The sequence below is a fragment of the Phaethon lepturus genome, unplaced genomic scaffold (assembly GCF_000687285.1).
Source record: "Phaethon lepturus isolate BGI_N335 unplaced genomic scaffold, ASM68728v1 scaffold299, whole genome shotgun sequence".
NCBI lineage: Eukaryota > Metazoa > Chordata > Aves > Phaethontiformes > Phaethontidae > Phaethon > Phaethon lepturus.
Window position 1 is genome coordinate 117,310 of NW_010563976.1, and position 71,259 is coordinate 188,568.

The 71,259-nt window shown below is 39.4% G+C and overlaps 1 protein-coding gene across 1 annotated transcript; it reads right to left on the minus strand.

Annotated features, from left to right (window-relative positions):
• Nucleotides 1–22,180: 22,180 nt before the first annotated feature.
• Nucleotides 22,181–59,326, minus strand: CPE (carboxypeptidase E). Its single transcript, XM_010294696.1, has 9 exons — nt 59,092–59,326; nt 41,110–41,306; nt 38,610–38,777; nt 37,559–37,676; nt 36,379–36,561; nt 29,170–29,309; nt 26,666–26,765; nt 24,203–24,321; nt 22,181–23,117 (listed from the first exon to the last, which is right to left on the minus strand). The coding sequence occupies exons 1-9, from the start codon at nt 59,324–59,326 to the stop codon at nt 23,019–23,021; spliced, it is 1,359 nt and encodes a 452-aa protein (XP_010292998.1). The 3' UTR covers nt 22,181–23,018.
• Between the last annotated feature and the right edge of the window lie 11,933 nt (nt 59,327–71,259).

A 71,259-nucleotide genomic window follows, 5' to 3' on the forward strand; every position in this document is an offset into this window, starting at 1 on the left:
TGTCCAGATGTCCTTCAGCCTCCTTTAAAAGGCCATTTAGGTAGGGAAGAGATCTGATAAAATTTAAGGACACAAAACCAGGCTAAACATACAAAATTAAGAGTGTGCATCTGCCTGACAAGCTATTCTTCCTTAAGGAAGAATGAGTGACTACAGTCTCACATTCGTCATTGCTGGAAACATCTACACAGAATAATACAAAGTCTTTCTGGATCATCACAGTCAACCAACAAATAATAGACATCCTGAATTAGCCATGCTAATTCACAGGAGTTGACATTTGAACATTTATTTAGATAGATGCAGATGACAGAACAGGAATTCTTTAAACAAGTTCTACCTTTGTTCGAAGTTGTACCCACTTGGTCAGTAAGATTGAATAAGATTAATATTAATAAATCACCATATTCTTTTGGCCAGCTCCTGACAAGCTTGTATTTTTCAGTATCGCTATCTCCAAGTTCCCATTTTTTCATGATTATTTTGGTCCCCTGCAATCTCTTACCTTCTTCTAGATACCCTGGGAAATGTCTGGATTCTGCATGATTAAAGTTAATGGGAGCTTTGCCATCAGCTTCAGTGAACATGGGATCATGCTCTGTGCCAAATTCCATAAACTTTCTAGTAAGCCACAACACCTGTTTTCCTTCTCCTCCCATGCTCCATTTCTCTTCATTGCACATTTTTTCTCTGCTCTGACACCTATTAATCCATGCACTCTATCCAATCCATCATATTCGTCTTTCTTCATCAGTTATGTTGTCATAGCTCTATGGCTGGAATTAGTAGGAGAGTGTGAACTCACTCATAAAAGTGCTACTTCTCATACTGCCAAAATAACGTCAGTGCATCACAGAACACAAGTCCAAAATGGTATGCAATATCTTTTCATGCATCTTGATCTGATTTTAATTTTACTTCCAGTCCCACTTGGAAAATCACCACCCTATACTTTTATTTCTAAAATGTTCTTATACCCAAGAGTTAAATCTTTGCCATTGCCCAGTTTTTTGAATTCCAGCCTCCTTCTTCCTAGGAAATATAATGAACATACTTTATTATTTCTGCCAAAATGTTTCAATATTTAAACTTTAGCAGTTCTTCATTCCTTGTGTTAAAACCCTCCCTGGGATTTTTAGTTTAAGTCCTCCCAAGTTTAATTAAAGACATGTCTTCTAAAAACACCTATTGAGACAAGCAGAAGAAGTGAAACTATCTTAGGAAAGTACAGAGCTTCAGCTTTATATTAATAGTGACTAAGCAGAATGAAAGCAAAGACGATCATTTGGGAACGATCACTCGGGTCAACAGTCTCAAATACGGATTAATCATGGGGGGAAAGGGGGGAAAAAAAAAAAGCACTTTGGGAACAGTTGGTTCCTTATTGAAGCAAGAACTACTGCTCTGTCTCTTTAGCATATCCTCTCATTTGTTAAGGCCTTTCATTAGTTGTGTGAATGTAATCCACTACTTCATCTCCAACATGCGTGACAGGCCAAGCAGCAGGTGAAGGACATCCTTTATTCAGCTCCTTCTGACTTTGACTTTATTAGAGTGATACATCATTCAGGATTCAAATTAATGTCTATCCCAAGAGACGTATTGTATGGCTCGATATTTACTCTAAAGTGTTCTTTGAATTTGCTCTCTATAGAAACAAAGTGTACTGCCATTATCAGAAAATTTATCTTCCCCTACTGGAGACTGTTCTGTGAAACCCAGGCTTCTACTCCTGCTAGTTTATAAGATGTAATTTTTTTCCCTTCCACTTTTTTCTTGGGAAAAATAAAGCCTGAGCAGCTATAGTACTAAGTAAATAGCAAAATATTGTATGTCCATTAAAAAATCTAAACACACACAGTTCAGAGTACAACTGCTAAATGCTCATTCCTCACTCACTGCTTTCACGAGAAATTAGGACACTGCCTGCAAGAGACAATGACATAAAATATTTCATAATAATAGTACCATTGGAGCTGATTTTTATCTCTTTATCACTAATTCCCAAATACAAAATCAAGCAGCTTAACCCAAGACAACATCAGCACCAGATTGCTGGGATCTCTGGTAAAGTAATCTGAACTGGTGTGTCAAAGAAATAGCACTGCAAGCTTGTTGCCTCCACTGTACCATATTTCATTTTTAATCAGCTGGCAAGTGACATCTTATCATTATTGTTTCTTCTTCTGAAGATCAGACTCAAGACTAAGAGAAGCAAAGTAGTTCTGAAGCACTCGAACCAGAACTAAGAGTTTAAAACAGCAACATCCACACAAACAGAAAACCAGGTAGGCAGATTCTTTGCAATTTACCTCCGGGAGATCTAAGAGCAGAGTACTGAAGTGCCACCCTCAAATGCAGAAAAGAGAATTTTCTCCTGAGCCGCACAAGCAGACCGGAGGCACAAAGGGGATCCTGGTGCTTTCACAGCAGCCCTCGTTACCATTCACCGGCTTCCAGAGCCGCTATTCCTTCCCCGTCGTCCAGAGCCGGGCAGCATTCACTGCAGATGCCCTGATGGGGCTAGATGTGTTAGTCTGTGATGGTTTTATTTCCTGATCTTAATTCTATTAGCAATTCTTCTTTTCAGCTCTGTTAGGCACCTGATTCTTTTCAGGAATCAATATGCTTAAAACTAAGTAGTGGTTTAAGCTCCTGGGAAATTTAAAAGTTATGTTGGGTAGTATTCAAGTTATTTTTACAGGCACAGAGATTGGAAAACATGTTTTTACTGCAATATTTTATGCAAGTAAATCCTTTATAGTTAAAGATTATATTTTTAGGGATTTTTCCCCTATGTATGAGTTGAAAAAAAGAAAAGAAGCCAGTACTCCAAATGTTAACTTTCTTGGCATCTAATTTAAAAAAAAAAAAAATTTTTTTTTTTTAACAATTGATTGCAAGATTCAGTTTTAGATGTTATTAGACCACGGAGAGAAAGATCTGCTTCAGGGTAAGTTTTATTCTGTGTCACCATGCTGTAAAATAGTACTTCTTGAAATATTTCTCATCTAAGTTTCTTTCTATTTTGAGGGTTTGTTCTCTACAAACAGTGATCAACATCAGCGTAATTGATATTCTGCCAGCCCCTTAATCCACCTTCACACACATGCTATAAACCTGCGAGTTTATGGCAGTGCAATTTAATTCAGCGTCAACTGAACTGTACAAACCCCACTTGCACATCAATGGAATCACCAGTTGTGGATTGGTTTTGTGTAGACAGGGAGTAAATCACCTGATAATCTAATGAGGATGGATTGTGTAAATAGTTCCACAAAGAGCAAATGTGCATGGATAGGGCAATAAATTGGAATGATGGATGGGACAAGAGCCGTGGTAAGATCAAAGACAGGAGGCTGCAGCAAGCTTTTTAATCACCAGACCTTGTGCTGCCATTAACCACTTCCCGTAAATGCTCTCTCAGCACTCCGGATTGGAGATTTTCCACCTCTTTCTGCCTTACGGCGTTCAAGTTCAGCAGAATACAGCCTCCAGCAGCACCAGAAAGCAGGCGAAGCGCAAAGACGACTGCTCTGAAGACGGGTCTGCCCGAGTTCGGCACCTCTGCGCGCTGCTGTAAGGGGCTTTGCCATCCGGCTCCCCCAGGCGTGTCAGCTCTCACGGGCTCGTCGTTCTCGGGAAAAGCTGTTACAGGTGTTACCGCGCTTTCGGGGGGCCAGAGAAACAGGAGCTGACGCCTCCCCATCCCCAGTCCTTCCATGTTGCGTTTTAATTATTGCAACGAATCTGTAGAAGATGCCAAAAGAGAGTGCCGAAATGCAATGAGAAAGAAGTTTGAAGCACTCGCTGCTCTCCTTCCACCAGATAGAAAGGAGGACAGTTTAATTACCTGGAGCTTTGAAAATACTCAAATTATCAAGTGATTTCCTCTGGTTCTAAAACTTTTCATAACCCTAAAGATGTTTCAGCTACCAGTAGTCACAAAATGAAGCTTCTTAGAGAGGAGAGTGGAGGAAAAAAAAAAAAAAAGAAAAAAATGCCCTTTTCACCTAATTCATACATATTACAGCACAATTTTATCCACATTTAATATTTTATTGTTTAGGTTTACCACCTCTAATCCTTTATATCTGCATTTTAATTTCCTTTCACTGAAAGAATTAACAAGCATGCTGACTGTGCCTCTTCAGGAAAAGGCCATCTTAGCTTTATGTATGGCATAAATACAACCTTTGTTTAGAGAGAGGGAGAGGGAATTCAGCACACAACATAGACAAAATGCATTTTTTAATTACTTCATTAAAAAAAAAAAATTAGCGTGTTAAATATACCAAAATATTAAAGAAAATTTATATTGAAGAAAGAGAAGCACATATTCATATACTGAATACCAGTACATGAATAACATATTTGTTTTCTTTGTGGGTTTTGGGCGTGGTGCTGGTCTGGGGCAGTGGGGAGTGTTCTGGTTTTTCCCTCTCTAGTGTTTAGGGCATGAAGATTAAAGATTGTCAGTGTGATTTTTAAGATAAACCTGAATGCCTCATTCACTTTGAGAACCATTACTTTCAGATCAGCAAGTTGGTTTTGTGTTTTGTTTTTTTTTTTTTTAAATCATTTTGGAAAAAACTTTCAGAAAACCCCATACTCCTCCACTGCCCCCCCCGGTATCCTCAGGCACATTTAAGGGCGGTCTGATGCCCAGATACCGTAGCCGCTAACGAGCTCATTCACAAGGCGAGCTCCTTCAGTAAAGTGAGACGTCAAGGCAAACGCAAATGCTTGAAGAAACAATTGCTCAATAAAGGGTTGCAGGATTTTCTCAGAAGTGTGCAGGACAAATTACTGGAAATGTGGAGGCGAAAATTATTACTGCTTGGATTTTTTTGATTTGTCTTGTTTTCAAGGTAATAGCTATGTCTTTTCTCTTTGGGAATTTCAGCCAGCTGCTGTGTCTTCTAAACTTAAGACATTTGCAGATCACCATAAGCACTCTGGGCATTTCTTACTAAATTGTTCAAGATTTGTTTTTAACTCCACAGTTAATCCATTTTACCCTAGAAAACAGAAAGTCAGATAGCAAAGCCATCCAGTCTGAACACTGTAACTAGCCAGATGCAAAAGATTTGCAGTGGGAATTATTTGTACAACTGGTTTCCTTTTTGGAAATAGAATCCCATAATTAAAGAAAAATCCTTATGGGGAAGGCTTTGAACTTAAAGGAAGGGAACTACATCACCCACCAATCCAAAAACTTGATGGGCCAGTGTAAAGCCAGCCTAAACAGAAAACAAATACATGCTACTGCAATAATGACCACAGTCTGACTATAAGCCTAACTTACCACAAAGCAAAGAAAGAGAGTATTCACATGAGATTTGTTATGTTTCACATAAGAAACTGTAAATAACAACAACATGAAAAAAAAATTCAGCTGGAAACTGCAAAGTAGTAATGGGCTCAGATTCTTTAACTGCCACAGAGACTGAGCCAACACTCCACTGCAAAACAGTTATTTTAGCATTTCAGTCTTCCATGACTTGTTAGAGGCTTCTTAATTTTGTTTCATGTTGGGAAATTTTTGATCAAAGAGGGACACATGCAAGTTTTCATATTTTATCTCAGTAAGTCAGTCATTCTGGAATCAAATCAGTTTACCAGTGAAGAAAATTTAATTTTTTTAAATTTTCCTCTTGCTTGAGAAAAACATGCTGAAGAATTTGGTAATGAAAACTGAAAATTACTTATATATGAAGACTTATGTCTTGAGGCTAAACCAATTACACTAACCTTGCACTCCTCAGCTAATATACATTCTTTATATGTTAAATAAAAGAACATGTGGAATGGCTCTTGCTTTTTTCCAAGACCTGCAACTGTGCAGTGCCTTATAAAGCATGGGAATTATCTGATATATAATATTCTGATGGCATAATGATATAGCCCCAAAATCATAGAGTGAAACAATAGGTTTACACAGGTTGCCTTGTTTATCTACACTCAAGTGAAGACTGCTTCTCACTTGCAAAAAAAAAGAGGTTATTGCGTAAAGTTAAACCCTTTAATATATTAATCTCTTGCTGTATATGCAGGTGTGAAGACATCTTTCACCCAAGGCTGCTAACTTTATATCTCAAAGAAATCTCGCACTCAGAAACCAAAAGGACAAACATCCTTGTGTCAAAGTGTTAAATCAAAACATAAATCAAACAACAGATGTTAAAATACATTTTCTAACCAGCTTGTTTACAGCACAGATATTTTAATATGTATTTAATAGTCTTTAAAAATGCATATTTTTAACTCATTGACAATATCACATAATGAAATGTCTTAAATGCAAGATGCCTCATGGTATGTGTGGTATTCGGAATGGAGGAATTTATCCTGCGACCCCTTCAGCAATCAAAAGCACCAAAAGGATTTCATGGAGAATTTTCAACTGACTTTTATCTAAGGCCATACTACCCGGTTAGGGAAGGCATTTTCCATAAATTAGTGACTTAATTCAGTTTTCACTTTTGCTTTCTGTCTCACTTTAAAAGAAAACCCTGCGGCTAGCAATACTGCAGTACAATGCAAACCCATGCCGGTTTGTAATAGAGGGCTGCGATCAAGGGTGGCTCCGCCGTTGACCTCAACTGCAAGAAGCAGGTCTTTGCTAGAAAAAAGGCAAAGGAAGGAAGCATAGCACAGGAGTCTTCATCACATTAGAAGACAAGGAAGAGGTACAGTCAGGATAAACACATGACAGCAATTAGTCATTCAAATGAAGAGCATTCCTATAGTTTTAATGAATAGCTTGCATTCAGATACTCTGTTGAGAAAACAAATAATTAATTGATCTTATCACTGGCTCAAAGCATGAGTAGAAAGAAATAGTAATACCAAACCAAGACCTCACAGGAGAAAACAAATCTAATTGCTTCTGTTACTTCCCTGCAAGCCAATGTATAAATTTCTGTTCCCTGTGAGTATGTTCTATACAGAAGCAAGGAAGGAGGAAGGAAAAGGTAGCTAAAAAAAGCAGATGGGTGGACAGGACGGAAATAATAAACAGAGAGAGAGAGGGGGGCGGGGGGAGTGCTCTAGTGGGGGAAATACTAGAAGAATTATTTGGGAGACAGAAAATGAAGACCTGAGAAACAAAGCTGAGCAGCTATATGGGATGCAGAAAGATATTTGACAGAGTGGGTTCTTGAGGGACATGTAAGATTATTGGTTGTTGCATTGGGTTACAGCAGCTACTACTTCATACCTAGACACCAGAAATACTGAAGAACACCATCTGGAGTATTCCACTAATCTTTCATTGACTAAAACCGAAAAACAGAATTTCACTAACTAAGAAGTATTTCATTGTGATTACTCAATAAAGCAAGCTGCAAAGGGTATGAATTTAATGAAAACTTGGATTGAAAGTTCAACATGGTATAATTGCAATATTAACATTTTGGCATATAATTCAAAAGCTGCAACACAGCGATTTGCCGGTTTGATTCTTGATGACAGCAGCACTATGAAAGAATTAAACAAAACTTCTGCTATGAGCTCAGGACAGCAGATCTCCCTTAAATTTTATTTAAGTAGTATGTGAAACAAATAATTAATAACAATAATAATAAAAAACCAAACAGTAAAGGAAAAGCTTCTCAGTGTACTATGCAACGTTTCTGAACATTAAGATGTATTAAACCTTTTTGTACTGTCCATATTTGAATGAGGCAATCACCTAAATATACAAATAAGTACAGTACAGTGTACGTTAAATCAAATATTTTCACAGGTTTATCTATGCCTGGGCTAAATCCAGAAAACCGCAGCAAAGCCTGAGAAAAAGGTGGACCAGGAATATACATGCAACAGAGCTTCCTTGTGTCCCAGAAACATTACTGAGCTATTACACAGGCTTTTGCTCATCGGAAAAGGAGGAAATGAAAAGGGAACATCTGCAATATCTAGAGTATTCTCAAGGGAGTATACGGGAAGGACGTTTCAAAGCTATTTGAGCTAGTGTCAAACAGGGATAGAAGATACAAAACCTAATGAAGGACATTAAACCACATAGTAACAGTTTACCTCATGAAATAATTATTAAGCCATGTGACAAATATATACACAGTTCTGAAAATTATTAAACAACTGGGAATAAGCAAGAGTCAAACTCAGTGGACCTCTACTGACCTAAACTGGTCCCATGTATTTCCCTTGTGTTAGAATATTTGCTCATAAGAGTAAAACAGTTAAGGTGAAGTTATTACTTTCAAAGTCCATTGTAGTACCTATCTGAAAGCACTTTTTGTCAAATTCAGTGGTAACCTCTTTATGCAGGTATTACATTGCCATCTAGTGTAAGCAGTATATATTGTAAACCCCAGGAAGTGGACACGGAATAACATTGTGTAAAGCAGCTGAATTTTCCCCTTAGCTGGCTGTCCTCAAAGCATTTTATCTTGCAGAAAGACAGATTTCCGCCAGGCTACTCAACCCCAAGAAGCATACGACTGGGGTTACCGAGAAGTTCAGCACCGTAAAGAAAGCACTACTCTAGAAGCAGCCACTCTACTGAATCCCGGGATGTTGCATTTAGCGGGTACATCCCTGAAAGTTTTAGGACTTTCAACTGTTCTCATGCAGCAGAGGGTGCTTTGGATTCAACGGTCCTCCCCTGGAGAGGACGCAAGCCCTCACCCCTGAGAGCAACACAACCACCCTGCTGTGGAGTGAGGCTGGGCTGAGGCCAGGAGAACAGTCCCAGCCTTTCTCACGCCACTTTCTATAACTGATCACACTGTTATCAGGAAAAGGACGGCAGCTGAGCTGCGCCCGCGAGTCGCTGGATGGCAGGGAGGCATGCTCCACATCGCGCTGGCAGCGGACCGACTGCTCCACGCAGCAGCCGTGGGGTGCTCCCCCCGTGCGCCCCAAGCCTGGAGCCGCTGCCCCAGGCGGCCGCCTGGGAGTATCCCAATCCTGCCCCGGGAGGAACTGGGGTTTCCCGTGAGCACACCGTCCTGTGTGAACCGTTAGCAACTGCGTATCCCACCCTTGAGTAGGGTCCGAGTGCCTGAGCACACTAGCTGTGGACACCGCTAGAGGCCCAGCACAGCCAAGTTAAGAACAGGAGACGTTTGGGTGCTTGTAAGAGGGGAGCTTGGCCATTTTGCAGTCTTGCAATGCCAAGTACTGAGCAACGTCCCACAACTCTTTTTGAATACACAGGTCTCGCTCCAGTTTAAGAATCTGGTCTTTTTAACCAAGGTCTCTGAAGCACATGTTTCTCCAATCTTTATGGCAAGATTTATCTTTTTTGGAAGAGTTCTTTCAAAACACAACAGGCACAGATCCAGAAAGCAAAGGTTAGCTTATAACGTCATCAAGGATACAAAGAAACAAGAAAATGCACTGGTGCTGTATTTGAGAGCCCCTGGCCACCACGTTCACGTGGAGGCCCCTCTGCACCGAGCACTCCCACCTTCCTGCCCAGTCCTGCTCCGAGGTGCTGCAGTGAATGCTGAGTGAAAAAGAAAAAAAAATGGTTTCACACTCACCCCATCTGCCAGTTCACCTGAGACAGAAATAGGCTCTCCACTGGAAAGAAAGAATAGAAAAAGAATCCTTACTAAGATCAGAAAGGGAAGTGGTATCTCACAAACACACCTCTGCTTTCAAAACCCAGCTTCCCAGTTACAGAACCGAAGAAGCTCCTCTAACCCCAACATCAATTACAAATACTGCATTTTATGTGAACTGGCTACAGCTGTTCTTTTCAGTGCCTCACCATTTTAGCAGGATATTAGGGGGCTGATGTTATACATAACCAGCAGATTTTACCTTCTTTTTGCTAGCTGTTTGGCTAGAATTACTGGTTCTCCTTGTTACAGCACATTCACCTGCTTTACTGGTCTTATCATATGATATATTGTACAGGGTATGTATTTAATAGCCTGTAGCCTTCTGTTTAGCCACTACGTTACACACTTGTACTTATTATTACTACTACAATTAATATTCAAAATACATCCTTTATCAAGTTCAGTCTTGGTGTGGTGCTGACCCACATGTATTACTTACACTGTGCTTCAGGATGCCACCACACATCCAGCCCATAAACAGCTGAGCTAGGGGAGGAGGCTAGCTAGTGCCCTGATTTAGTTCAGTCTAAAAGAGCTAAGTTAGCAAAACCCGACTGTTTAAGTTAATCAATGTCATTTTAAAGGAAACACTACACTGGCTCTGTCAGCAGATCAGAGGGGCCAGTCCTTTCCAGGAGGGAGAGAGGTGAAGGACAATTAGGGCTGATAACTTCTCTCATTAGTGCAGCTGTTGGGCGTTATGCCAAGTGAAAAGGTAGCAAGTGTAAATAGAGTTCCAGAGTGATTATAATTCCTTTTTTTTCTGAATATGTTGAACGCTAACTCAGCAAGATACTGATAGCTGTACCTACCACCATCCTCTTTAATAAGACAGAAACTCAGGTATAAAAGTGAAGCAAGTGCTTAAGTACCTTGCTGAATTAAGTCTTAAATGTAATAATCTACAGATACAGGACTAGTGAGAGATTTTAGTAGACCTCTTCTATCTCCTCCTGTGGAGTGTCTCCCTTATTCTATCACTGTCCTTAAACTTTTCCCAGCCTAAAAATCACAAATTTTCATAGGCAGACACAGCATCGTCGAAGTTCAGGCGTATCTGTAGCCTTTTGGCAATGTAGTCAGAAAAAGCTGTCATTGCTGTAGCTAGAGCTTGGTACTTTCCCCATTTACTAGAATAAAACAACTTACAAATAATTAGCTCATCACCAGCTTACTACATGATTAGCTAACAGAATAAAAGTATGTTTTCTTCAGAGAGCAAGATCTGAAATGGAGATAATTCTTTCCATAACAAGTGGTAGTACTGCCTTATTTCTGCTAAAAGAAAACTGCGTTTTTGTAAACTGAAAAAAAACCTGTTCCAAACAGAAGACATTATCTATAACTGAATCTTTTCCTAATGATTTTTAGTGTGTTTTTTTAATCCAAAGTGGAAATAGCAAGATGCTTACATTAAAATTCAGAGGAGGAAGAACTCCTCTGGTTAAATGCCTAATAACAGAGAGATTTCAACAGCATCTTATTAATGAGCCTCAATTTTTTGCTAGCTCTAGCAAGCCTATTCAGTATTTAAGTTAGCAGCCAGCTTTTCATTTGGACTCTATTAGCATGGGAAAGATGTTGTTCTAAAGAAGTAGAGGAGGGTCAAGAAAATTGTGAAGATGCTGTCCTACTAATTCCTAAGCTAGAGCACAAGATGAAGCTTGTACCAAGAGCACTTCTGTGTGCCAGGTTGATGTCAAGCATCAGTATCTGGCTGAAGTCAAACAAGAGGTTTCCTGAGCTGTACAAGACTACAACTTTTCATTAAAGTGTTTGCTGATCATATGCTAACACACAATTTTTCACAGTAAAATATACAAAACCCCACAATTTCTAGCCATTCAGCTACAGAACTATTTGCCAAAGGCCATCTCAGCTGCTGAGCATTCACCACAGTGGGTCACAAACATTGCCACTGAATTCAGCTGTGAGGGACGTACGTCTTTGCCTGGAAGAAGAGGATTTTACCTTCTCGTCCTAAAAAATTACATCTTCCATTTAAGCTTCTGCAGTGTTTTGCACAGTTGCTCTAATATTTCTTTGGTAAAGGAAGCAGTAAAACATTGTGGGCAAAATTATAATATAGAGGGGAAAATCTTAGTGGAATTTCCCATGGCAGTGTGAGGCTTTTATTCACAAAAGGGGCAGCCATCTCTAATCTAATAACCAGATGTGTCCAGAACTCATTGGTTCCAAGTATTTCAGGTATGTGAAGTTTCAGAACATGACACATTATGCCAAAAATGCACACAGGAGAGGAAGCAGGTAATTGGGAGGGAAATGCACAGAAGTAGCACATGCCAAACTGCCCTTGCTCAATATGTGAAAGCTGGGAAAGAGGATCTTTGTGGTGGAAAGAAAAGGGACACAAGGTCATTTTCTGCTCCCAAGGATGGCATTTGTAATCCAGAGTAATTCCACTGAAGTCAATACTTTTAAATATAGAGTGGAAAACAGACTCTGGCTGTTATCCCTTTTTAAACACAAAAAGGTGAGAGGGGAGTCAGTTCAGTCTCTCCTCCTCTCTCGGGACACCTAAGATCAGGGCCAAACAGGTACCTAAATACCTGGATGTGTTGACTCACAAATAGTGTTGGTTGAAGGGGTGATACAGAGGATGGTCACCTCATCAGCCAAAATTTGTTTGTCCCATCTCTCTAACAGAGGATGATAACCAGCAGCTGGGGTGGCTTGAGTCACAACACATCTCCCACTTCACAGAATGTCAAGGTGGAAACGTAATAATGTGGTCTTGCCAGTAATAAGTAGTGTAGATGTCCAGATCCTGTTTTAAGTTTTGGTCATCAAGTAATAATTGAAGGGTATTTAAGGCATTTACATAGTTCTTAATTTTATGCTTAGATTTCCCTCGTACTTAGAATCCAAGTTTTCTGTAGTATACTTTTTTAGTTTTTCAAAGCAAGTATTCCAAATATTAAAGACTTTTTGGGGAAAAAAGTTGTAACAGGAAGCATTTGCACAACTTGATTTTTATCTTTTGGTTATTTTGATCCGCAATTTTCTAAAGGGAAAACATTCTTTGGAAAAGTATGACATGGGAATTTTTTTTCCCATTTTAGGCTTCTGAGTGAACTCGAGACACGCACACACACACACAAAGAGAGTTTATATCTAAGTATCTATTGATTCCTCAGATAAATAACCATATTGTAGCTTTCCTGTCATTGTTTTTATCCCAAAATGCTGTTTTCTTTTTTTCCCATCCCATAGGTAGAAAGACAAAATATTTGAACAGCTAAATAAAACTACAGATTTTACTCTACATAGTCATAGCAAGTCCTCTCTGTTTATATCCTGTTCTGACTCTGCAAGTGGGAAATTACTGAGATACATTCCTTGAACTTACAACACAGATGAGAGTTACAAGATGGTATGGGAAAGGCCTGTCAAATCCACAAAGCTCATTCCCATCATGTCTCTTTACATCCTTTCTTTGTAACCTCATTATAACCAAATCATTGTGGGCGTATACATTACAAAGAAAGGACACTGTTGATGTAAGCGAAATGAATGTGAGCTATTGTCACAAAATAGTCCAGTAAGTTACTGCTTGGCTACGTGGCACAGATTCACAGCTGGTACGTATTGGTACACCTCTGCCAGCTTCCCTACAGCAATGCCAGCGACAGCCGCTGTGGACCTTCCATCTAACCTCAGCATCCTAAGTTTCAAGGCATAGTCAAGTTTCAAGGTTTCCAACATAGTATCTGGAAGAAATATCTGGGAAACATCAAAGGAAAATATACACCGAGATTGACAGAATCTCAGTAACGGTAAATGTGACTCTGATGTTAGAGGAACTATTGCTAAGGAATAATTGCATAGTTATTTAGCTGATGACAGAGAAGGGTAGAGAAGAAGAGTAAACCAAACAGAATCCCCTTTTTATGCTTCCCCTTCTCCGCCCCAATAATCAGCTCAAGTTTGAAAATCTATAGTACAATTGTGTGATGCCATGGAGAAGAACCGTTTTAAAATTGAAAGTGTGGTGCAACTTTGTCGTTTCCCTTCATTGTGCATTCAGCGTCCCCATAAACACGTAGCTTTTAAGTTCTCAGCTTCTGCTGTAGTCAAGAAAGACTTTGGCTGTGCTCCTGGATGGTTGTGTTCTTAGCTGCTTGCCTAATGAATGCTAATGGAGCTTATCTTGATATTTCCTCTCATTACTAAGCATGGTTTTGATTCTAAATTAAGACTATCCAGGTCTTAATCCAAGACTATCAGACAATAAAGCAGCATCCCAATCTATTTGGATGCACAAGTTTTTCAAGTATTGAAATTGATGTGACCCCCAGTCCCGAAGTCTGAGTCACCTACAGCTGACGAGTATGCTAAGGTCACCCCTCACAGTTTGGTGAGAGAAAAGGCTGTTAATTTATTATTGCCCAGCAAATACAAAGGTCTGAGATAACCCCCGTTGCTGCTGTTTCATACAAGACTAGGGGAAGAAAACACTTAAAGCGAAGCACTGAAATTCAGGGAAGACTAAATATATGTATATATGTACAGAAGAGGAACTGAACTGCAGTTTATGGTCACACCTGTCTAGCCCCATCTTCAGGGAGAAGAATTCCCGGGTGAAGATCTGGCAGGACATGAAGTATAAAGACTAGTCATTGCTTTCAACAATTTCTGTCCAACGGCTCAGGATAATGAGGTTGTTCATTAGAAGTGATAAAGCAGTGCATGTTCTGTGACTGTATGACCTTTTATTACCAGCAGCAACCGAGTTTCACATTTTAGATAACTTTCATTGTATCGCAATCTCTTTCACATTTACTGACATGGAAACCAGAACTTTCTGCAGTGCACAGGCCATGTCAGGATTTTAGCAAGCATCTCAGGGACGTTGGAATGAAAAAAAGGAGGCTGTGGAGAAAGAACAATTACCAGCTCCTAAAGAGAGCGAGAAATAACGCGTGGCTTTGACATCCCATCCCTCCCCATGGAAGTAGGCAGATTTGAAAGGAATGGCGACTTGCAACACAGATAGTTTTCTTGGATATTATGGGAGCTGAAGATGCTGACATTATAAATATCATGCAAGCAAGCCAGGCTTTAATCAGTAAATCCTAGGAATACTGTAATGCCAAGAAAATGAGAATCTCGTAAGACTGAAGGAGGAGAGAAAGCCCTCCTAAGCATTTTGCTTGATCTCAGAATCAAACACATTACTACAGCAGGTTCTGTTATACATACGAATCCATTTCAGAAGCAAAGCTAAAATCTCCTTTGGCTTCATTCAGAGTACAGTTAGTAAGGGAGCTAACCCAGAAGAAGCAAACATGGAAAATCAATACCCAGATATTTTTAATGGCATAGAGATACTGCCCATAGAATCCAAGCCCGAATTCTCAGAATCCTGTAATTAATGCATCCAAAAATGCTATTAGATTGATGAAGCAGAAGCTCAAAGGGATGTGTGATTGTCTAAAGCCTCAGGAAACAATTAAACCAGATGGGAAAATCAACTGAAAGGGCGTACCCGTGAAGAATAAAGGATTGGTTCAGCCAAGGAACACAAACAGCATTTAAACAGTTTTTCAAAAGGACAACAGTTTTATTTAAAAAAATTCACGTGATAAAAAAATCTACTGTACAACTACATGAACTATTGCAAAGGTGAATAAAACTCACTAAGAAAATACTGAACATTAGTTCTGTTTCTGAATTTGCCTAGTTTCAGCTGCCAACTATTTGATCTTGTTCAGTCTTTCTTTGCTAGACTGTGGGTTCAATTATGTGGCTACATTAATAAAAAACATGAAACTAGTAAAATGCTTTTAAGTATAAGCATTATACCATAAAATATCAAAAATTTGAATTTACATTTTTAAAAATGAAAGATTCAAGTGGAGGCAGAATAGTATGTTTTTCAAAATTTTACCCTTTACCTTTCAGTAACCCTTTTTAAAAGCTTTTTTTTAACTTACACTTTTCAAAAGCATCTAAGGCATTTAGGAAGCTTTATCATAAGTGATTTCTTTTGGTACACAAATAGTCACTACAATCTTTTTACAATCTTTTAAATTTGTATTTATTGTATTTTTACTTTGGAATTCACAGTGTCTTCTCTTTTTATCTTGGCTTCAATTTTCTTAAATTTAAAATGAGGTTTTTGTGATCAATTAATTTTGAAACAGTCTGTGAACATGTCTCCATGTTAATTGCTTTGCTGAAACAAAATTCCACTGGGTAAAAATTTAATTCTTCTGTGACACTTGTTCAAGTGTATTATATGTAATTATTACTTTTTTGTTTGGACTTTGTTTTCCTGGCAACTATTTATCTGAGAATTCTTAACATAATGTGCCAGCAACTTATGCAAACCCACAACCAATAGTACTGAATATTTTTCATGTTAATCTGAATTTATCTTGGCATCTTGTAATACCATACAGTGCACTGGCAAACAAATATTGAATGACTTATTTAACTTAGAATGTCCTCCAAATTTTGTTTCTTTTCAGTGGAAATCCCCTGCAAGCTATGTCTAACTTTTGAGACATTACAAAAATGATCAGAAAATTTTGCAGATGTTTAACATCTTGCCCATTACCACATATGTTAACAGGCATCTGGTGTTGAGGCCTGTCAGACGCATGTGGAAACAGAGAGCTGAGGACAGAATCCGTATTTATTTGGAACGACATGTATCATGTCCTTGTATAACAAAGTTCAGAAACAGTTTCTTTTCCTTTATTCTTTCAGTTTCCTGAAGAAGGCACAAGAAAACATGCCCTTCAGAAGTTTCTTTTGCAAAAGCCCTACTAAAACAGCTAATAAATAGGGTTTTTAGGTCAAAACGCAGTAAGAGATTCAGGTCTACAAGCTCCAGTGCAGCGCATGAAGGGCATCTGGCACAACAGAGGCGATGCAGGGCACCCTGCACGCCCAGCCAGCTGCCAAGGTCATTGTCATATACACTAGAGCGGGATGTTACATATTTTAAAACATTCCTGTAAGCAGTAACTGGACTCCAGGCTTCCCTGGCCTCTTTGGTAACACAAGGGTCTGCCTGGGATTCACTCGTCTAACACAGGCTTCTAGTTTAGACGTGACTCATAAAACCAGGCGTCTGTGTTCCCTTTATGGCAAACAGAATAGGTGCCTTCAAGGATTTGCAACTCAGTGCCTAAAATAGCCTAGAGAAGATGATGTACCTTCTTGTCCCGCTCCTTCGCTCCCACGCACATTTCTGTGTGTACGCACACAGTGAATCCAAAAGAAAAAGCTTCGCAGCATCTAAATCTTTTCTTTGCAGTCAGATCTTTCTGGGCCCTAACTTTTTATACATGAAACAGCTGCAAAAACTGCCTCCCGGTAGTGTGTATGGCATCTGTTAAAACCTAGTAACACGGGGACCGGAGTGAACGCCCCTCATTTGCCATGCGGGAGCAATGGACGTTGTGCAGCACAAGCCAGTTCGTTGTGCTTCAGTGTGCTCCTGCTCCCAAAGATGCTCCTGTATTTTATCCAAAACTTCTTTAAACTAAAAAGCATTCCAGCCCCCCATAGGAAACACAAAGCAGGTATGCTGATATATGCACATACAGGGATAAATACCACTATCGTGATAAACCTTCAAAGGTTTACTTGAGGTTTACTGCTATTCCTTTTCAGAGTGACTTTCCAAGAGCAGGTCTCAGAAACCATGTCTCACCTATGGGATCGAGGAGCACTTCCCAGCCTCCAAGTCTTAATGTGTGCCTGCCGTGCTCCGACATGGAGTCAGAGACACAGGCCAGACCCTTCCTCCTATACCACCAGGGAGGTGTAGCAGCTGTCTTCTACCTCTGTTGGAAGAAGCCTAAGCATGCAGGCCAAAAGCAAGCTACTGGTGGGGTCCCCATTCTGGATACGTGAAGATTCAGGGTGCCAGGCCATGCAGGGGACCCGCCTCGCAGCGCAAGTGCAGACTTAAGACCTTTAGACACAAGACAGACCTGTAATCCACTTCTGATGGGTCTTGGCACAAGTAATGCTTGAGCTGCTCAGGCCGGGCTAGTTTTTGACACACCCAGAGAGAGAACTGGAAGCAGCCAAGGAAAGCCACGTGAGCAGATATTTAGTGAGCTGAAGGGAGGGAAATTAGACCGTAATTTCGTAGTGCTCTTGGCAGCCAAGTCCCCTCTTGAATCTTGTCCATAGTTTCTGAACTGTGTTTAATTCACCTTTTGTGCAAGAGGTGCTGGAATGTGGTGGAGGGATGTCGGTTCTGCACCCTTCGAAACCAGCACACGCACCACTGCTCTTGGCAGAATCTCACATTACTTGATGGTATTGCAACACTGTGAACCCCTCTATTGCTGCCATGCTGCTGCCAGGTGAGTTCATCTAGCTCTATATTTTGTCTCTGAATTATGGCCCTGGCCACATCCTCCGTGGGTGAATGTAACAAAAATGTCACCCTGATTTACCCTCCCGTCTTCCACTGAGCAGCGGTTCACAGGCTTAGTGAGCTGTAGGTTGCTGCTGGTCCAGCTAATCTCCATTATTTCTACTTTAGGTCTTGCAGTGACTCTTAACAAGTTCCACGACCAGTTCCGCACTTTATGAAAGTGGACTTCATTACTTGTTTATCATTTTGCATCTTTCTCCTGGAAAAGATGAAGAACAATTACGCTAATGCAAAACGAGCAGCCTTGGCACCAGATAGTCCTGACTACCCAGATTCGAGGCTTGAGGGTCTGATAAAAACCTTAGTGAAACTAACAGCTATCTTTCCAGAGTAGCTTTACCTAAAGTCTAAAGGCACAAGACTATACTGCGCTCCTAGAATCCCATAGGCACACCATCCTATTCAGCCCTTTACTAAAGAATGATTAGCAAAAAGGTCTACAAAATCTACTTATTTCACAATACTAAACTGTTTCCAGTGCATTCCCAAATGCCTAATTCCCTCTACATTCCCAGTGCAGGAGCCAAACTCTTCAGGATCTCTCCTTGACAATTTCCACTGTGCACAGAGGGACATGCGATTACAAAAATCTGTGGTGCTTAACTGAATCTGGAAGTAGGACAAAGATAAAGTACCATGAAGTATTAACCATTAATTCAGGGAAAATCTAGTGCTGTGATAAATGGTGCCTAATCACGGATGTGTTTAAGTCATTGCTGAAATATAATGCCTGCAGCACGGAGAGGCAAAATAAGGAGGGGTGAAGAAAGATCAGCACTGCAAGGCCGTTTAACTCAATTAATACACTCCCATTATCACAGTCAGTAAAAGTAAACAGCAGTTGTTTCTAAATACCCCATTTTTATACTGCCTATTCCAATACTTGCTATACGGCTCTAAACCTTAGCCTCTGGAGGCACAGGATTACATCAGCTTCTCAGTTGTCATTTTCTTCTCCCCCTAAAGCAGGCTTTAAAAATGGAAACTTGAAGCAAGCTCACTCAAAACCCTCACAAGCCAGGAGACAAACAAACCCACTGGGGTTTTTTATCCTATGACTTTCAGAAAATCTCCCGAGTGTTTTTGTTTTCTGGGTTTAATTATAGAAGTCAGAAGTACTGGAACAGAAGCTGTGTCAACGACCGAACCTATGAGTCAAATTAGTAAGCAGGAAATTATTCACAACAGATGTAGCTCTACATAAACAGAAACGTACAGAGGGAATAAAATACCGGCGGGGAGATGATCAGAATGAGCTCTTTGCAATATTCAGGCAGGCAGAAAGCAAGCGCCGCAGGGATGTTTCTGGGTCCTGCGCTTCCAGCGCTCACCACAAGTAGGACACAAGGCACTCCTCCAGTGGAGCAGGTCTACTGAGAAGCTCTCGGTGGCTGCTCTAACTCGTAGAGAGGCGATCACTAACCTGCTGCTATCCTACAGCCTCCGCAGGCCTGAGTCAAACTAAGCTCACGCATGGGAGAGAATGAGGCTCGTGGGAACTGTGCCTTTCAACTTCAAATTCCAGCTCCTCTAAACTTACTTGCCATCCTTCGCTGAATCCTCTTCCTGCCATGGGCTCGTTATTAAGTGTTCCTAACCCACCTGTTAGATCTGTTAAAAAAACTCAGAGAAAGAATCTTGGTAGCAATTCTTTCTTACATACCATCTCAGTTTTAATTTATGCTTTAATGTATGTTCTTATCAGCTCAGGAGTAACCAGGACTATATGTGAATTCACATTTATTGACGTGAACACCACGATCTAGAAAAGGGGAAACATAATTAAGACACAGGTGATTTTATTTGACTGAGTTATTATAATCCTGACTGTAGTGATAAGGAATATAATGTAGTTTTAAGGAATATAATGTAGTTATAACCGTAGTTATAAGGAATGCATAGTACCACAGGTTTGCAAGTACACTGCACATTGTGCTTTCTCATCCCGATAAGGAAAAAGAACAGATTTGTAAATACTGTGGAAGGGCGAGACACGCAAAAGCGTATGCCCTGTCCCCACTGACAGTGCAGAGATGAAGAGCATCTCATTTTTATCCATGACTTGACTCAAAAACCTGCACGGGAAAAGTGCTCAGAAAGATGTATACTCCAAAAGGAGGATGTTCTGGCACAAGGTTAAAGGGGCTATTGATAGCTCTCAGTGGGATACCGGCACTAAGCCCAGGCTCTTTTCTCTGTTCAAACAGCAACTTAATTGGCACATGCACCTCACTGAGGATGTTTATGGCATACTTTGCAAACATGCACAGCCAAAAAGGTCACATTTTGAACCTCTAAATTACTCACACATTTTACATTTTAAATAAACCTGTAGATTTATTGTACAATAGTACAGCATGTGCCTTGTTAACCAAAAGCTCAGCATCACACAACACTTTAATCTTCCATTTAAACATACACAGTCCTACAACACAGCTCAGTTCAGCTAGGAAAGCTACATAATGAATTAATTTATGGAGAGTCCTGGCTACGCTCTTCTTAAGGATGTTCACCTACAGCAAGAACAGTGGCAGTGTTTCTGGTGGTGTAACATTTAATCATTTTAACCTGTTCTCAGCACAGTAATAGCAAGCAGTCATCCGGAGCAAAACAAAGAGATTATTTAAGGGACACCACATTTAACCACAAATGCATGAAACAGGAGGATCTCACACACATAATACAAGTACGGATTAGGAATCTGTTACGAGATCACTTTGATGTAACATCTGCACTAACTATGCCACGCAATCCACCACACAGGAAAACTGGATGCGTGACAGGCACTGCACCACGTAGTAATGTCATTTGGACTGAAATTCTTAGGTCCGGAAGGGGCAGAGCAGGGTGTTCTGTACAAATATACACTTGCCTTATTGCGCTAGTTTACAGGTCAGAAACACTCCAGTAGCCATTTGCCCACATGCCAGCAGTCTCTTCAACAAGAGATTGTTATAACAATTATAACTAATTTTTACACTGTTTGCTTCAATTTGACCTGGTTCAGTTGAAAACAGTATTGTTACTTCCAGACACAGAGTGTTTTGTGCTATGTGTCGTAGCCTTTCAAACTGTCATAACACCTGAGCTGGTGTAACCGTGCATCCTTTACACACGCTCTTGTGCACAGCTGGCCACAAGTTGCTATCAAGATGTGTTTAGATAAGGCTCTTCGTTTGCTACAGGGGTTCCTCATCGCAATGGAGATTCGAAGTTCATCACTGAATAACGACTTGCAGCAAGTGAAGTTCCCCTGAAGTTTGGAATTAAACATCCACTACCCAAATGAGCTACAGCTTAGACAGCAAACTCTTGATCAGAGTGAGAAAGTTTATGCCTTTTCATTGCTGTACAATTTATAAACATGTGTCAAACCTTAAGCCTGTTATTTAAAGGATCGAGTGCCATTTTTATTAAAGAATTTCAAATTCTCAGAAAACAGTCCTTTCAGTAGATTATTAAGTACCTAAAGGAGGTAAATTTGGATCCTGTACCTGAACACATGATTTTTCACTCATGGCAGGAGCATGATACTGCATTGTTGGTTGGTTCTGGATGGTACTACAGCATCAACTAAATATGCTAATCAAAACAGACACAGTGATACAAAAGAAACAGAGGAAGGAAATCTGTATCAAACATATGATCTTGAATTAAAACAGACCACCAATAGTGCGTAAGCTTTCAAACAGATGAGATGCTTAGCTGCTATCAAGTAGCATACTGGCAGTGGTTTCAGAAAAATTATACCAAACTTGTACCCACTATGGTTCACGTGTATTCTCTGACTCTGCAAATTTCACTCATCTTAAAAAAAATATTAAAGCAAGTTAATTCAAGTATACTAAAAAAAAAAACGGGAGGAAGAAGAATCTTTCTTTTTAATTCAAAATTGCTTTTTGTATTGCCTTCAAGTATTTTGGGAAAATTTCACCACACTGAAAAAATTTTCACTTATCTGTCTTGCTTCTAGCTTTAGATAAGACTAACCAGCAGAAGAAACAAAGTTGGAAACAAAACTGTTCTTGGCTTGTGAGACTAAATGCGTGCCCTCAGTAGACTTCCAGTTCATTGTCTGAGCTGTAATGTTTTGGTAGCTTTCAGTGAACATATGAACTTTTGGCTGATTATCTAGACACCACTACACATGTAAAGATTGTTGAAAGGGTAGTTATCTAATTAAAACAGACATCACCTGAAACAATTTATTTTTCTTGCTGTAAAACAAACACAAGCAGCATATTAACAAGATGCACAAGCTCTTCTTCTTCACCCATTCAGAATTTTTAATTAATATGGTTAATAAGTAATGAGAAATAATTAAAACCTGATCTTGAAATATCATTAATAGTTTAAGGAATATAGCTCTGTTATTTTCTGAATTCATTCCATGTTATCTTCAGTAAAAGAGCTTAGGCAGATTCTTTCTGCTTACTAAAATGAAGTCAGCTTCTTTCTTACATATTTAAATAGCCCCAAAACCAGAGACATACAAAATGTTATACTGAATTTTAATCCTTGTAAAACATTATTACACCACACACTGTTATTATAAATCTTTTCAATAACATCCATTATAGAACTCAGTAAAGAGCACTGTCTACTACTATGCACTGTCAACTATTTCTGGCAGTATTGGGAATTGACTACAGCATATTTCTTTTGTAAAATCAAGAGTTAACCTACGTATTCTGAACTTGCAAATAATACACAACAGATTGTACTTCCATATAGGCTGCAGAGACATTCACTCATTTTTTTATGATTTGTATATAAGAGTAAATTTTCTGTAATGATATGAAAGAAAATTAATAACTTATTTAACTAGCTAGGAGGCTAGCAGTTACTCGTAATCATATTAATCAAAAGATGACTGAAAACTTCAAAGTTGATTATTGTGAAGTGCACAAAATCTAGAATATAGGGACTTTCCACAGTACATTATACTAAGTCAACATATAATAGATTAAAAGCTGTAAAGCCAAAATCTTCATTTAAAAATTTAGTGTTTCTGACATCATCTTCCACCATTCCATCAACTCTTCTTTCTCCTCTTCTTTTCTTTCAGACAATGACTCCAGTTCAAAATCAACCTAAGAGAAACAATCAAAAACATTGGTAAGACTTGTAAAAAGAGAGAAGCGTAGGCTTTTAAGAGTCATTTATTGAAAGAAGTTGTTTAACACAGACATGGGGCTTAGGGAGGTACCTTCCATTTTAGGCTAGGTTTATTCCAAAGTGTCTTAAGGCTGGTTTAAATACATGCAATACTAGCATATCAGTACAAGAAACTTATCTAAAAATGTACATAGGTGAGCAAAATTTCCAAAAGAAACCAGGCATCTGTCCAGGCTTTGACTTGTCTAAAAATTAAAAAAACATATGGGCTGACAAAATTAAAATTGAATAATAGCCAGCCACATAAATCACCTAGCGTATAATAAAAAGTATCATCAGCATATTGCTATCTAACACCCAGCAATGCAGACCCCCAGCATATCAAACCATGCATTCAATTTTATGCCAACCGTGAGATCCAGCAATATTTTCTGACACATGGCTCATTAGTATAGATATCTAGCATATGATACACACTAGAGGAGATAAGCATTTGTTTTAAATGTAAAGAGTGGAATCCACACCTGTACAGAGGATGCATTAAATATGCTTCTGAAGTCTTAGATGCAGCCTAGGTCTTATCCACCATACGTGTTGGGTATCTACACAAAGCAGTGCTCCATCACTATCTTTCTGCACACAGCTGAACACTGGTTTTAATCTATGCAGATAAGTCACTTGAGAATTTAGAATAAAATATCAGGTCTCAATGAAAACCTCAACATCTCTTATGTTTTTTTGTTGCACTATTTAAAGATATTCCGTCATCTTCTATCTGATTGGCTATTCACATGTATCTCAATATTACCCTTCTCTGTGTCTTTTCATTTTAAATAAGACCAGCAGGAGATTAAATGAGTTTATGATGAGATTATGCTCAATGGCTTGGGCAACAAGTACTAGAAGAGCAGATTTCCAGATTGTGTTCTAAATTAGCATATTCTGAAATATTCTGAAAAAATCACCTTCTGCTTACACAAATACCACGAAGGAAAAAAAGAAAGAGACTTTTCTTTGAATATATAATAGACGATAAACCAACACACATGTGAGCACTTACCACAACTGCAGGGCTAAAGGGCACAGCCACTTTTTTAGTTATTGCTAGATAGCCTGGTGCTGAGGCTGTAAGTTTGTAATTTCCAGGCACAAGCAATCTCCAGTAATCACCATCCTTGGCTGTAGAGCAGAAGAAGAAAAGATCCAAATAAATACGTATAAAACTAGTTATGCAGCTAAGGAGAAGGGACCATATATCCTACAGGTTTTTTGTATTACTGTCAGCTCTTTCCTTTTCTCTGTCTGAAAGGATTCTTCTGTAAGGGCTGTATAAATATATCATTACAGATCTTTTTCTTTTCAAGTAACCAAAACACAGATTTAGACTCTGAAGATGCACTGCAGCCTCCATACAAGATTTTGGCTGCTGCGGCTGAAGGCTCTCCAGCACACTGAAGAAAAGGACAACATGGGGCATTATTCTACTTTAGAAGCACCCCCTCAACCAACGTACAGCTCCTGTTAAGTGTCTGAGTTTCAGTTTGCAGCGCAATGTGAATTTTTACTGTCCCTCAGTATTCTGAAAATCCAAATGTAAATGCATTTTATTCTCATCAAATTTAAATAAATAGTACCATCTTTCTCAATTTATCTTGCAGAGAAAGCTATAAATCATCATTTCCTAGAATATTCCACATGTATCACACCTAAAGCATCATTATCTACATGTTTCAGTATCCAGGCAACATTTGAGGCTTTTTTCTTCTATTTTGCTAAACAAAGAAATGAAATGATCCACTCATATCAAAGAAACACTCCTACTGCACTGAGTGTTACTGCAGGTCCATCTTTTTCTGTCACAGAATGAAAACGCATCATCCTCCTCTAGAAATGACCCTCTCCCATTTTCACAAGTACTCAGATCCTCCCTGCACCCGCCGCGGGCAATTATCTAATGTCACAGGCTAATATTCTGAATTTCTCTTTCTCCAGAAAACATAGCAAGGCTGTTCTAAAGGTCACTTGGCAGTGCCATTTCAAAGACTTGGCTATGCTCTTACTGCCAGCTCCTTAAACGCTTTTTCAGCACATCTGCAGCTACGCAATGCACAGAGGGAAATATTACTTAAATGTCTGCAATTCGCATGGTCAAAAAACGTCAGTAGTCAGTCCAGTTGTTCCCAGACTTTTCATAAAACAGAAAGGAAAAAAATACTGCTGCAGTGCTACGATAATGATCTATTCTAATTCCTGGCACTGGAACAAAGCTGAAGTTTAACTCATGAACAAAGGAGCAGGGAAAAAAAAGCCAAAGAGTATTTATCCTTCTTTTTGAATGTGCTAAAATTCAAGTACTTGTTTTCCTCACTGTTTTGACAATACATGACTTCCAGGCTTATACGCAGACAATGATGTGAGAGGATTCATGATTAGATGCTTTTTTGTACCATAGAAGCATAAGCTGTAGTATAACTCTCTCGTACCTCAAAATGCCTCTTTGCACAGCTTATTCCCTTTTTATTATCCCTGAAAATTTGTTTCCAGCCTCTATACTTTTTGCCTTCTTATATATAGTGAAAGAAGGTGGCTAACATTATCACTGACTGTTCTCCTCCTTGGCAGAAATGCTGGCCTCTTTGCAGGTGATGTGAGAAGAAACACAAATTGAAGCCAACTGAGGGGTCTACCAGTTCTGTCTCATAGTATTCTGCACCTCTGGAACAGTATAGTGAGACATATAATTGAGAAAATGACCATAATGTAAGCTCATGCATAAAGCAATGACATTTTGTTATTGTTTATCTAACTAGTATCTTGTACAAACAAAAAAAATTGTCCTTCAGAATAAGAAAGCATAGGTCTAGAGGGAAGACTGCAAGTTGGCACTTTGTGCAAGCCACCTTTGAATTCATCCCTAGAATTAAGCACAACACTCTCAAAGAGGTGACACAATTTTCTATGAACACTAACACAATATTTTCCTCCTTTAGAACCACCCTTCTACAAAAAGACAAATAAATGTAAGCAGCAGAGAGAATTTATCTTTGCAGGAAGAAGTTATGTAAACTGAAAATCTGTCAAGAATTTACATACCAAAAAGTATGATCGCATCGTATGTAATATAACACTTTTGGACTACAATTTAGCCTTCAAACTCAAAATGGCACTACCAACAGGACTTTAAATCCTGGCAGAGCTGTGAAACACTACTTGCACCACAAATCAGAAGCCAAACTAAGCACAAATAACTAAGAGCCACCAGAACTAATTCATACCAGAACATCCAAGAAGTCCCAACAACCAGCCTCCAACTACTTTGAGAGTAAAATACAAGTGAAAGATTCATGAAATCCTACAGGCAACAAGCTTTTTGTGGCACAACATACTTTCATACTTTCCTGGCTTCAAAATTTTGCTCCTTTAAAGCTTCACCTACTATGATCTGAAACAGCTCCAGGTTGCCAAGCAGAGGGAGAAGCAGTATATTCTAGCACTTCTTGTTTTGCTGAGGTAGAATGCTCACCTGATGTAATGTCATGGCTTATCCCCTCCACAGAAATTGTAGCATTTGCTATTGGATTGCCCTGCAGATCTTTAACAAAACCCTTCACTCCTCGATGAATCTAAAATAAATAAATAAAGTCAGCAACACATGGGAAATCACTGGAAAATTCTTAAGCATTTTTGTCAGTGAAATATCTGTTGATATACCTAACGATGCATGTTATGGATTCCACAGTCTACATGCTGACAACTACCAAGGATAATTATTAAACATCATAATGGAACAAATGGTGAAGGGGAAAAACAATTCAGCTGGCAGTTATACTAATCTGTGCAATGCAAGTATTTCTCGGAAATATGCAGCAAATCATAACATATGTGAGCACTGACTTAAAAGTCTTTGTCACTGGGGATTAATGAATGTGCTGGAAAGCTTTGAAAGACAGCCTAAAAAGAAACTTTTTTTTTTTTTTAAGTTTCATCAACTGTAAGAATTTAGGGCTAATAATGGACATAACTGCTTAAAAGTGAAACGTAATAAGATTAAACACGGGCACTTGGACTTTGATGAGCAGTCCCTGTGTGAGATGCTTGAGCTCTCTATTGTGCACCCAAAACATCCAGGTCTTTGAGCTGGGACCACACAGAGTCACAACAGTCCCCACACGGCCTGTGAGAGAAAGGCAATGGTGGGTCATGTCCTAGGTCCTTCTTGCCACTGAGGTAAGGTACTCCAGGCAACAGCACCAGCAGTACCTAACCTGTCTGCTCCCAGCACACGTGAAATTACAGCAGCGTGTAGAGAGACCAGCCCTGCTGGTATTTCTTAAGCATGGTCTGAAAGCAGACTGAGCTCCTCAGAGGCAAGAGACTGAGGATCAGCTATGTTTTCACAGCATGAGACGGGGAGCTCTCAGCCCTGGGCAGAACGGGATGTTTTGAACCTGTGCAGAGATGCGTCTCATTGGGAGCCTGGAAGTTAAGCAGGGGAGTACTGTGGAGTTTAGGTGTCTCTCCAGTTCTGTGATATTTGAAAAGACTTGCGGGTCACAAATTTTATTTTGAGATTTTGATGTTCCCCTTGGTGAACCTGTAAGGCGTATTCAGCTGCTATGATTTAGTTCACCAGATTCCTCTAATTTACACTGTGGGAGAAGCAGATTGGTTTACAACACAGATCAGCTTAAAAAAGCAGAAAGTACATATTTGCACTGTCCTCAGCAATCACAGGGGTGCTGGAGCACAGAGTTGGACCTCTTATCCTGTAAGAGGATAAAAACCAATGCCAGATAGACCATCTGAAATTCAAGTATAAAGCCAGCAGCTCAGCAGGAGCAAAGGAAGTTGGCAAAATAATCTCTTACACATTAGTAATTTTGAAAATGCAGTGACACCATAATTTTCCGTGAGTCAGAGAAAATTAACCCATGTACAAAGGACCTGAACAATTTGAGATGGACCCCACAATAAACGGGTGAAAACCTGCAGGGCACATACAGCTTTTTCCTCAGCCCACATAGAACTTACTAACAGAAGGGTATAACTCATGCTTTTCAAATATTTCAGATTTCTGGCTAACTAAAGCATTTCTGCACAAGTACATTCTTAAAGAAATGAATGTATTAATTGACCAGTTTGCTAAAAAAGTATGTTTCTGATTTCGCAATCCTAGGTGTGCAGACATTAATGATATCAGATATATTTGCCATCTTTAACTACAATATCCAGGTTTCAGAAATTTGATACCCCTACACTGCTTGGGATATTTCAGTGCAGCCTGTTACACTGGCATGAAATGATTAAAAAAACCCAGAAACCAACCAACCAAAAACAAAACAAAAAAACTCCACAACCTCCCCACACACATAGATCTATTTCAGGAGTTTTAACTTCTAACAACCCATTAGCAGAAGTTTATCTAAACCTATGACTGTGCTTTACACTTCTAGCCAGATTTTGTATAATATTTAATGGAAGCACCACACCGACAGTTCTGCGTTGAATATCTGCAGTTCATGCAATCAGAGAGCAGCAGAGTATCTACAAAACCAGGATTAGAGATGTCCCCTGACATCACACTGAACGGCCAGGCAGCTACAGTCCAACCCAGCCATCTCGGCTCCCCGTACACCCAGAGCGATTCATCCCTGTACACACGCGTTCACCTCCGTAGAGGGCAATCCATCTCTCTCAGGGTATACATCAGTGCTGGGGGAATGAATTATACACCGTGGTGATGTGTGTTTGTTTTCATTGAGGAAGCAGACACAAACCATTTAAATTAAATGTCTTCAACATCTTAAGTAAGGTGAGATGAATTCCATACTGTGACATCTTCTTTCTTTTCCCCTCTTCTTCCACATATTTAGAAAGATTACATAGGATTTACCACCTTAGGGATCTATAAGATTTATGGAGCATCATTTGGATTAATATGAAGTTTTGGATTAGCTGTTCACACAGCACAAAGTTTAGAGATTTTATGTACAATAACTAGAGTTTTTCCATCCTCTTTTTTGTTACCTGCTCAATGTAATTGATAAGGGAGTTCTTGTTGTCCTCCCAGTAGCCCTTCAGAGTTTCTTCAGGTGGGAATTTTTCACAGCTAAGCTCCACTGTGATTTCAAAGCAGTTGCTGCTGAGATAATTGAAATCCTGCATTCCTACAATGCCAGAAAAGAGAGTTAGTGATGCATTTTGCATTGTTCTGAAGTAAATAAAGGGGGACACATGAGATGCTGGGGCTATTAAGAAAAGAATAGCTATAAATACAGTTGGTGCAGTTCCATTTAATCAGCTTAGTTCTGAATTCAGAACCTTTAAATCAGGGAAACCAAGAAGACAAATAATACCCAAAAACATTTTTTCCCAGGGAAAGTTTAGAAAAGACTTGACACCTGGCTTCTATACTTCTACCTGACACCGCACCTGGTCTGTATACGCCTACCTGGCACATGTTTTTGGATAGCTGACATATAAATTATCTTTTTTCTCTTCAGGAACAGAAAATTATTTCTCATTATGGATAAAATATTTCCATATGAAAGAAAAAGTTGATAATTTCATAAGCCAAGGAGAATGACAATTAAATATAAAGCAAATGAAACATGAAAAAGTGACTTTGCAAAAGGGGTTTATAAAGATGGGTCAAAAACATGTTGTGTTTTTTTCGGAAAATATAGGGTTTCAACTTAGTAACATTTTACAGGAAAAGCATCTGTTTGCTGAGGAATATTCTTTGTCTAGCTTTTCTCCAAATATTTTCCACTAAAAAAAATTTTTAAAAAATCAGACTTCCTTTGTTTGTAAACTTTATTTACATCGAAATTTTTCCATGGATAGGGGTACTTCCCACCCACTCAGGGCCTCTGCAAAATCAATACTGGATAGCCTTCAATAAAGAGGAGAAGAAAAACATCATTGTTAATGCAAATTTAATCATAGGAATTAAAAAATATATAGTAGCATCATCACTAGGAATAAAAACTTGATGGGAAAGATGGAGTCTTTCACATTTCTGAGCCCCTCCTCTTACTACATGGAAATATTGACTGCTTTCTCAAATCAGTCAACTGGTAACCAAAGTGGTTTCCAGTTTTGTAACTGGATCAATCAGCTGGAGAGGGACTGTGGCTGTCACCAGGAGGGTTATACATATATTCTTTGCAGAAGCTGATGTAGAATAAGCTCTTGCCATCCCAGTCTATCTAGGTAGCAGAGTCAGTGGATTCTTAAATGGAGGACTGAAAAGAAAAAAGCTACCAAGCGTTTTGAGCATTCCCATGGAGATCACTGAGGGATTTAAAAGTGCTTCAAACACAGCTAATTCATTCAGCTATGTTTCCCCATGCAAGCTACATATGAGACCTAATGCAGTCTCTTTACCAAAGCACCAGTGTTGTTCACAGGTCCTGAAATGTCAAGAACTGATGTCATATCCAAAAGAGAAGACCGAGGGCAGCAAAGAGATTGTCTCAGGTGAGATTTTGCCAACACGTTAGGTTGAAAAGTCTATTTTCTGCCAACCAGGCAATGAGACTTGTAACTACTGACAGGAACAGGGACTTTTCAGATTCCTAAACAAACCTTTTTATTTCTAAACGTTTTTTAGATGGCTGAAAAATGAGGACACATAAGGCAAAGATGCTCCTGGGAGGGACACCTCTGATATTCCACCAGGCAGAATGCAAGATGGACCATTCAGCAGTACACAGCAAGAGAGCAGCGGAGTCATGAGTAAAATCCCAACAGCAGTCCTGACTGCCAGACATCTGTTCCAGACACTAGATAGTATTGTTTTTCTTGATTTTTGCCTTTCTTCTACAAGAAAGAAAGAAACCATGAAGAGGAGAAACGGGAGCCGAAGGGCATAATGTAATTTTACTGTGATGCCAACAACTCTTGACCATTACTGTCCCAATTCTCAAAAAGTTTCTCCCCACCCTACCCCACACCTCCCAAAGCAAGGTGATACTCAGGGGTGCCCTAGTTTCTCAAGAACGGAATAAAGAAGCAATATATTTTCCAGTTTTGTCCATAATATCCATATTCTATAGTTTGTTTCCCAGCTCCTGGCCTGGTCCACAGTTTATACGTGTTGCTCCTGAAAAAAATCAGCTTCATCACTGAGCTGCAGGTGATGATCTGAATCTCTGGGATGGAGAATGGGGTGAATATAGCCTACATCTAAACTGTGGCTGACTACATCTGTAATCTGGAGAGCATCAGGCTGGCTACATACAATTTGCACTCTTTCCCTGACTGATCAATATGGTGATTAGGTGCAACAGCCAAGAAATCACAGAATCACAGAATCATTAAGGTTGGAAAAGACCTTCAAGATCATCAAGTCCAGCCATCAACCCAACACCACCATGCCCACTAAACCATGTCCTGAAGTGCCACATTCACACGTTTTTTGAATACTTCCAGTGATGGTGACTCCACCACCTCCCTGGGCAGCCTGTTCCAATGTTTGACCACTCTCTCAGTACAGAAATTTTTCCTAATATCCAATCTAAACCTCCCCTGGCACAACTTGAGGCCATTTCCTCTCGTCCTATCACTAGTTACCTGGGAGAAGAGGCCAACACCCACCTCACCACAACCCCCTTTCAGGTAGTTGTAAAGAGCGATGAGGTCTCCCCTCAGCCTCCTCTTCTCCAGACTAAACAACCCCAGTTCCCTCAGCTGCTCCTCATAAGACTTTTGCTCCAGACCCCTCACCAGCTTCATTGCCTTTCAATACATTTCAAAAGATTTATTCAACACTGCAGCAACTTTGCTGCCTCTGGTCTAGCTCTCTAACTGCCTATCACTTCTTGTTATGCACATGGCATACATCACATGCATGCACATCACCACACTGCCAAAACTTCTTGTTTTAACAAAGGATAACACAAAATTAACTTTCTTATACATTAACAGGGACCGCTCTCTGAAGATCAGAAAGACTTAGCAGAGCTCAGATATAACTGAGATTCAACAATGAATGCCCTTCATTGCTGACCATGAGTAGGACTTTTCCTTGAAACTCAGCAATACAAAAACTCCTCTGTTGCACTGCTCCAGTGTCCTGAAGGACTACAGCATCTCTATGTTAGTACTTACATAAATAAGCTTAGAATATGGGACAAAATTAATTTCTTCAGTTTTTAAAAAAGGAACTCCGACCTTCACAAAGAAAGTGGAGTGCTGGGTATGACCCTGGCATCCAGGCATCAGAATTACTTGGACTTTGAATTACAAGCTACAGCACTAAGCTAGTTCAGCTTCTATAAATACAAAGACAGTAACTTTTAGCAGGAGAGGATGAACCTTAGCCTTGTGCGTAATGGGGAGAACATATGCCTCCTACATGTGATGTGTAAAATCCTTAAAACATTGGTTGGAAATGTTTGGTTAGGTCCAAAAAACCTAACATTGCTTCCAAAACTGATAACACAAAAGGTAATTCAAGTCAGGAATTAATTGAATGCCAAGAGTCATTTGACAGTATCTGAAAATAAAAGACATTTAAACAATAGCCTAATAGTACAGCAATGTAAGATGCTTTTAAATGCTGTTTTTGTAATGACGTGAATCTGATTAGACTCAGGTGACTGTAATGACAGAACAAACAGAACAGGCATGTGGCTAGCTAGTAATTCATTACTATCTGTTCTTCTCATTTATATTTCCAAATAGATACTCCACACAAAAGGAACATTAAAAAAACATTAGTGATGTTGAAAAGTTATGTACTCAACAGCTAAGGAAATGCCAAAATTAAAGCTGTCTGTGCAAATTTAATTTGGCTTTCTTGTGCATAAGTGAAATCATTAATTATATGCTGATAGGGAAAAGACCAGTATTAAAAACAACATGAATTTTATGTACGGGTTTGTTTTTCCCTAGGGTCTGGTGGCTAAGAGGGCCTTTCTTGAACACAGAAGAATGACCCCTCACCCTTTGCTCTCTGAAAAACCTATAAGGTTTAACTAATTACAGATGACAGCTAATACAAAATAAGTGTAACAGGCATCATGGTCTCAGATTTAGCAAAAAGATGCTGTTGGGGAAGCTGTTTTCTCTGGGACCCTGCTCCACAGAAGAAAGTAACTATGAAGTGGGTAGTGGTGAGAAAAATCTCACAGTAAAGTGTATCAAGACAGAAGCAAGTATCAAATATTCCTGTACATCATCTGCTTTCTCCACCCCAAAACCTGAATGGATAACTGCCATCTTGCCTGAGGTTGATGAGGAAATCCTGAAGCTTTACAAGAGGGCAAGGACAGAACTTGAATGCAATGGAGGATTCATCCTTACTTCCAGTTTGAGGCAAGGGCTGCTACCAGACTTTTCTGACACCCGATGTTCAGTCTTCCTACCGAACAAACTCAGGTATTCAGAAAAATGTATACAAAAGCAACCCATACTCACACAAGAAATACTACCCCTGCATACTGAAGAACCAATGAAGACTGCTACTGGCCCACCATGCAGGGCTGTTTTTTACAAAAGGTAGAAGTTCCCGTGGGCGAATGATACAGCACAACTAGGGGCACTGTAATATGCTCTGTAGGGCAACAGCAACTTTAGTAATCTATTAGAAAGAAAAATCAGCCCTTCCTAGGTCAGAGCTCTTGGTCTGATAAGGTACTGTCAAAGGCAGCATCTAGGAGAGCACAGCCTCTCTGACTTCGCTCAGCTGTCCTCCTCTCTCTCCTTTTTCCTTCCCTCACCACTGCTCTGCTAAAGCCATGCACTCTTTTCTACATCAAGCACAGCTCCAGTACCCATGCTCACCTATTTTCTAACACTATTCCAGTCATGTTGCTCCAGTTCTCCTCCTCTCCAGAAACTTGTGGCATGTCCTTTTGCCTCCACTCGGCCTAGGGAGATCAGAGAGGGGTGCATGCCTAACCTGTAGATGCCCAGAGGATACCGAGCTACTCTCATGTCCCCTCACAGGACCCAGAACAGCCTACAGCAACCCAAAGGTGCAAACTGGTCAAAGCACCACCTTCGCTCCGAACCGAAGCAGATACTATGGAGACAAGGTCTTCAGAGAGTTTCTCTTCATAAATTCTGAGCTCTGGTAAGGGTATACAGTGAAATATTTTTCCTAAAGCAATACAAATGGCTTTTCAACAGCTTATAGCACTGCTAACTTTGAGTGCATTATCATGTGGATAGCAAAAGGTCACTGATACAAGAGAGAACTTACGTGCCACATTTCAGTTTCCAGACAGAGCTTTTCGAACTAAAGCTTCCAACAAAATTTTCACTTGAACTAAGCAATGTTTAGTTATTTCCCTTAGCACTAGACATAGAAACAACAGAACTATTTTCGCTGAATTATTTTTGGTTTTTTTAAGTCAGCCTGTGGCAAACTTTACCATGGAGGTTTCGTTCAAAAGTCACAGCCTGCCAGCTGATTTCTACACTTGGAAAAAAAAACAGATTCATGCTGTATGGTCCAAAGCATATTGTCATCTCTCTATTTTTTATTAGCTGCACTATATTAAGATTCCCGTCTACTAACTGCTGTACAAATACATGAGAAAAAGAAAGGGCTCACTTGGGGAATTTGCAGTCTAACTTAGAATAAGATCCAACAGGAGGAAATATTTCAAACTTTCCAACAAGTTTTTCCAATGGAAAAATGTGCTTTTGGCATGGCAATTTAGTCAGAATCAAAGCATTTCATCAAAACAATGGAAAGACTTTATAGCATTTTGCTAAGGAAAAAGAAGCTGAAGTTAAATACGTCCATTTTTTTATACTTAATATTTAATTAAGATAATTTTTGGACTGAATTGAAAGAAAATGTGACTATTAAACCTCTCAATATTTTGTTTATATTAAGGTTTTTTCAAAATTATGCAAACTCTGTGTTGTCAAGGGTGTTTTAATGGTTCCCATTTGAAGTCTGTGGAAAGCCTCACACAAAGGGAATTTTTTGCTTTTCAGTCATTTTCAGAAATGTCACCATTTTACCTTACACCCAGTCCCTGGTACCTGCGGTACTACAGCAGAGGAAACATGCTGCCCCTGTGAAGATTGGGGATAACAGCTCTAAGAATAAGCAGGTGATCACTGGCTATGTGAGCACTGCCATTTGTTGTTCTGCTTCTAATTTCTTCACACGAGCTTAATAATTTTCATCTTCTAGTAACCCCTGTACTGTAACAGGAGCAGAGATGGGTTACCACCAAGTCCCAATGCTTTGAGAGATTCCTACTCATTCCAGATAAAAATTTAAAATTAATTCAGAGACTGTAATTGAGTATTAAGAGGAAAGCAAACAGTAAAACTGTTATGTGTGTTCAAAGTTATCTGATGCAAATCAACAAAGCCAACGCACATGCAAATCACTCCACGCAAGCTGTTTCTAGCTCAGAAATCCCCAGCTCATTTTTCCACTCTGGAGTTTTGTCCGTGTTTAGCAGACAGAGAAAACCAATTAAAGATTTAGATATTCCAGCATCTGCTTTGCTTCAATGTACAAAGAAAATGACATATCAAAATTCTTGGTAAAAAGGAATGAAATGTCTCATTTCAGGCTACTCTTCCAGACTTCTTCTGGAAAATTAGTGTTGAAGTGGCCATAGTAGCTCTGCTGTTCCTCTTAGCACAGAAGGCTCTACCAAAGTCTAGGGGACCACTACTGGGGCAGGAATCAGGCTCTACCAAAACCAGGAAGTACGGAGACACAACTATCTTCACGGATGGATTTTGTTCCCATGGAAATCAATGGCCAAACTCCCATCGTCAGTAACATTGCAAAAACAGGCCTCTCCACTCCTTTCAAGGCTGGATGCTTTCATTATTGAAGTTAAAATGAACTAGTCAGTAGCCTGCTCTCTCTCATCAGGGTTTGTTAGGGTATTTTTTCTCTTTGGAAAAAAAACAAAAACAAAAATAAAAATAAAAACTAAATCTTAAGCTCTCACGATAGCATAGCAATCACTCACCCACTGTAGAACTATTAAATTTGCAATGATCTGAACTCTGACTGAAGAAACACTGTAGAAAAAGCAATAAAAGAGGAATATTTTAATAGGGATCACAATGAGCTTTATGGGATTTTATATATGTACTGTGGTGAGTGATCAGCCTTTGATTCAGCCTTAACCAGACCAAAAGTTGTGGATAACCTGGTGGTATTCCAGACTATAATTAAACCAGTGAAAACTCAAGCTTCAAATAACCACCAGTGACACTGAACCCCCACGCAGTGGGGCTCACCTCCTGGGACGCTGTACCAGGCACCACCATTAGTTGTTCCATCCACAAAGCTGCTGTCATCGTCATTTTTACGACACGGTGGTCTGTTTGGATCAGACATAGCAGGATTAAAAGAAGAATAGCTGCGAGCCAGGCTTTGGAAAATAGCATCATCGGGGCAGGAGCTGTATTCATGAGCACTGCCTAGGGAGGGAAAAAAGTCCAGGAAGAAGGATTATGAAATGGGCAGTCATACCGACTGAGCTCACAACCTAGATTACCAGCACTGCACAGCAAGACTGTGCCTGGACATTCTCTGTACATAGGCAAGTGACCTACAGCATCACAAACTAATATAGCATTATCTTAATAACATCAACATTTCCCCAGTATTTCATCAATTGCCTGTACCAGGTTGCTCCTTTATTACGGTGACTATTCATATCAGCCTTAACATTTAGGAAAATATTAATTTCAAAGCGCACCACAAAATCTAAGCTATGCTAGGCTTTAGATATTTTCTTAGAAGAATACACAGTACATAGCAAAAGGTCTCTCCCTCAAGGCTTTTACACTCTGATATTAAAAGAATTTGCAATGAAACTGCGAGAAAGTAGATTGAAGGAAGACAGTCACAAACCATACCATCATCTCAGGACCATTTCAGTTGTGCACATGCCCTAGCAGCAGAAAAAACAAATATTGCTGTGTGCTAAATGATAACATCTCTGCCACAATGTGATCCTTTTTATATGGGACCAAGACTGAGAAAGTGGAAACAATGACTGCTGTTTTTATTAGCACACTACTGCTTTCAGAAATTCATTTTTTAAAGGTTCAAGTAGAGAAACCTTAGATGATACAGGCAGCCTAGACACATCTCTCTTGCTTCAGTTAACAGGGTACAAGCAGCCCCAGCTCATTTAAGCGCTCAGTTGCCTTGATTAAAATGTCTGAGGGACCATGATTCTCTCAGATAGTACGTCATTTTTGTGATGTAACTCTACTGAAACAAGCTGTCTATCTTCAAAGCTAGAAAACATGGACATACAGTGACGAGCTTTAAACATGTGATTCATATGCTAAAATAAGTCACTACAATACAATGACATATTTACATGGTAGATCCAAGGTAGCAGTGAAATAAGCACAGAATGTAATTTGTATCTCCTACTACTTCACGTTAACTCATACTACATACCACTCCGAGTCTCGTCATAAGGATAGTTTGCAACAAGGTCTCCTCCATGAAGATTGGCAGAGAGCACAAAGGGAATATCCATAATCCAGTGAATGACACCTTTTGTTTCGGGAGCAAGCTGCAACAATATAGCAATACCAGCAGTTACACATTGATAATTCAATGTAGAAACTTATTTAGTTACATATATTTGGCTTAATTATTATCACCTATATTGTGCAAGTCATTTAAATGAACAGCAATTTTCTTTTGGCTTCAGAGAGAACTGGATCAGTCCTTTACATCAGAATCAGACTGAGCAGATTCATGTAAGTCTAAAAGTGGTGTAAATTAGTTCAGAATGAGACCACAGGTAAAGCAATCTCAATATTTTACTTCTTCTCATCACGATGAAAGGAAAGCCTACCAAATTTAAAACCAGGGAAAATAAACTAATTTAAAATAAATGATGGTCTATTCTCTGCACTGAAAGTAAAATTACTTCATTTTATAATTTGAATTTGAAGACAGAATATGGCTGTTACAGCCACAACCCTAAGAGACTGCAGTCACGAAACTGTAATTTTTAAAACCTCATGTGGGGGCAAACACAAGAAAATGAAAATCCCTTCAGATATATGCTTCTATATTTAAGGCTTAAGCTTAACAAAAATGCACGTGTTATATGTGAGAATAGCTATCTAGCCAGCAACGTAACTATGCACAATACACAAGTGAATTTCTGGCAATGGGAACAATGCAGATTATCTGCAAGAACAGCTTCAAACCAAGGGAGAAGGCTACGCAATCTCTGGCCTTAAAAATGAAACAGGCTTTGAACAAGGAATTGTCTAAGGATTAAGCAGTATAGATCAAAAGGGTTTGCTACAGCAAGCCGTTTTGAGAAAAGCTTCAAGAAGCATCAGATGGATAAAATTAACAAAATTAACAAAATATTTAGAAGAAGGCGAATCGTGAAGATGATACACAATTCTAGAGGTTGTTACATATCTGCTTGCGTAAAAGGGAAGAGATAAGCACATAAGTGACCCACTATTCAGTCCCTACTTACCTTGGGATTCTGGTCCACAGCTTTTTTCATGTTTTTCAGCAGATGGTTGTTTGGGCCACCTTCTTTCTCATTAACATAGACTATTCTATCAAGATCAGGGAAATTTCGGTTTAGATCTATCCCTTGGGCGTTACTTCTACCAACAAACCAGTCTTTAAGTTCACCGGGCTGAATGAGGAAAGGAAACAAAGAGAGAAGGGAGATGAGTAGATTCAGGAGCTTGGCTATCAAGGTCTATATGGAAATACATGGACCTGTTGGGGCGGGTCCAGAGGAGGCCACAAAAATTATTGGAGGGCTGGAACAGCTCTCCTGTGAGGACAGGCTGAGAGAGTTGGGGTTGTTCAGCCTGGAGAAGAGAAGGCTCTGGGGAGACCTTACTGCAGCCTTCCAGTACTTAAAGGGGGCTTATAAGATAGATGGGGACAGACTTTTTAGCACGGCCTGTTGCAACAGAACAAGAGGTAATGGCTTTAAGCTAGAAGAGGGTAGATTTATACTAGATCTAAGGAAGACATTTTTCACAATGAGGGTGGTAAAACACTGGCACCTGTTGCCCAGAGAGGCGGTGGATGCCCCATCCCTGGAAACATTCAAGGTCAGGTTGGACGGGGCTCTGAGGAACCTGACCTCGTTGAAGATGTCCCTGCTCATTGCAGGGAGGTTGGACTAGATGACCTCTAAAGGTCCCTTCCAACACAAACCGTTCTATGATTCTATGATATGGGTACATTTAGCCATGTAAATTCAAATCATGGGTTTACTTCTCATGTTCTCGAGAATAAGAAGGGATCATTAGGGAGTAAAAACTTCTGAAGTACCAAAAGCTGAGTCACCCCTATTTCTTCCTAGAGCTCTGTGGGAACAAAACCAGCCTCTATTTCACTGAGAGTCTCAGAGGAGAGGATCATTCTCATAGTCGCAGATCTGGACTAAGGTTGGGCAAAATCACCAGCAGCATCAGATTTTCCAGTGCCTGTTGAGTCTTCCCCTGAGACCTGGCTTTTCCCCGTTGCCTCATGCCCATGCTCATGAATTACAGAACTCATTTTAGTGAGTCTCAGAGCAACTGTATATTCATCAGCCAGCCACAAGGAATGTTTGCACTCGTTCCAGTTTCTCTAAACGGCTCCAGGGTAAAGAAGGACCTTAATTTTTATTTACCTGAGATTTTTATTTTTATGGTGTCTGTCAGCTTCATTCACTGAAATGGTAGCACTGAGTAAAGATGCAATGAGAATTTTTGCAAAATCTTTTCTTTAAGCTGGTTCTCTAAAATAGGTTTTGGTTTGCATTAAGGAAATGCCTTCAGAACATTTGCCTAGCTTGTCTCTGTAAGCTTTCAGTATTCTGTGAAGTAGGTTCAGCTTGATTATTGGTTTTAATTTTGGGGTATATTGAATCTGCTGTCACACGCTGTGTACAGGATCAAGATACTTCTGAATTAGAGTAACAGTGGAACTAAAGCAAACTGTATTATAAATCGTACGTAATGTGTAAGGCAACCATGTAAAAGCAAGTGTACTTTGGCTAAGGAGAAAAAGTTTCAAATAATATTATTACAGAATTTCTACAGAGAGAGATTTCAAAGTAAAACACTGCACGAATCTGGGGCTCGCTTCTGCTTCATTGCCACTAGAGGGAGACATATGATCATATATCGTTTAAAAGAGGTCTGGGTTTGGGGTTTTTTAAAGACTTAATGAGAATCAGTTTAATAAAGATCTTAATAAGGTTTGATTTACTTAATCATAAATAAATAGTCACGTAAATAGATTCAACATTTCCATATTAATTTAAAAAATAAATACACCTTGTAAAACAAGAAAATCATTTTTGTTTAGAACATAATGCATACCATAGCCTGTATATAACAGGGTCTTATTTGGCCTCTATTTGCTAATTATGCATTAACACATTACATGTTTCCTGAATGAGTTGTCCTCCTAAAATACATGCTAAATTTTCTTAACTAATAGCTTGATTAAAGCACCTCATACTTGAAATTTAGAATCAAAGTTATTCATATTAAAAAGATGGCTCACAAAGTTTGCTTGGTTTTGGATCAGCTCTGATAAATGTGAATAATTCATATCAGTGCATTTACATGAGAATAATCTTAAAGGAAATATAAACTTTCCCTTTTCTACCACTTTTGAAACATCATGTATTACTAGAAGTTACTTGTTTAGGAAGCGGTTTGGCCAGTGAACTTAGATGAAAGTCTATGCATGAAACATAAACATAATTATATTTTAAAATACAGTAAATTCACTTACAAGCGAGACAGCTATTCATTGCAAACCCAGAAGTAAAATCCTCCTTGTTAAACAGAACAAGCCTACTGTACTATTAGGAAATACTTCAGTTATGCTGTTCCATTCAACAATCACCACCAACAGTTCATGTATCCGTAAAACTGCTAGTCCAAGTGTCTTTATGATCCTAAGGTTGATATTGACATTTTTTAAGTATTCTTAACATATGTAGCCTTACAAACCTGGGATGCTGCCTTCTCAAAGCCATCCGGGTTCAAAGATGGCATGATATGGATACGTGTGCTATGGATCAAGTTGATAATAGTTTCATTTCCTTTCTGGTATTCATTACACAAGTACTGAGCCAAGAAGATGAGCAACTCCCTTCCGACAGCTTCATTTCCATGCATATTCCCAACATATTTAAATTCTGGCTCTCCTGCAGAAAAAAAGAAGAGCATGACTTAGAACAACACATAAAAATCACCCATGGGCTGGACCACAGAGCACATCTGAGGTGTGGATATTACTATTGCTACAACTGGTCACAGTACCCACAGGAAGCTACAAGCCTCCTTCAGAAAAGTGGATTTAGGTTTTTTTCTGAACTCTGGCTAAAGACATAGTAATTTATATACAGCTGTTTGCCAAAGACAGAGAAAGAATACCAGAGGACAACACAGTATGCCAAAATAAATGCTAAGCACAGCCAAAAACACTACTACTGTTGAGATCTAATGCAATTGATGCCTCAATACTACAAAAGCGTCTCTTGATTAGATAGTTTTTAAATATATAAACTGACACCAACAGAGCTTCTTATCTTTAATGTTCTCTCCAAGATTAGGTTAAGCTTATCACACTACGCACGCATTAGAAAACAATTCCTTTACCAAAGCATTGCCAGTGAACAGCTGTTGATCCTAGTGATCTGAAAAATCTTATTCAGCAGATGCTTTGGATATTCAGCTCAGACTTTATGAAGCAAGTGCAATAACCTAGCTCATAAAACTAATCATTCCCATTTCACATTCCAATAAGCAGTCCAGTATTTATTAACAAATACATATGGAATGTTTATGCATATATTTAATGTTGGGTTAATATATATTGTATATTCATATATATAGTCAACTTATAACATGTATTCAATATATACTCTATAGAGTCAATATATTCAATATATAAGAAGTCAAATATTCCCAGTTGCTCATTAGTCACACTCTCATGGCCCTAGACATGAAGAACACGCAAAATAGGTCTCACAGAGCTGTGACAGGTACACCTTTCAGAAGACTACATTTTGAGCCCTAATTCCAGAGAAGTTTTAGTATAATGTAAATACCTGAAAGAGATTAAAAGGAATGTCTTGGAACTAAAATGAATAATCTGCCGTTTTCTGGATTGAAGCCCTTTTTTGTTATCCTTTTCAAATGCAGTTTTTCTGTTGCAACAGCTTTAATCAAACATTCTGCTGACCGTATGCTCTGAACAGTCTTTGAACACATTTTGCAATAGCCTTTAGCACTATCATGGGGGCAAATTCAAGCCAGGAAGAATGTTACACAAACAAGACCTAAATAATTGCTAATTGAGCACACAGCGGTACCTACTTATGACTCTTCAGTCTGTGCTTGTTAACCTTAATCCAGTGATAAGATGCTAGCAGACAGAGGGCTATTAATACCGTGACTTCTTTCCTTCCAGCTAAGATGTTTTTGTACACATGGATTTGCCCCTGAAATTTTTTGTCAAATAGGTAAAAAGTTTTCTAGTTTCAGTGGAATAGCGTCATTTTATCTGATACACACACTGCCATTACTGTGACTAAAAACTTCCATTTCCTCTTTTAGCACTGAGCTCCTATTTATTGTTTTTTCTTATATGTTAACACCAGGGAATGCAAGAGGTCTTGCAATCAACCCAGTGCCATTAAAACAGATGGATGCTATTTAATAAAACACACACCACTGCACATCACATAGTCTCATAATTGAATACTCATGAATATTGGCACGTTATATGGTATATTGGTATATTGGCATGTTACTTAATGGCAAAAGTGCTTTGCAAGCTAGCTGGCAAATTTGTTACTGTGGTAAATATGAACACTCTTCCATTTTGCGTTTGTGATTTTCCCAATGACATCACTAAGGAAGCCTGAAGGAGAAATCATTTCTCCTGATTCCCAGCCCTGTGCATTAATCACCTACCTTTCTCCCCACTTGAATTTTACAGGCCTGGTAAAAATGAAGAAATAGAAACATACGTTTTCCATACGTTACTGCTTTCCCTCCTCCCCAAGGAATCGTTAACAGTGTTTAGAAGGGTTCCTGAAAACAGGCATAGGGTCTACAGCGAACGAAGGGTACAACCTCATCAACAGCATATCTTCAGTGGTAATGACCCATCTCAAATGAGCATTAAAAGCTAAAAGGAGTTCGGGAAGAGGTAAAGAGAGTCATTGGAAATGTGGAAAGTCTTTTCTGTGAAAAGTGATTGAAGCGATCAGCCCCCCTTTCCTCAGGAAGAATAATAAGGGACAGTCAAATACACCAACCGTTGTGGCATGGAGGAATCGGTCTGGAAAGCAGCGCTTCCCTGCACCACAAAACAAGGGATGGTGATTTTCAGTGAAAGGAAACAATAACCATTTTGAGACCGATAAGGAAAAATAACATTACTTATGACACAGTGTGAAAACAGTATTGAAAGAATCCCGCTGGCAGCAAGGTGTCAGCAGACCTCCAAGTTTTGCTCACAAACCAAGAGTTAAAAAAACAATCTAAAAGTGAAATAAAAAGAACAAGAAGGGAAAGATAACAGAGAGACGAATAACAGCCCTGCTTCAAAACTTAACTTCCTGTTCATATTTTAGCTCCCATGGGCATTTTCTTACATCTTTCTCTGCAGCAGAGGAATCCATCTCCTAATGATCCTCTGGCTGCGGAGAACAAGGCTGTGTGGTCCACACGCATGGCAACTGCTCTCTGCCAGCTTCCCAGCGCTGCCTGTTTTCTTACCTCTAGGCACAGCAGCCAAAGAAATACTGGGTTTCCGCTCAACATCAGAATATATTGAATTTCAGACTGTATCAAACAATTTTAGGAAAACTCCAGCATTTCAACAGTGTAATTTACATCTAAAAGAACAACGGAAAAAAAATGGGTCCTTCTCATATCTAAACTTTGCAGCTGCTTCAAGGGAAACAAACTCGATTTTTACTGTTTATTTCAGTGAAAACAAATTAAGGTTACAAGCTGGCTGCGGCAGAATTAGCAGTTCACTCATTAGTCATCCACGCACATCATGGGCAATGTCAGAGTCCCTTCTGGAAAAAGGGACAATGCTGCTAAAGTCATCACAGTGCCTAAAAAGCTGAGGGAGCTTCCACAGGCTACTATTTGCTGATACAACTTGGCAGTTAATGAAGCCTTTAATTTCCATTTGCGTTTCAGCCTTTCATGTTAGAGTAAAAACTGCAACTCAGAGTGTACCTTCTGGAAATCTTTTTTTTTTTTCCCCAGTTGTTTTTACCTAAATCCTTTCCTAATCATCTTTTTCTTTAGGACAATGAAGTCCAAGCTGGAGGACAGACTGCTGGCTGAAGCCAACAGAAAAATGCCCATCACTGTGTCAGCTGAGTTAAGCAAGCCCAGCTGCCCCTGTTTCAGTGAATGACTCTGCGATGCAGCCAGCATCCCAGGCCCACGATGGCTCCCGAAGGAATCAGCTCCTCCTCCTCCACCGCATGGGCTAACGGAGATACCTCCAGCACCAAGGGTGCCAGCTGCCTAGTCTTTAAGCCTTAACACTCTATGGGTTCCTTGGTCTATTCATGGAATATGTCCTGCCACCCCATTCCTACAAGCTTCAGGCTTCTCTGGAAAACAGTCCACCCCACGGGGAAAACAGCCTTCAGTCACCTGTTGCTAGCATGCTACCTAGCTAGAGCAAGAGCTGCTCTTCCCATTAATCCTTCATGAGCCATTTAACGCAGGCCTTAATCACCCTTCATAGGATTCTGTAATTGTAATTGCCTCACAGAATTTATTTATTTTTTATGAAAAGACTCAGTAGATCTCAATTTGTTGACAAACTTCTAAACAGTTTTTCCAAACCAGTAGACATACTCGTGTTCCACTGCAGAGAACTGGAGGTAGCTCTAAGGGAGAAAGAGCATGAAGAAACATAACTATTTTTTCTCATTTACTTGACCCTCACAAAAAAGTAAAATTGTTTTAATGGATTCCCATGGTCCAGGATATAACAAACACAAAGGAGTATTTCCATTGCTTGAAGATTTAAAATTCTTATTTAATTTTATTCATTCTCTGACAGTATCTTTTCAAACTAGAATCTCTCATTCACAATAGCAAAAATATGTCTCATGTAACAATGTGAGCATGACATTTATAAATGCTTAAATGTAACTTCAGCCCAGCTACAGAGGTTTGTGACAACGAATGAATGGGTGGATACTAACACCTTTCAGAGCAAGTCATAAGAAATTAAATGCAGCAATCAAGTTTATAAATATCTCAGTATCCCTGGTGAAACCTCAGCCATCACATCATCATGGCTTTTAGAAGGCTTTTACATCCTTCCTAGATTGACTGAGTGGTACATTACAACCTGATAAATGATTGAGGAAAAAATATTTTAAAATGTCATGCCTTTCTGGTTCCTGACAAAGATTGTGAAATGTCACCATTTGCTTCTGCAGTTACTGTCAGCTAAGGTCTTCCGCAGTTTCCTAGGAACAGCGTGTACATCATTAACATTAGACAGGTCATCTAATTAAAGATGACTAACCACTGCCATTTTCAGGTCAGGCTGTATTTGTGCAGTAAAAAGAGTAATTTTCTAAAATGTAGAGACAAAAAGTTTAGCACCTACTAATTATATATACTATGAGTCAAGGTAATGTCATGCCACTAGTCATGGTCTAATGTCCAAGCAGTTAACCTTAAAATGTACAGTATTTTATTCATGGAAGCGCAAGCCATATGGAAGAAAAAAAATTAACTACTGGAAAGTTTAAGTGCTTACTGACCTATTTTGCAAATCAGCCTCAAATATCCTTAAAAACTAGAGTCCTCCTCCTGCTTTCCTGTATTTCGTACAGAAAAGCCATCAACGTTCCTGAAGTAACAGATTAGTGTTTTTGATGACTTACAGTGGCTTGTCATTTTTAATATGACAACCAGTAAACTTTTCTTGTAGATAAATGTCATGGAAAATCTCAGAACACCTGCTGTCAAGAAATTCATTCATTAAATGTGACTGAAGACTTTCTTATGCTCCACACTTTTGTCAGTAGTTTAAAGAGAAAGAAATCCTCTGGAGGTCAACTACATAGAAAACCAAAGACTACAAAATGGATTTCTCCTTTGAATATGAAAAAAGTAAGGGTGGGAAAGAAGAAAATAAATGAGGAGTTGAGATAAGAAAGTTAAAGAATTAGAAAATTTAGATTTCTAACACCTTGTATACTAAATGTCTGCAACCTGCCTTAACAGCATTTCAGTAGAAATATTGATCTCCACAACTTGTGTGAAAATGGCATTGAAAGATAGAACTGCTATGCACTTTTAGTTTCTAAATCATTGTATACACCTTATATAATTTTAGGGTGACATTTACTTAGATGTAGCGTTGGTCTAACCTTGCTGAAAGAGAAACTACTGGAAGTTTCACAGGTGGCTTACATGAAAGCACAAACAGGTCAACACTGAAGGCCTTTGAAAAATCCAGTCTTTCACTTTCTTGCCATTAACTGCTAGCAAATACACTGAGAAGAAGACAAGAGAAAAAGAAAATCAAGGCTCTTTTGGCAATCTCCAGCTTTAAACAAATGCATGCATTTTTAAACAGCTATGATTCAAGGGAGGTCTCAAGCTCTTTCTGGAAATTTTCGTAATTATTTGAACACTACTGCTTAAAATTAAAGCTAACATAAAAGTCTGTACAGCACACTAAACCCGGAGGGAAAGCTCACAGAGAACAGCTATGTTTCTGCTGGCCTTGGCACGTACAAATTAAGATGCGATCTCCATTCTACTCTGTATAAAGTCTGTCGGTTGGGCTTCAAAATAGGGTGTTGCATGTCTTTGCATTGGAAATGAAATTCTCCAGACAGATTACCTCATGCTCAAGACAGTTATTTCCACCAAAAAGGTTCTGCATGACTCGATGCTTTCTTCAGGTTTCCAACAGCCCACTCTCACCCCTGCAGCTACAGGACTTGGCACAGCCTCCCACGAGAAGTGGGCGAAGCATCTGCTCGGCTCCTGCAGTCCCCACCTACAGCTCCCCTGTGCTGATCTTTCCACAACACCCTGCGCTTACGCTGAAGTGCTGCACAGCGTAGCACTGAATTTGGTATTCCGGGTGAAGCCCACTTGCTTTACCAGAGAGTAGAACAGGTTCTGCCTACTAGCCCTGTGTTACTGCGCATGAACTGATGGTGCCCTCTCGTAGAAGCGATGGTGATTCTTTAAATCGTAGCAAATCACTTGTAAAGCAAACCAGGTTTACTTATTTAATCAGAGCCCTTGACTTAGTAAGAAACACTGAAATGTGATACGCACAAAACACTGGTTTTGTGTAAAGGTGTTAAGAGAGCACTCTCTGAAGTTCAAAGCAGATTTTAAAAAGTCACCAGAATTTTGGAAGTACAACCATCTATATACACAACCAGACTAGTTTTACATTGCATTGCATTTTTCACGCTCTAGGAAAACTGACTAGGACTTTCGCATTTACAGAATTCATTACAGCCTTACAGCGGCAGGTACCGATAGATCAGCACTGAAGATGAGATTCCTCAGAAACCAAACGTGACGTGAACAGTCCTGGACCGCCCTTGCCAGTCTGTGTCAGAGTGCGAGACGTGTACAGGTTTTTCACCTCCCAGTTTTTGCTCTCACTGCTAGGAAAAAACTCGGACCAAAACATAGCCTGGGATTCTTTGTGAAGGACGCTGGCAGTACAGAGACGACACAAGTAGCTGTCTAGATGTCCACTGTGATGCTGGCTGTGGGATACAACAACATACTCATCTTTTCCACCGTGCTCAGTAAGAGGGGGGGCTTTTCTCTTCATAACTACATGTGACCAAGTGAATTTTCATTTCAAAGGCACTCACTGTATCCCTCCAGTTTTGGTTGGCACACAGAGCAAAGATTATTTTTTTAATCCATCAATTCAACATCAAAACAGACCTTCTGATGAAGAGAAAGTTGATATATAATTTAGATATGTATTTATGATGTTTCCTCGTCAAGTTCACTTAACAAGCTTTCTCTTTCCAGCAAACTGTAGAGTCGGCTTTTTCACTTCAGCTCCGTAAGGACCTGCCAGCTGCCAGAGCACTTCAAAAGGACTGAGCTCGTCTGTCTCATTCCTTTTCTACACAACGAATACATGGGAAATTTCAAAGCTAAACTAGCTCAAATGCCTGCTACCAAGAGGAGACACACCTGGGCTCTGCTTTTCCTCATCCTCGTTTCATGAAGAGAAGAAACACACGTCAGAAATAACCCATTCATACCCAGATCCCAGACTCCGAAGTCAGAGGTAGGCAGAAATGCTGGACAAAAAAGGTGAGGCAAGAAAAGTAGCTCTCCCTTTTTCCAGGACACAAACAAAAAGTCGATTAAAAATGTAAATCATTCTTTTCCAGTTAAGTTATACAGGCCCAATTCAAGACTGCCAGGCAGTTGCCAAACGGGCGGCCGACAGCTCGGAAGCGCAGGCGCCAGCCAGCTGGGAGGCTATCTGCAGGCTGGGGCCGGCGGGCGCGGCGGCTTCCAGCAGGGCCCAGAGCAGAAGGCAAACCTGAGGAGGGCTGAGGGAGTAAAGTCAGGGCAGGGCTCCCCTCTCCCTCGCCGCGAGGCTGCGGTTCAGGGGGACAGCAAGCCAGGGCAGCTTTCGGGGCCGCGCTGCCTTGGGCCCCGGCGGCCTGCGCAAGGGCAGCGCGCTCTCAGGGTTCACCATCGCCTAGCAAAATTCTTCGCCTTTTCCCTCCGTAGAGGAGAGCTATTTGTGACTGAAAAGGATTACAGTTCCCACCACAAGGATGCTTAGGGTCCTTCGGAAGCACACTTAATTTGTTTAAGGATCTAGGAATAACTGGTAGTAACCCCCCAGACCTCCTCCCTTGATTTCCAGGAGCCTTCCTGAGGCGTCGCAATGGCACTTGTGGCTCCACTAAGGCCACACTTAGTGGATGCTCCTTCTTTATTGGTAACTGGAACATTATTTTATTCCACTGCTGTTTTGTCACAACCTGACACAGTGTGAAAAAACCTGTGGGCCGCAGATCTGTAATTCAGATGACGCTGAAGTGCACTGGTCGTTACTGACAGATGGAGAAGGATAAAATCTCCCCAATAAATGTGCATCTATAACAATTCCCTCATGTAGACATGTTACAGAGTAAGAGTGGCTTTTGTACTGGCATATTTAGTTTCCTTGCTTAGATGAGCCCTAATATTTACTGATCTTAGCCTCTGTGATTATTGGCCATGGAGTTTACAGAAAGAGTTATGAAGTGCCCTTTTAAAATAAATTAGAGTAAGAAAGATATAGGCAAACTGCAAAAGCTAATTACACTGTTACCTTGCTCCTTTGTGGAAAAAAACATGAAAGATGTGTTTTTTAAAAAAAAACTTATGAAGACAAACAGAGGACACTATTTACGTCAGAACATAAATGACCTGATTTATGTCAATATCCTCAGAAACCAACAAACACTCAGGTAGCTTCTTTTAGTCCTAACACTATTTTAGCATCACCCTTCTGGTATAAAGAATTTTTTAAAACAGAATTCCATCATTTTACAATTTGAGGGGAGGGGGTTCGCCAGAAAAACTGCAGCTGCACTCTAGGCTTAAAAACCTGGTAAACTGTGTGAAACCTTGATTAAAAAGTGGCTTATCGAGGTCTCTTCTTTTGCTGCACTTCCAGCCTGATTTTAGCAGCTAATACTCTCTCAAGTTTCTGCATTTAAGGTATGCATGCTATGTGATAGCCAGCAGTAAATCTTGATTTTACTTGTTCTTGACATAGCAACAGTTAAATTAGGTCAGTATGAAGCAAAAGAAAAAAAAAAAAGGTTAAGTGGGTAGAGGTGATCAAGATTAGTAGTACAACACTACATCTCCAAACATTGCAACACTGAGCTTCAGAATTTTTCAATGGTACGTAAAATTTTATTTTAAATCAGCATTATGCACCTCAATGATTTATGTATAGCCAGTTTAGGTAGAAATGTAGACCTGAATACTTGGAGGAGCTCTATCTCTTCACACTCACATATGCTTGAAATATGGATACCCTTTAGAAAATGTCCCCCACATCATCTTAAACATTTTAAAAAATGAAAAAAAGGTGATAATACTGCAAGAGAGTATAAGGAGAGGAAGCTAAACTGGTGCAGAGGCTAATAAAATCAAGCTTTGTGCGCGAGAGGAAGAAGTGAATCATGTAACGGCTTGTTGACTCAAGAATAATGATGGAGATGACTGAATCAGACAAACCCTTTTTCTCAACAGTAGATGGGAGTGGATCCAGAGGCTTTCAAAAGACATTTTCCCTTTAGATGAAGGAGCTCCAGACAAAAAATCCCATATGGATACTGACCCCGCCACTACAAGCTACAGCACAGCTGTATTGCTGCAAGACACAGAACAGCCTTCGTAAGATAGAAACAAGTGCTTCACAAAAGATCTGTAATGGCTTTTAGGTCTGCACAGGGACACACATTCTAGTGTCCTAAAAAGAGACAGATTTTTTTCCTCATATAGGGAACAACGTAAAAGCTTGGTATCTTCCCAGCTTCCCTCAGAGCTTCCACTGTGTTTTCCCTCCGAAGAGTAGTAAGACAGTTCTGCGTTAAGAGAAAGGAGAGAGGGGTACCTGTTGTCTGTATGGTCTACAGTCAAGGGCAACAGAAATCACAATCATGTCCTTGAACAGCAGCTAGATATTTTTTAATGAGTTCTATGTACAGCAATAGAGCGTTGTGGGGTTTGATGTAAAATGAACTTACCTAGGGTTTATTCTCAGTGCAAGTAGAAAGGTTAGTTCAAAGTAACAAGGCATGTTTCTCCCAAAAGGGCGAATAAAAGCCATTTCCTACAATTATACCCACTGTGCCTCCAATATGCCAAGCACGTTAAAGTGCAATGACCAGCAGGATCAGAAACTGAGTAGCTCTTGCTAGCACTGGCTAATTATTTTTTCCTCTGAGCAATACAAAAAGCTACGGCAAATCCATCTTTTGTGGTGCCTTTCATCTCACTTGAAACTTTCTCTTTTATGTTACTAGCAGCACCTCATACAAGCTCTTTCCTGCCAATGCAGGCAAATTCCTCCACTAATAAGAGTCCAAAGGGCTTTTGTTACTGGTATCAGTGGTATCTGCCATCAGATTGAGTGTATGCCCCACAGTTCCTGTGTAGTCATTTATATTTGTTAATAAGTGTAATAAAACACTAGGAGCTGAAGTATTTTGCCATACTTCTGTAATTCAGACCGATATTGAAGCAGTGAAAGTGAGAGGTAAACTGTGCTCTATCTTCCAGATTTACTGCATTTCATTCCAATTTTATGCAGGTGTAGAAGGCTGGAGAGGTATCAAGAAAAAGTATAAAGAAGTCTGGCGCTTTTTTAAAAGCTGATTTCATGCATTTTGTACCTTTATTTATTAACAAATATTCCAAGACAGTTGCAATTATTTTTCTCATACATACTATCATTCTTCATGTCTAGAGACCCTATGAAGTAGCTAACTAGTGAGCCCACAGAGGAGAGCATAGTACAGTCAAAAGGCATCTCCTGAGAAGTCCTACAGCAATAATTTCACTTTGAAGTTTCAGGCATTTAGGGCTTTTTGAGAAGAAAAAACTCTCTAATAACAAGAAAAGGAAGTCTAGGAAGTACTGATTCCAATCAAACAAGAAGAAGATACAGTGTCTGACCCAATATGCTTTTGACTAGCTCTTAATTCAAGGGCAGTAAATTCAGCACACAGGGGAACAGTACTGGGTAGTGTGGATGCAAAATCTTTTTCTGACTCTGTATACAAGCACTTCTCTACTATTGTGTGTGTATATGGGCATGTACATCCTATAGACACACACAAACGTCCCTCATTGAGAGGCTCAGGCACCAAGGAGGTCATCCCCAGGCCATGGAAATATTCCTCGTCTTTCAGTTCTCTAACACCTTCTTAGATCTAAAGCACACCTCTAATTTTAACTAAAGAAATTGCATTCGCAGATATTCAAAATCATATGAAAAGACAGATTTGGCACAGCGCACAAACAAAATCAAAACCACATGACTCCAAGGGAGAAAGAAACTGAATCCTTTAGGAAGCAACCCAGTATTCCCTGTCTTTATTAACCCTCTTCACACTTAAGGATTCAGTTCATTCTTATTTAATGAAACAATCTAAAATAAAAGCTTTTTTAATCAAATGATTATATTTTTGCACTGAAAGAAAAACTTCAAGCTGCTTGGACTGTTTCATAAAATATTAGCTATCCAGTCTTTGCCATATTTTCTACTTCTTTTTTTAATACACATTTTACTTAACTTTCTCTTTTATCCTAGGTTTAACTTTTATGATCACAGCGTGATGACTGCCAAAAGCATGTTTCAGTATATTTTTTCCAGCTGTCCGCTATGCCGTAAAGAAAAAAAAAATAGTTACAAAATGTAGAACAACCTAAAAAATTGTGTTCAGATTATAGGAACACAGAAATGGGAAGGCAAAGGAACTGAAGATTACCACATTGTCCATTAAAGACTGCACTTAATGAAAGGCAAAAAATCTGGGAAAGAGCAGCCAGCACTTAAAACTCACTAAGACATGCTATTAACCCAGCAGGTAGGAACAATACTTTCCACCAAAAACATATGAGTGATATTTGACTCGATATGGCTCTTCTTCTAACCGTAAAGACTTGTATATTTATACAATAAAGACATTTTCCCTTTTTATACTACTAATAGCAAAAACCACCACAGAAATTACATTGAGAACTCCGTTTTACTGTCTTTTCCCTTTAGGTAGGACTGTAACCAGTGAGGCACATTAAACATACGCTTACCTTCAGCATATTAGTGTCAGAGGGGTTAGTCTGGAACATAAAGACACGTACACGCTCAGGAGTTTGCCAGAATAAGGCATTACGGTCTCATGCAAAAGGAACAACGTTGAGAAGAGATTTTCCACTGGCTCCTGTAAATTCTGGATCAAGTCTTTATTTCTGAAAAATTTCTTTATGCAATTTTTCCGTATTTGGGTTCTGTCCACATTTAGCCACTGGTTTTTTGGTGTTTTTTTTAAAGCAAAAGCTTTTCACCTATTTATAAATTATCTGGGGGTAAAAACATAGAGGCCCTACTAAGACAACATTTTTTTGCAAAGGTATTTTCTTTGCACTTGTGTAACCCAGAAAACAAATTAATTTTTCATGTTAAAATTCTCAAGGTAGCTTGTTTTCACCAAGGCCTTCCCTTCAAACCAGGTATGAACCAGCAGATTTATAAAAGCCTGAAACCCCCATCTTGCAGCAGGCAATATGAAGTTTAGAATCATGATACTATTTGAAAAACTACAAAAAAAAGGTGCATATAAAGTATCAGGGCTAGGCACATGGTTGTAGTGGGGTGTTGATGTTTAACTGTCTATTCTGCAGACTCATATCTGGTAACCAAGTCCACGGTTAGTACAACATTAAGCCTTTCTTTCTCTTATTTTGAACATTAAGCCTTTCTTTCTCTTATTTTGCTTAAAAAGGGAGACAGAAAGCAAAATTGCATCTACATTATACTACTGCTATGCTAAGACAACTATTTCAAACTATTCAGTGTTAGAGAACGACACTTTTTTAGAGGGAAAACAAAGCAGCCTTTAGCGATAAGGCCATTCCCCAATATGTGCTGGGCTCTCAGGGTAATCTTCATTTCCCCCACTGACACGGCAGGTTACTGCTGTAACCCCATGAAAGTGACAAACTCAAAACCAAGGTTTGCTCATAAAATATTTCATGTTGGGAACAATGCTGTTATCACATCTTATGCTATTCAGAAGGCCCCCATTAAATCCAAATAATCAACTCAACGTGTCAAAGGAAGCAGGATATGAGGGCAAACTTAAGTCTTTCATGGCAAGATGGAAAAAAGAAAAAAAAAAAAAAACAAAAACAACCCAAAAACCCAAGAGATAATTTCAGGAACCGTAAGAGTTTCCTGACTAGGAGCGGCTCCCAGACTTAGCTAAAACATAACACTGGGTAACGGAGGAAACCAGAATTTGTCAGGCTTTCCGAGCTATGTATTACACGTGCTCGTTGTGAACAGTTCATGCTTCAGTTTACAGCTCTTTCCAACCAGACAAAAACAGTCTGACCATGATGTTTTTTCCCAGAAAAAGAAAAAAACCTATTTTAGATTGCTTGACAATGGTGAGTGGCTTGAGTGGTGTATGCAAATATGAAATATTCTATATAGTTTATTGTATTGATCACTACACAAGAGGCTTTTTTTTTTAAAAAAAGCTCTGGGTTGGAGACAGCGGCCCTCTTTCCCAACATCTATACAAGCACCATGTATACAAGGGCTAGTCACAGCACAGAAAGCCACACAGGGATCTTAAGCATGGGTTACCCAAAGCTGCCGCTCCAGCAGCGTGAGACTTTCCATACAAGAATTAATACTATTATCATGAACCCTGAACAGCCTCCTTGACAGGACAGACACCACTGTGCTGTCACTGAACAAAGATCGTAGCTCTCAGAGCATTTTCTATCTAAACAAAAGAAGAAAAGATAGTAGAAAGATACAGCAAGAACGGGGAAGGCGATGATCTTACCACAGATCTCATTAAGCCCTTCTCCTCCCTTACCTTTAGCAACTGCTGTGACAGAAAGTAAATATTATGGAGAAACCTGAAGGAGGGCATCAAATCAAGTCATCCGAGACTGTTGTTGGGAAGTTGTTTGCTACTACAGATGTCACTATGGAAGCAAGTACCAAGGAAATTGGTTTGAAAGTTTGCTCAGTGGACAGAAGTTGTCCACTCAGAAGTGCAAATTAATATTTTAATGTTTACTAATACTTCGCCACTAATTTCTCAACAGCAACAAAAGAGAGTACTAATCCTAACTGATGCTCCAAGTCTTTGGACTCAAAGAAACCTCCAAAACAAGTAGAACGTGCAACATTTAGCTCAAATAGACAACTGAATATGAATACATTTTTTCTTAAGGAACAGTTCATTCTGTGATGTAATGAAAAAACCAAAGAAACAGAGAGTTTTGTGTAAGAAAAGATGACTGTCAAAAATGAAAATCAGTTTATTGTAGGTGAATACTGGCATAGGAAGAAATACATAGCACTCACTTCTCATTACACTGCAGTTGATCCTGTGTATACTGTTAATATGTTTCCACTTACGGCTGTTACAACATTTTTGAAATCTGGACAGATGTGTACTGCAGAGCTCGCTCTTCATGGATTTTCACTACAGAAATACCCTCACAGATGTCATTTTCTTATCACATCGATGCACATGAGAGAAAGTAGGATGACACGTAATGTTCAGCTGCTGTTTGCTTATCATTGGGCTTAATAGCTATATGTTTCTATTTAAAGGAAGGAAGGAAATGTGGTATCTTATGGCTTTATTTTAGGATTGCTGAATTGAGATTACACACACATGAATCCATCTGCAAAGGAAAATGCAAGCTTTGTGAGAAGTAATGTCACACCTAGTGAATATAACATTTTTTCAGGTAAATTAGACAAAACTAGAGAAGAGACTGTGTTTCCGTTATGCCCTTCATGTGTAGTTTCATTTAAATCCCGTGAATATTCTAAATCTCAACATAAACAACTTTTTTTTTTTTTTTTTTTTTTTAAACCCAGTAAGCGAAGAAGCCAGAGAAGCTGGCAAGGTCTACGTGGATATTGTATATTTCCTCCTGCCATAAGATTTTCCTCTAAAGTATCCTTCCATGTTTATCTATTTATTTTTAAATAACTAACTCCTGATGCCCTTTGTAGACTATCCCCTCATCTGATGAGCCTTCCAGGAAATTATCCTTTATCACTTTGACCACTATAACTATAACAATTCCTTGCACTGAGCTTAAAAATACTCATGTCAGTTGATGGAGGTTTCTCACTGCCATTTTCTTTCACTTCTCCTTTAATTTAGAACCTGCAAAACACCTCCCGGTTCTACACAAGCACCCCATCCTGGAGAAAAACAGGGGACATGACAGCAAGACAGCGATGTCCACACTGCCTTCCACAGCTGAGCTCCAGATCTCAGCCAAGGTTTCAGGACAAGGCCGTCTGAGCCAGGACTGGCCACGCCACTTGGAGGGACACCACTCACGTGGGACGACATGGACAGCTCGAATTAGCTGTTATGCCTCAGAGGGGGCTTAGAAAGGTGACAAGTGCCAACAGGGAAAATTCTGCAGCTTGACAACACAGCACTGTCCGCAGAAAAAAAGCAGACTTGCTGTTCAGTCTCCCGCTGTGGCTTACATGGATTGAACCCCACTTCTCCCACGGAGTTTTTAGGCCTCTTCCCCTCAAGTCCATCTCTTTTACAAAGCAGAAATCTTAGTTCAAGCTAGACAAAGTCTCTTTTTCCTACCAGCGAATGACTTGAGAGACTTCAAGCATCCTAGAGAGCCAGTATCCAAGCACCTGTCAAAGGAAAAGGTCCATGCCGCAATAGTTTTATTTTAAAACTGAATCTGCCTGTTAAATTTTTCTCTAAGAGTGTAAATGCTGATATTCAAATTCATTATGAGAGTTCAGAATCATGTCTGTCTTAACATGGAAATTAGAATCTGTTACAATTATTGTTTGAGTCTGCAAACTCAAAACGTAGTTCTAGCTTTTTGAAGGGCTGGAAACATTAATTCATGAAAAAATGTAACATTCTACATAAAATGGAAATGCCTTAGCACATCTGAGGTTCGACAAAACGTTGTCGAACCAGGTCACTTCAAATCCTGTGCCAAATTGCCTATGAACCAAAGAAGGATCATTGCCTGAAGTAATGAGACTCCAGTTCAATACTGCACGTAAACCTGTTTCTGACAGTGAGCATAAAAGTAGCCTGAACTAAGTTTAGAGACGAGCTAGCATAGACATCACCATACTGGTTCGCAACAGTGATTTATTTGTTTATTTATTTTAATTTCAGTGACCAGTTTTTAAAAAGGAAGGCCCAGATGTTTGAAAGTGCAAAAACTCCACACTTCAAATACATAAGCACATATGTAAAAAGTTATGTGGAGAAGACCTGAGTATGTAACATTTCCCGTTTTTTAATAATTTTTTTTTCATTACATGTAGTGCTAGCTGTATTACTTCATACAGAAAGAGGCTTTTGTTCTTCAGAAGTTTGCTGTGCTGGATTTTTTGTTATTATTTAGTTTGGTGGTTTTGCTCTTTCAGTTTTGTGGTATGGGATTCCTCTGTTACACAGAGATCTGACTGCAACTAATCATCAGTTATGTAGGAGTAAGAGAAGTAAAGATGATGGACAGAGCTGAGTATGGGTGGCAGCAAACCACAGTAGCAGCACACTACTGGTCTAATGAGCACCCATGCCACAAAGACGTGCCTTCCATAAATAATTCACTTGGAAGATACTGTACATTTCAGAGCACTAAAGAGGCAAGACAGATTCCCCTCAGAGCACATTTTCTATGTTAGATGCATTTTTCTGTCAAATATAGGAAATTTAGATTTTACTTTGGCATAAATATTCTATACCTGGGGGTACTGGATACTGAACCTGCAACATTTTGCTGGAACAAATTCTTAATGCTATTTTCTTTTCCTTTACACAAACCCTGATGTAGGTAATTTCACAGATTTATTCTGGAAGCAGGATACTTTGTAGCAGACCAAGCTAAGCTTCTCGACTTCTTAAGGAGGCCTGTTCAATGCAAGTTGCTATACTGTCATACTAGCAACAGACATGTAAGGATCCTGAAAACTCTGTCCCCCTGCTATGCAGGGGAGGTTACACGGCACTCTTCCATTGCCTTCAAGAGGAACTGCACTACACCTTCATCTTTTAGAGAAATGAACACTGACATACAGCAGAGAGAAGACAGAATTTATTCATATATGCCCTATAATATATATGGTTATTTACCAGAAAAGCGAAGATTTAGACCCTAGGAAGAGAATCTATGACTTGTTATCACCGTGCCTAATGTACTATGCCTAACTTGCCTTCAAGTGTCTCCACTGGATCAACACATTGCAGAAACTATCCACAAGGCAATGAAGCAAGTATGGGACAGTTCAGCACACCAAAAGCATCCTATCGAGGTTTACACAGTAACTATACATCCTCCTTTACATTGCAGTGCACGCAAACTTCATTTCACATCTTAATGTGCTTGAAGTGGGTATAGAAAATATATGCTTTTTCTCCTTTAAAAATTGTAAGGCTATGGTACTATAATTATTTTCATCAACCATTTCATATATGGTTGTTGCACATGCATATGGCAACACCATATGGTGTTACAGTAAGACGAAGTATGTTGCTTCCAAGATCTTCCAAGCACTCATCTTCCTTCAGAAACACTTGTCCGTTTTTAATTTACCTTAAGGATAAGATACAGAATGTTAGAAACAGAGGAGAAAGAGAGGTATATTTAAACTACCAACCTAGAGGAGAAGCAAGTAACATAATTTAAAAAAAAAAAAAACTCTTAAAAATGAAGAATACATACTAAGTTTTTCCTCTGGAAGTCACTGTGGAAATACAAATGCTGCCACGGTCCTGTAGCACTTACATGTCCTTAATTTTGGGGAACGGGAGGCCAGGATTTCCTGAGGTTAAAATACAATGCAGAAGATAATTCACACCGGACTTCTTCCACCAAGTCAAAATATTTCAGAAGTTACTGTGGACTTCAGGGCGGGTTATGCTAAGCTGCCATAAGAGGTCAATTAAAGACAATTATAGAGAAGAATACAAGACCGGGATAAATACCCCAGGCAGACAATAAGATGAAATAAGAAAAAACATACCATTTTAGCCTGTGAAAGGCGCGAGTTCAATTCTGCTGCAAGGCAGCAGAACAGAGCGAACAAAGGCAGCAGCCTCACCGCGCCGCGGCGGCGGGAGAACCGCACTTTGAAACCCAGCCCCGTACCCTGAAGGCTGGTCCGTGGTTCAGGCTGACGCTGCTGCAAAGAGCGACGAAGTACTCTGAAGAAACTGGAGGCCCTCTGAAGCAAACCTCGCGGCCAGCGCTCCAAGTGCTCTCTTCTGGCGGCAGGGAAATGGGGGTGCCCGGCGCTGAGCGATGGGCAATGCAGGGCCCTCAAACGAGCGGTGCCGCAGCGCTGCACGCTCCCGGAGATGGGACACCGACCGGTCCCCAGCATCACGCTCGGGCTCAGAGACAGGCAGCGCCGGGCCACAAAGTCAACATCTCCATGACCTTGTTCTAACCTAGTAACCTCGGCATCAGCCTTCCATCATCATTCTCCCTGTGAGACCACACCACTCGGAGCATTCTGCTGTTTTCACATCATCTAAAATTGCAAAAAACTGTTATTCTGGTCAAGGGACAGGAAAAACAAAAGAGGGGGAAAAAAAAAAACCAAACCCACCTTTCTTGGCTTATCATGCCACAGACCTAACAAGACCAACAGGCACCGGCCTAAGAACAAATAGGGAAGGAACATTTCTTCTAAGAATTTGCTCACATTTGTTTGCTTAATTTAATTTTTTAACTTTAATATTACTAGAAGTTTTTCCTGTCTTTTTTTTTTTACATGACTATTGTCTTATTTCATGTTTTCACCTTTTTTCTCACAAATCACCTCCTCACTACTAAGTTTACACAGTTTATTACTTTCTCTATAATTAGGTATTCCACACTGAAAGTAGTTTCCATGTGTGACCTCACCACTGCTCAATCCTAATCCTTACCCTTTGGTATCTGTCCATCCACCCTGAAAAATATTCCATTTGGCACAGTAATTAGCATCTACTCACTGGAGACCTCTTGGACACCCAAGACAGCAGCAGCTAAGTCTCCCAGGTTAGTGCCATACTAATGTACTTTCATTTATTCTCTTTATGGCCTTGACAACTGGTAAAGTAAAACTAGTGCTTAGCCTCTCAGAGGACCATAATATTGGGTTTTTTTTCCAAGCGCTAGGAACTCACGAAACATCACATGCATTGGGACAATGACGGGACATGCATTGTCCCAGTTTATGTTTCAAAAGGTGAAATTATTCTTGCTGCTACCTCTACAGACTTAGTGCTTTAAAATTACACACCGCTCTTTCTGAAACATTTTTTAACCTTTCTCTCTTACATTTTTTACATTATCTCCATTGTCACAGTATTCTTACACCTGGAAAAATCTTGCAACCGATTTCTATTTCTGCTTAAGTAGCTGTGCACTGCCTAACTGTTTGTACAAAAGCCAGCTCATTTTCCACTGTTGTGTTGACTTTACTACGCAGGAACAATGCATCCATCTTTGTAATAGGTAGAATAAACTCAAATTAAGGAAAAAGTATCCTTAATAGTGATGTTTTTGTCCACAATATGGACCAAGAGTATGTTTCAACTACAGATCACTTGCAAAAGTTGAATTAATCAAAAAAGCAGATATACTGCAGTTTTACTTGTACTAGAATTACAAAGAGTTTTGCTCAGTTCTTTCCCTTCTGATCATTGAAAAAAATTATAATGCTTAATAATTAACTAAAAACACTTCTTAACTCATTATTTACATTCCACTTATCAGTGAAATGTAATTCTATAGAGTGTATATACCAACACTGCTTATGACTCCTCCTGGTTCCTGAGGAAATCCCAGAGAGATACAAGTTTGAAACTATAGTCATGAATTTATGACATAATGAGTTGACATGTCAAATGCAATTCAGCACTTACATGGGAAGAAATCAAAAGGTCAGGAATTTCTTTCCAGATTTCAGATTTTTTTTTATGAAATAACATAACAACAACGTAGAGAAGGAAGGAACAGAGAAAAACCTTTAAAAGTATAGTTAGGTTCTATACTAGTTTCCAAAGTTTTCCTTGAAGAAAGAAAACATGAACTAAATGATAAGTATGATCATATTCAATTTTGATTCTGTTCAATACTTGAATAAATTATACATATTTAAATTATTAGGAAATGTTAAAAAAATGCATTTTGAGAAGTTAAATAATGCAGTGGCATCAAAAAGACAATGAGAACAGTCAGCATCATCTTTGTCATATCAGCTAGGGACATTATTTCACACAAAAATATCAAGGAAAAACTAATAACAGCACTTCAATAATGTCATCAGCATTGACAAGGCACGACAAAGAAGATTTCTTTGCTTGCCTATTTTCACAGAATACCTGGATATTGCAATACATCCAATCCCACTGGGAATGTATGCCTCACATTGTTAAAGGTCATGTCTTCCCAAGGGTGTCAACCTCCAGATTATTAGGAAACATAATAAATTCATATCTGTCCTCATTAAAAATTCTGTGACACTTCCTTAATGAATGGGTTGTTTATCCTGGTCCTCTCTCCAGATTTCAATTTTAACAACCATACTGCATGAGGAATTTTGTAAATGGAGGCGAGATAGCAGCACGGACAAGTTTAACCTACCTAAGTGGGTGACAACAGTAATTAAGATGGAGGTTTAAGCACAGGCTAGCAATACAAATAAGCACCCAATAATCCCAGTCAGCTCAGAACACCCTCAGGAAAAGCACTATTAACATAGAGGAAAATGTCTATTAGCATGTTTTCATCAACACCATTGGATTCAGTCACTTGACTGAAAAAGTATAAGTATCCTTTCTGGTACAACTGCACTTTTAGTTATTTGGTAGACACCCTAAAAAGGAATGGGGTCTGTGCATCTCTCTTCTGAATAAATTTGTCCTTCGCACATATATATTACCTATATATCAATAATTAAAAACAATGAACTAGTCCTTGAATGTCTTCTTAACTCTTCAACAATTTTAAGAGTCTGTTTGAGTCTTGGTAAATAGGCTTGCCGTGATCCTTCAGAGTAAACACTACTGAACAAATCTCACAACATGGACAGATCTTTTCAACTGGCATCAAAACACTTCTTTCTCTTTTGATATAGCCTACAGAAAATCCTTCCTCGAATAGTGGGCACTCAGTAAACATTTTCTGCTGCTGCATTATAAATGTTCACATAGCAACACACTAACAGTCTTGGGAGAATTTTGTTTCTCTTTATCTAAGGAGCTTTCACAGACTTTAACATTAGGTAGATTCTTTTATTTCTTTTCTCTATTTGTAGAGAAATAAATAAAACAGTTATTCAAGATGCACCATATGCCTCTAACCTATCTGTTCTTACCCCTTCAATACATGAGAAAGTTTTAGAAAGTTACCTCTGATATTTTTGTTCCCATTCTCTAAGACCACTTCCTTTTAAAGTGATTTATGTTTTTCCCCTTTGAAATTACTGAATTGCAAACAAAGCAAGCTCTTGACTTGAACACAGTTTAGGCTTAGCTGATCTTAAAGGCTTTTGAGCCCAGTGTGAACATTTGAAATTCTGTTTTCTGGAGGTATCTTTCATTCCGCCTCCTACTAATGGTATTCTGGTTTGCCTTGATCCTCTGGTGAGACAGGACCACTGTGTCTGCAGTGTTACAGATACTGGCCTCACTCTTGTCCCTCGGACAAGCAGGCGGACCCTGAGTACACCGTAACTTTCTACAGAGTTGCCACGACCTTGTTCAGAAGATCTTTTTCTATAACATATAATAATGCTTGAAGTTTTGAAAGATGGGTCAACATATGCCAGGAAATCACCTGCAAAAAGACTTACTAAACAACTGGAGAATTTTGATGCACCATGCAAAGAATGGCAAACAGATTTGAATTTCAATATACTTTCATGCTTCGAACTCTGATTAATAGCTGGGGAATTTTACATGTTTATTAATTTTTATTAAAACTTATTTAACCAAATTATATTAGGAAAAACGACTTCTTTCTTCAAGGTGAAACCTCGCTACTGGACAATTATGACTGCTCCAGGAAAGACCACTGCACAGAGGCTTGACAGATCCAGGAAATCAAGGAATACAAATAACAGATGGAAGACTCACAATTTTTGACATTTCAAAGTCCAAAATAATTTTTTTAAAAAACCCACAAGACAGTCATTATTTTTATACGGCTAATATTATTCCTCTTTTCCTCTTCAGGTAATTTTTCACAGAGCAAAATCCAAGGGAGTAAAAAAAAACCAAACATTTTTGTTTTGTAAGGCTTAAAAAAAAAAGCAGCTTTGGAAAGAGTTCCTTGTTTGTTTGTTTTGGGGGGTTGTTTTTTGTTTTTTTGTTTTGTTTTGCTTTTTTAATTCCCCCAAGAGCTTAGTAAAAAAGACTGTTTTTTGAAGTAGTCTGAAACTATAATTGGTACTAGGGATAGCCAAGCAAACAGGAAAGAAAATCAATCCGAATATCAATTTTGCACACACTGAAGACCATGAAAGCTTTGCTAATAACATCAGGAAAGGCAGAACTTCACAAATTAGCTATGTAACTGATTGGAAACAAGGGCTTCATGTATTGTATCTGTTGTTAGACCTTTCACTGTGCACAATATAAAACAAGTTACAACACAAGATCAAGCACAATTTTGTGTTAAAGTGTATCTCTATATTCTATAATTAAAAAAATCTTCAGATGATCTGGGATTCACTTGCTTACAGAACAGAAGAATTAACAAAATCTCAAAACCACTGGCTGCTGCTTGGCCTGTCCTGCCCGTAATAACTCAGAAGTCTCCATGAGACTTCACTGCTGTGGCAAATAAATGCCATCAGAGATACTTTAATAATATTAAAATAGAACATTTACCATGCTTCTTTTACCATTTTCATGTCACCGCTTTATGAAAAGGTAACTTCAGCATTAATATGAAAGGCTGGAAAGTTTACCAAGTATCTGGTTTTTAATGTGGAATTAGAGCAGAACTTGCCCTTTCTGTAGGAGGATCTCCTTATCCCCTACCTAAGATAAGGGCTAGCGTAAATTTTTCCAATCTTGAAATTTACTTTCTACTCTTGAGGATTCAATGAACTTTAAAGATCAACTCAACAATTCCCCCACTGATGGGTGCACCTTCACTTCCACATTGATAAGCTTCTGTTACAGTTCCCAAGAAATGGATCCTCTACACAGCCCGTGGTTGAGAGATGTGAATTTTTCCTTTCTACAAGGTCCTTTTGGAAGCTTTTTTTCTATAAAATGTACACATACACATGAATATGCAATCACATATGACTTTAACCTATTATAAGTTATTTCATATTATTAATAATGGATTATGAAGGCACATATAGTTCACCCTCTCATCTTGCTTCCATAGTACTTAACAGTGTAGGTAATACGTTAAACTCTGGATCCCCTGATGTCACTGGCAAAGCTTCAATGGACTCCACTGTGTGCAGAACTGAAACCCACATAGATTTTCATACTATTTAATTTTGACTGCTTTACTGGAAGATGCATCCAGCACTGTAAAACAGTTAATGGGAAAGCTGGAAGAAGTAACTCTTGACATACATTTTTTGAAATGCACTTAGTACACTTCCGATAAACTGTTTCAAAAATTAAACATGCTACGCAATTTGCCAAGTAAACACAAAGAGAAACTATGCTGCATTAATCTCAAAGTGTTTTTTTTTAACAACAGAGAGTAACGCAAGGGCAACCAAAGGGAAGGTAACAGAAGAGGAGGACAACTGCATTGGAATCAACCTATCCCTCACCTAAAGCAACCAGGGGGAAGAGTTTGATCCACACTCCTGTTGACTCTGCACGTGAAAATCTCAATAACCAAATCAGCATTTTTCTGTGCCAATATTAATGCTGAAATCATCACAGTATTTCATTTGCTTGCTTCCACTCCCAGACACTAGGTAAGACGCTGGACACTTATTGCCTCTTGTACACGCGTGCTCTTCTTCTCAAAGGTTTCTATTCAGACACTAACTGCAGCGACAGATCCCAGCCTGTACCGACTGCAGCCATCATCTCATCATCAGCTGAACCCCTGATGTCATTATTTGTCTATTCCTTTTCTGTATCTAAATGTAAACATTATTACTATCTCCGTTCGAAGCTGTGAAAGGGACATTTAATGACAGAGCTATAAATGGCATAGGAGGATCCCTGCCTGTGGTTCCTCCCTTGCATTTTTAATGTACATTTCCTTTTACAGCCACAGCTGCTGCAATTTTCCTGAGATTCTGCTGGAGATCCTCCTACAGAAAGGGCAAGTTCTGCTCTAAACCACAATGTTAGAAACAGATTGTACTAATGTGCCATGTTCTTGTTGTAAATTACAGCTACAGCTTCCTTCCAGACAGTATAATCCTCATACACCCTATAATGCAGCCTTAAGGCTGAAGAAAACTGGAAGTCTACAGAATCTGCAGCAAACCCACATTTTCTTTAGTCTCTTCTGTTTCCTCTCCTCTATTTCACCTTTGCTGTATCTTGAGAGGCTGCCTTTAAAAGACAACTGCAGTGATTAAAAAAAAAAAAAAAAAGGAGGAAAAAAAACATAGGAATAGTGAAAAGAAAGGAGAAGGAAGAAAGGAAAGAGAAAATTGTTTTAGATGAATCCTTGTATCAAAAAAATATATGCCATTCACAGCTTTCCAGCAAGCAATGAGTTTAAATTACAGTTGGGAGCTCATAAAGGTTTCAACCTAGATTTTTTATACCAGCAGTAGGGTAAGGTCTATCTAACTCAATGTTCATCCAACTAATTTTAACAGAAATAGCCTGGGAAGTGCTCCTAGATGACAGGCAGCAGCAATAAGCAAATTGTAAGCTGTTCAGATCTGGATGCTCACCTGTCCTTTGCAAAATATAGCTCTCTTCCTAACTCTGGTTAGTAGAATGGTGCTCAAGGTCCTGCCTCACACCAGCCTACTTTATGCTAGAAAAAAACTCACAAGACCCGTGAGATAAATATTTAAAGCAATTTAAAGTAAATTTTGCTACAAAGTGAATAAGGATCTTAGAGACACCATGCTCTGTTCTAGCCAGTACTTAGATAGCAGATGAATAAGAGCAGAAGACAATGCCATTAGTTGTTAGAGAGGACACTACGGAACCCTTAAGCAGGACCTGAAACAGGAGACTCCACCTCCTCTGGCTGTGTCAAATTCATATTTTTGGTTTAGATTATCCTAATCGTTTCAGTTCCTAGGAAGCTGAAAAGGAAAAAATGGATTAGACTGCACTAACCAGTATCTCCAGTTTCTGTGGCGTTTGGGCAAAGGATCCGCTCTCACAGATTCCCATGAGCTGAGCAAGCACTATTGCTCCAGGGTCGCAGAGGGTAACCTGAGGTCCAGGCAGAACAAATACCCTTCTCAAAGCTGCAGAGGAAGTCAGAGGTATAGATGGGCACTAAATATTTTTCAAGTCTTAGAGTAATACCGAAGCACTCCAGAGTGACCTTATATAGCGATTTCACTGGGATTACTGGACTAGCACTGGAATGCTATGCAAAAGTGCAATTTACCTGGGACAAAGCTTAGAAAGCATAAATCTAATAGCAGCTCTGTTTACATTTTAAAAGAGCATTGCTGGAGCCTTTTATTGATTCTTTGTATGGGAGACATTTCACCTTCGGATGATTCGGCTGTTTCCAACGACAGGTTTCTGAAATTGTCCCCATAATCTGGAATTATTAATTAAAGTAACCCAATAAACATAGAAAACGTATTGTTAAAATAAATCTTTTGGTTCTACAGATCTATTGTAATGATATTGCGAGAAGAACTTGTCATCAGCCATTTACGGCTGGTTATGTCAAAAGCACATTTCCGTATCATTAGTTTTCAGGGCTACCAGTAAAATTGATCATAAAATAGATGATAAATTCATCTATGTTCATGCCACTTCACATTAACAATAAAGAATTGTGTTGGACAGTCCAGACATGAAAGCCTAGTTACAACTATTTTGGTTTCAGACAGTCCAAGTCACCAAACTTTGCAACTCAGTATAACGTTAAATAGCCCAACCGCTATTCCAGATTTTATTGTTTCTCAATTTCATCATCTTTCCTCACACTGAAATAATCTGTGAATAGTTGAAGCAGCTGCAGTAGGCTCATTTAAGCGGTCTGGAAATGCAGCACGAATGCAAGTGGCGCATCCTTGGAAAGGAATGGAATGGAGGGGCGGGGGGCGGAAAAAGTTTGTTCCCAGACTATCAAATTTCAGTATCTGGAGAACTGAAACAAACCAAATACTGCAAAGGAATGAAGTAGCATCTGGCCAAAACAGACAGCTCCAGAAAGTAAGATTCTAAGTACAAATAATTTTCAAGAAAGTGTAACTTCTGATTATAAAACTGGAAACCAACAGTTCAGGCTACGCCCAGCATTGCTAAGGGCACCCAGGAGACACCTCGCGCCAAGGAGGAGCCCTACACCCTCGCTTGCTCATCCCCGTGGTTGGACAAAGCCCTGATGGGCCCCGGAAGGTGTCTTTAAGAAGTAGCTTTTATCTAGTTCAAAGTGCCCGCAATCACGTGAGGGCTGCGTCATGGCCTCTCAGGCTGATTTTAAGAGCAGAAGACCGTGAAAGCGTGTGGCGCATGCCGGGTGTGTTGCGAGAGCCGGTGGACGTACGCGAGGCTGCGAGACACGACGAGGTAACACTGGAAGACGCTCAGGGATAAGAGCAGCAAGCAGTCCTGCCGCAGTCCTGTCTGTACCATGTCGAGCTGGGTCTTGGGGTGAATGGCTCCCCAAAACCACACCCAAGCTTTGTCTCGGAGAGAGCCGGATGACCGGCTTCAGAAAATACCCCAACTGACTTGCACACAAGGAACTGGGGGTTGGGAGGGGCCTGGGGAGAGAAGTTATTTGGCTTTCTTCATGTGCCCTATATTCATTCTGACAGAGTTAAAACAGAACTAAGCTGTAAAAACATTAAGCATCAAATGTAATCACTCCAAAGCTATTTAAAGGAGCTAGGGCATCCACAGCTATGTATTTCTTGGGTCTTGCATTTGAAGTGAAATTACAGAAAGAATTTATTTCGGCGTCAAAGTCAGAGCTCCAGAATAAAAGCTTAAAGCCTAAAGATTTGTGAAATAGATCCCAAGTCCTTGTTTCATATTATTATTTTACTACACAGTAAACCGTCAATATCCGCCTCTCACATCAGTATCTGTGGGCAAGTGTCGCACAGCTGCAGAACACCGTTACGAATGCCTTCCCTCGGCAACTTCGGAACATCAGTAACTTGAGAATGTAAAAATGCCTCCGCTCCTATGCTTTCATAGTGTTTATTATCAAGATTTAACTTCAAATTCAGTTTGGTTTTAAGTCTGTCCAGAAGAAGAAAGCCTCCAGCTGGTTTTCCCTCCAGACACTTCGCTGTGAAGCGCAGCCCGCAGGCAGCCCGCTACACTGGAACTCATAAGCTCCGAGAGGAACATTTGCTGGCTATTATTTGGTCACTCTTTAACCCTCCATCTCCGTCTAGGGAAGAACTCTGGAGAATAATTAAGTATCATGAGATGGTATCGAAGAAAAAAATAGTGAAAATTGACAAGCCTCCGAGGAATGTCAGCACCGTCATGTAAGCTCCTTTGGCAGATAACTCCCACTCCAGACTGGTATTAAGGAAAGCAGATGAAGGCTCACAGCTATAAATAGATCAAAGATAAGATTTATCTTAGTCTCTACAAACCGTCTTTCTTATGAAATACTTTGCTACAAAATACGTTTTCAATGGTATATAGTCAAACTAAAAGAAAATATTTCTTCTTGAAAGCATGGACTCCGAGGTAACCTAGAGGGGCTCAGTTTGGTTAGACCTTATTTCGTCCATTTAACTCTACGACATACTTTTCCTTAATACACCATATGATGAGCAGTATGTTCTCGTGCTTGTTCAAGGTGGTGGAGCTGTAGCTCCGCAATGTGGAGTGAAAAGGCTTATTTTTGAAAAGAGAAACGTGGCTGCCTCCACATACACACCTGAAGAAACATGCAAAAGTGCACGTTTGTGCAATGAATGCTTCCAATGTGCACTGACTGACTATGAGACAGACTTCTGAAATTCCCTGTGCCGCTTCCCAAAGCCCCATTTCATCTCTCTGTACGTGCTGTGACTTCTCAGAGTATTTTTAGTGCACGAGGCAGCTTTTCAAAGACCTCAACTCTTGTAACTCATCTTACAAGCATAAATCAAACTATGTTGGCCAACTCTTTCCAGAACAGAACTGCACCTTTAAATACCATTAATGCCAGATGGTCTCAGCATATAAAGCAGCATGAGACAACATATTAATGCTACTCAAACAAGCAACTTGTGCTAGCAGCAGACCAATGAAATCAGTCTCAGGCTGCTAATCCTCTCTGTTTCCATGGCAACATCTATTTCAGACAATTCTTCAATTTTCAAGTCAGATGAGCTTGTTGGACCTTAAACTTCTCTATTCAGGGGGTCTTCCGTTGTCAGATACTTTTTCACTTTGTACTGGCTACTGTTATAATACAGAATTTATTTTTATCAGCTGCTCCATGGAGTATCAAGGAACAGATGCTCCTCTGTTTCTGTTTATTTATAGACTGTTCCGCTAAAGATTTGTATTATAAGATTTCCACTGAAGATTTGTACTATTTACTTCCACCATGGATTTGTTCCCCTAACTGTAACACACAGAAACCTTGCAAATATAGATGTGTCTGTTGTGAGTCTACCTGCCAGCACTGGAAGAAAAGGGAGAATTGGTACCTTCTTCATAATCCTCCGCTACCAAGGCAGTATTTTAAACAAGAAAAAAAATTGTAAATCTGCAGCAGGTAAACAGGGAGAGAAACTCTTGACTCCTCCTCATCTTATGACCATTAGCATCACTGAGTCAGCACAAATATTGGGGCTATTTGCTACTAGGAAAAATCTGGCAGGAATCAGGTAGGAACCATGTCTTAAAGGTAGATCAATGCTGAACCACATGCTGTCTATCAAGGGCATATATACTGGGTGCATGGCGTAGCCACATGCTAACCTGCGGCAAGGAAGATGAGAACCGAGACACGTAGATGAGAACGTGAGGCACAGGGAGAAGACGTTCTTATTCGAAAAGATGAGAAATAGATGGCAGAGCCAGGAAAGAAGTCAGACATGCTTTATCACAAGATCGCTCTTCCCCTCTGTGAAACAACTTCCTACAAGGGCAATGTTTAAAGTTTAAACACAAGATAGCCCAGCTCACAGCTCCAGTTTTTTTCTTCTCTCTATTCCACTATGAATGGATGACACTAAAAAGGAAGAAGAAATTTTATTCAGAAAGGCATAAACTTTGACCACTCATTGCCTAATTGCAGACTGTTACGGAATTGAAATCACATTTAGCCTTCTTTCTTAAGGGCACACAAGCAAGTTGGCTTGCACATTAGGATTTATAAGCCTCCTCCTTATAACGAAGATTCAGACATACAGCTCCCACTGACTTCAGTTTGATTTGTGGGTGTTCGGCAGCTGGGCAGGAGGAGAAATTAAACCCCTGTCTAGTTTATATCAGCTGAAGATCTGGCACGGAGAGTCAGCTTACCATAGCCATAAAGCCCCCTTTGAAGTAACAGTTTTTTATGTGTGTAAAAAGTGTATATTTAGGTCGTAGACTCATCCCAATTTTGCTCATAGTTCTAAAAGTGTTCTTTTGTGCAATTAGCCAAAATGCAGAGCCAGCCAACACCACAAAACCCTGAGTTTAGCATAGGAAAAAAAGGTTCATTTTGAATTATAAATGTGCAGGGAATACACCGTTCATAGCAGTGAAGGACAGCAATGTGTAAGTGAAAGACAACTACTCCGTGGGCTCCCTTTACTTTTGAGAGACACAAAAATAAAAGGACATTCAAATGACATGTCTTGCAGCTAGGAATCTCAGGGGGAAAACACACAGGAATCCACACACGTTTAGTTATCTCTAATGTAATGGTATAGGAAACACAACTATGCAAAAAGTTTGATCTTTGAAATGTCTCACTGTCCTTTCACTTTCCTTGTACCTTTCAATTACTAGCTGTATTTCTCATAGCAAAGTACTGCATGATTTCTTTTTTTTTTTTGAGAACTAATATGGCAAAACTGAGAGTCATACTTTCTAAATACCAGAAAAATCTACCAGGTCATTAGACTGGTGACCCAGCAAGGGTGCTTTTGCCAAGAAAACAGTTCATTAAACCTTGGCCAGCTGGATCACAGATGTCCCACCTGATCAAATAACTCTTTCCACTAAGCTT

Coding starts and splice junctions, on each gene's coding strand:
- CPE (XM_010294696.1), bottom strand. CDS start 59,326: ATGCTGGGGACCGGTCGGTGTCCCATCTCCGGGAGCGTGCAGCGCTGC. Junction 38,778..41,109: donor TTGAGAAGGCAGCATCCCAG/GTTTGTAAGGCT, acceptor TTCCTCATTCAG/CCCGGTGAACTTAAAGACTG. Junction 37,677..38,609: donor CTGTGGACCAGAATCCCAAG/GTAAGTAGGGAC, acceptor ATATTGTTGCAG/CTTGCTCCCGAAACAAAAGG.